This window comes from Rhinolophus ferrumequinum, chromosome 11 (genome assembly GCF_004115265.2).
Source record: "Rhinolophus ferrumequinum isolate MPI-CBG mRhiFer1 chromosome 11, mRhiFer1_v1.p, whole genome shotgun sequence".
Classification (NCBI taxonomy): Eukaryota; Metazoa; Chordata; class Mammalia; order Chiroptera; family Rhinolophidae; genus Rhinolophus; species Rhinolophus ferrumequinum.
The window spans coordinates 61,956,858-62,028,946 of NC_046294.1; the positions used below are offsets into that span (position 1 = coordinate 61,956,858).

Below are 72,089 nucleotides of genomic sequence, written 5' to 3' on the forward strand. Positions count from 1 at the left end.
AATATAGTCAATAATGTGGCATAACTATATATATATATATAGTGCTAGGTGGATACTAGTGTGTGGGGGGGTCACTTCTTAAATTATATAAAAGTCTAACCACTATGCTGTACACCTGAAATTCATATAAAATAATACTGAATGTCAATTATAACTGAAAAATTAAAACGGGGGAAAAAGGTGAAGGACAATAAGTGTTCCAAATTTCCAGGTATAAAACACGTAGGTCATGGGGATGTAATATACAGCATGGGGAATATAGTCAATATTGTGATAGCATGGTATGGTGCCAAACGGTTGCTGGATTTGTCATGGTGATCACTTTTTTAGATATATAAATGAATAACTATTATGTACATTTGAAACTAATGCAATATTGTATGCTCACTATATTTTTAATAAAAATCTTTCAAAAAAAAGATGCAATCAGGTAAAAAACGCAACTTCACAGCTACCCAACAATTATAAGAAATGAAAGAAAACAGTGATTAACAAAACCTAAAATCAAGGTGGACTTAGCTTCCATTTCAGAACTGAGGATATGAAATTATGATATAAGCAAAAGAATCACAACAAAAACCCAGTTTAAGTACTAGACCAAAATAATTTGCAACGAAACAAACAAAAACCCTGTTAATATTCTAACAGATAACTTGAAAATACCTGGCTGTTAAGAAAAAGTTAGTGTACACACCCAAATGCTCTAAAACTGACACCAGACCTCATAAATGAGCTTTACATATTTATTGTGGGTGTATGCATGACAACCATTTTCAGGCTGGGGAATGACTGACTTTTTATTTTTTTTAAAGCAAGGGGTGGCAGAGCAATAATCCAAAGTCACCTTAAAATATCTGCAAGAAATCTCTAAGGGTCTCTTTACCTTTCTATGGCTGAAGAATTGTCTAAAGAAATTGTCTAAAGAAACAAGTTATACTTAATAAGAATTAAAATCTATGGCATAAAATATAAATTCTAATAAAATAGATCATTACTGTCCTTTGTCAGTTAATGGTTACAAGAAATTACATCATGGACCTATAAAAGCTTTATGGTAAACTGACTTCAATTTGTATTTTATAAATTCCTAGCTTGATCACACACACAAAAAAACTAGGTCTCAAGAACTACCATGTTTCCCTAAAAACAAGACCTAGCCAGACCATCAGCTCTAATGCGTCTTTTGGAGCAAAAATTAATACAAGACCCGGTCTTACATCATATTATATTATTTTAATATAAGACCGAGTCTCATATAAATTTTTGCTCCAAAAGACGCATTAGAGCTGATGGTCTGGCTAGGTCTTATTTTCAGGGAAACACGACACTTTGTAATACTGTTCCACTAAAAACAGATGGTCAAAATTAATGTTCTATTTTAGTTAATAGTATTCTACGAAGACTAATTCTTAGTTCTGCGAATGTTCTATGGTTATGTAAGATTTAAACATAAGGGGAAGATTAATATAGGATATAAAGAACTCAGTCATTTTTTTTAACTCTTCTGTAAATCTAAAATTTTCTAAAAATAAGACATCAAAAAATAAATAAAAGCTCAACTTCTTAGGAACTTACTTTATACTAGCAAACGTAGTAAGCAAGAAAATAGTATTTTGTTTACCACGGTTAGTTTAGCTGTCATTAGTTTAGCAAGGGTATGATAAACCTAGCTTTGACTGCTTTGCTATAGTAATTACTCTGAATGCTGAGAAAGACAAAGCATATTTCTAGAGCAACAACTTAATAAAGTTTATCACTTTTTATTGTTATGACGGATTGTAAAATGTAAAACATACTCTACCTAATTATAACTGTGTCTCTTCATGTATGAGTCAAAGATAAATATCATTTAGATTTTTATCTGGGAAACAAACTCAGACATACACAGAAATAAGAAAGTAAATAGAAGGGTCACTAATGCAAGCAGACTAAATATGTAAGCTATATCTAAAAAAAAAAACAAAACAGCGGTCTGTCCTTTTAACTAACTATTAGGTATATAATCCACTTACTTTAAATAATAATTCAATAGCACATAAGATATTAAGATACTGTTTAGGGGAAAAGAGCCGCAAGAAGGAAACATTAAAAAAGGGTACATTAATCATTACCTGACACCAAGTATCAACCTCTTCCCTAAACAATAAAGAAGATTTCATGTCTCCAAATGGGTTCAGGTTCCTCAATTAAGAAACATCAACTTCTAAAAATTTAAATACAACTCAAGTATTATAAACCTATGTACTCTATTTGGGTCCAATTTTTACTGCCAAAAATTTCTTGCCATGGTATTTTATTGTCGTGCAAGCCTGGTTGACAGATTTTTTTTGTATCTCGTAACAGAGCAAAACCATTTAACAATTATATATCTAATAGCTATTTGTTAAATAAGGGTTGTAGAATGAGATATACTAACTCTTTAAAATTTTAGTCTGCAAATTTTCCTTTATAAGAATTCCATTAATACCAAGAAAAGCAAAACACTGAAGGGGCTTAGCAAATAATCATTTTAATCTACATAAGCATAATCCATGCCCAAACTTATTAAGTTCTATGAGAGTTTTGGACTTCATAACATTTCTTATTTTTCATTTCCTTTGTAAGCTCTGCATTACCTCAAAAAGTTAACTTATCTTTTAATGGGTTCAATTAGCATAAATAATCGAATTCTGATACCTATTTAATAAAGTACAATATATAATCAACATTCACCTAGAATTGTCAAACTGTTCATGAAAACCTAAAAAAACCCTCCAAAACAATTAAGCTATTTTATTTAACATGTAACAGACAGCTGTCATAAAGCAAAGCTTAAATCGTTTTCTGATACTCTAATGTATTTCCATAAGCCTTTTAATCTATAATTTTATAGTATTCCATCAGGGAGGCCAGATATGTATTTAGTTTCTCTTTATACATAATTCAAGATTGTAAGAGGGTGTAGCTATAATTCAGATACAATTTAGTCATAACATCATACCAAGACCTTATAAATAATAAAGAGATATTTAACATTATTGCTTAGTTTTATAAAATGGTAAATTTTAACCAAATTGACACCTCTATACTTGTTTCTTATACTCTTAAATCATACTGCTTGGCAAGTAATATAGGTATTGATATAGTTTTTTATTTCAATTAGTTGTAAACAAATTCTAATTTGTTAATCAATGCACATATTCCTCTTTACTTACTACACTACCTCAGAATTATTTATACCTCCCACAGAAAGTAACCGTCCCGAGTGGAAAAAATATTGCAGAGCTTTCTCTCTTCTTTAAAGATTTTCAAGTATCATAGGAACACAAACTCATGAGAAAACTAATTAAAATTTTTGACATTCCATCTTGCTTTACTAATTATGGAATAGAAAGAAATGAACAAATGTTACTTTATGTTTCTTGGCTTAACATAATATTACACTAAGAAATATTGTAACTGTTTATGAGCTATTTTCTAGCTTCTTCAAGTATAGGACACAACTAAGGGAGAAGAAATGAATAATCAATCTTAGGTAACTCAAAAGGAAAATGGGAGGCACAAAAAGATAAAATGACTTTGGCTTTTAAGAACCTACTGTTGACCCTGAAATACCAGATTCAACAGTAACAACATTAACAGAATAAAAGATTACAGCAGCAAGCCACCACATCACCACATAGTAAGAATTCTGAAATAGGCAAACACTTTTTATTCCCTCTCAGTTTATTCTGTTTTATCTTCTTTTTGTTTTTGCTGGTTTTTGGTTGCAGGCAATTCAAGGCTTGCCCATTGCATAGGTTCAGCTTTTCTCATGGTGATCTCAATCTTTGTTGCAGTCATAGTTACGTAACTTCGCTTTACATCAATCACCTGCAACACATTAAAGAGAATTACAGTAAACCTGTGTAGTTTTATTAGTTTTAGAGGAAAATATTGATCTTACGATAATAATCAAAAATCTAAGTCTCTAATGCCAATTCAACACCTAGATTTCAACTTTTTGGTAAGAATAATGGTAAGTTACATATCTACTTTGCATCAATTACTAAAGTACTGCTTTTTATTATATAAGTGGTATTTTAAATTATAAGACAAGATTCTGCTGGATTAATACTTACACCCCATAATTTCACATTTTGATGAAATTCCTTCTCTCCTTCAAATACAATGTGCACATTTAACTGAAAAAGATACAGAAAGTTGAGCGATCAAATCCAAATTGAAGGTTTATGATAGAAAACAATTATAAAAAAGAATATATTGATAAAAATCATTTAAGCTATTTTAAGAAATTGCCAACATTGTAATTTTTTATTTGAGAAAACCATTAACAGAAAAAGAAAAATTAACTTGAATTTTCACACTGAGAACTAAGTACTGTATTATTTGATAAATCTTCTAGGCTACTACAGTATCTCCAGAATGCTTTAGAAATAACTTTATTATGCAGAAATTTTCGTTTAAAATAGTTTCTGTGAAAGTAATTTCAAACTTTTTTCAAATGGGAAAGATTAAAAGATCTTATCTTAAAATCAGCTCAAGCAAGAACAGTATTACATTAACTTAACTAATAATGTATAAAGAAAATTTTACTCAGACATATTTAGTGTACTTACCAATGTACTATTTGCTACTACTTGACTAAGTTCTGGAAGTGAATTCTTAGCATATACTGAAATGGTGACTTCACCCCCAGTCTGATGCCAGTCATGTCTACATGGAACAACTTTCTTCCCCTGTAATATAAGACAAATATAAGACAAACTTTATGGATTTACAAAGTGGCACATAATTAACCTCTTTATAAGAGGAATTTGATGAATCTAATTGGGAAAAATTACCAGGTGCTACTGAGCCCTTAACATTTTTAAAGGCAAACTTCTACAGTTACCATCAAGAAGTTTAAACAAAATATATCATAATACAAAGAATCTTGTATAGTTTTATGATTTGATAACACACTTATTTCTTCCATTTGATTTTTTTCTTTTAGGGTCATAGTATTAATATATACTGAAAAAGGCAACTTAAGAACTCCCCATGAAACTTTATCAAATTTTAACACTCCGCAATCCACTAAGTACAGTCATAAAAACATTCTTTGAAGACTGAAGTGAGAAAGACATTTGCTTAGGGGGATACACCAGACAATATCTTAACCTCATGCAAGGAATCTTCCATTTATTTTCTACAAATTGGAATCTGCTATTGTTATTGAATACTCATTTTCCTCTCATAATACATGCAGAAAAAAAGAATTCGTGGAAGTAATATTTTGATTACTATTATCGAAATAATTATTACCTATCGGTGTTACACTGCTATATCAGTAATATTTTGAAGAAAAAGACAAACTGATTTGTTTTATAATGAGGCTTAGTCACATCATGCAAGAAACTATAAGGCACTCCTGCTGTAAAAAATAGTATTTACATTTTGGTACAATTGTACTAAATTTAAATTTCTTATATCACTTAAATTTTTTGCTCCTAGCTACTGGCTTAGACACTTAATACTTGGTAAGTGCATGCATTAAAAAATAACAAAAATATTTCATCAAGAGTTATAGTCTGAAAACTTTTGCATATAACAGAAAACAACAGTTTATGTTTTCAAACTAAGTGTTTCAATCTTTTGGAACACGGAGAAATTACAGGAAGACTTCCTTTTTTGCTAATAAAACATTCCTCGAAATTTCGTAGTAGATGAATTATTATAACTTGAGCGGTATATTTATAATCTCCAACCCATGTGTTATTAAAAATTAGAAATTATAGAATACTCAAATGTAGAATATGAATCCCTAAAGCAATGTGAAAATTTACAATTATTTTAGAAGAAGAGTCCATTGCCTTGGGGTTATTAATGCCAAATACAACACATAAAAATAATTTATTATAAAATACATTAATAGCTATCAAACACTTATTTAGTAATAAATTTCTTGCCTTCTTACAACTTAATGGGATTTGGGGGAATTATTTGCAGAATCACAAGTCTTTTTAAAAACTGTCCAGGGAAGTAGAAACTGATGCCTTCTTTTTTCTGTTGATAGATTTCCTGTACCAAGCAGAGACTTTCAAAACAATTCCAATAAACAAGTCTGCAATCCTCCTCTCTGGCAACTAGATGAAGTGTTTGTGCATCTGTAAAGGGCTAAATGAAGTTCTAAGTGGCCAAAAGAGAATCATAGGTCTAAGTGATCAATAACATCAAATGAGTAGAAAAGTGCCTTTTATAAAACCAAAGGTGGGAACAAGCCATGGAATTACAGAAAATATGCTCCAATTATGGTAGGCTTAAGTATTTCACAAAAACCTATATGCTTGCATGGAAATACACAATGGCTATTTTGATCATGCTCTGGAGCTTGCTCTTAATTTTAGTTTTTGTGTTTTTTTTTAAGACACATCAAAACTTTACTATGTGCGGGAGAGAAAAACTTTTTTTAAAATTTGAAGACAGAATAATCTAAAATCTTTTAAGAATGACTCAGCTGAATACATCGTAATGTGTTATTTTGAAAAGGTTACTTACAGTATCCTTTGCAGTCCACACATGTTTCCCTGTTGTACAGCCCTCTTGGGCTAAAAATGTATTAAAATCAGAAGTTTTTCTTCTACAACAGCTCCAGTATTTCATCCTTTAAAAAAAAAAAAATCAAAGGAGATTTTCAGAAATAAAATCTCACAACCAATTAAGGCCAGAAGTATAATAGTGACATGTGTAATTAAAAAATTCAATAAATAAGTGTGCAACTTCAGTATCTTACAAGTGTCTAAGTTACCAATGAAAACTATCAGCAGGCTAATAATTTTAAAACCAGAACGCCAATTATAGCAATTGTGGAGTTCTTGAATAAAGAAACTTAAAACCATCACATAATTCTCAATCAGCTTTTTACTAATAGCTCTCATTCCAGTGTCCTCACGAAGCTACCAAAAAGTAATATGATCAAAGATTTAAAATCCTCACATTCGAATAACCCAGGAAAGTGAGAACATAACATGCAAACAAACTGAAAAATAATGTATACACATCTTGTGAAGGACAGTCCCTAAGTAAGCGAAACCCACTACTGAGAAAAATCTAACACTGGAAGACAAAAATTACACAGTAAAACTTTGGGTTTGAATCCTGAAGGACACTGGAAACAGTGGAAAATTTTAACATGGTACTGTGTTTCTATAAACTACAGGGTAACATAGAAGAGAGGCTCTCAACAGAGGACTGTAGAAAAGTATGGGTTTTCTTGAATGCCACAATGTTGGTGTCTTAGTGCCCCAGGGTCAAAAATTCTGAATGTCCTACAATGTGCAGAACAGTCCTTCAAACAAAATACTATTCAGCCTAAACAGAGTATCACATTGAAATATAATGGAATAAGAAGAAAACATGAAGTCTGAATCACAATGGCCACTTAACTGTGATATTGTTTCAGTTTCTCATGTGTAAAAAGAAGACAAAACCTACATTTCTAGGATATTGTAAAGATTACACGACAATGTAAATAAACTAATTAAAAAATGCATGGCAAATAATGTTTAAAGGAATATTAACTTTTCCACCCTCTACCATGAAAGTTTTAATTAGTCATGTATAAGTTACCCTTCATGGAAAATAGGTACTCCAGAATGATATACACAGACTTCTTCTAGACTCTGTAGACCCTGATATGTCTAAAAGAGAGAAAAAAAATTAGCTTCATATGTCAGTGTTATGTTTCATACACATCTAGTATTGGTGACCTCTATGAATTATGGAAACGCTCAAGAAATAACAAAAATTTCCTAGAACATTCATAAAGTCGCCCTAGGCCATTCCAATAAGAAATAAAAAATGACTTCTTTTTGGATATGCTTAAGTGCCGGTTCCCTATGAAAAAGGCAAATAGAAAAGTAGGCAATAAGATTTATTAAAGATGCTTTCAGACTTTTGGGTATTAGGTCACATCCAAGCCTATTCAGGTATTTTAATTTACAATACAACATTAAAACCAAGAGATTAGTAATCTCAACAGAAATAGTTATAGCATGATTTATATACATCAATTCTGTATGGGCATTATGAAATAATATGGAAAATCTAATAAGCAAATCTGGAAGTTCTAGAGTGATGATTTCTTATCCTTATGGAGGAAAAAATGAACTGCAGACAGACACACACACACACACACACACACACACACACAACCACCCACCAAACCCCGGAGGTGCCAAAAAAGTGTATACACATTTTAAGAGATGTTATCTATGTATTACTTTTCCAAGTTGAATTGAATTACAGTAGCAATGTGTAACGTGACAGTTCGCTCAAAAGATAGCGTTAATCAAATGCATGCTAGTGTCACTATGAGACAGGCAGGACAGTCAAAGACAACGGTGGAAGCACAGTTGTCGTTCTAGGAGTGCAAGATCATTTGAAGTGGTATTTGAAATTCGAGAACATTGCAGAAATACAATGACAATAGAGGAGTGAGTATGCAACAGAACCTGTAACACGCCGAATAATTGCACACATTCGCGGTAAGTTTGAGGCGCGTAGTACTGTGTGAAGAAACTTGAACAGCATGAGCAGCGATACAAGTGGACACTTTGGTTAACGTTGCTCAAGCAGTAGTTCGCAGTAATCAAAACTGTCTGGATGCTGAGGGTAACCACTTTGAGTACCTTTTGTAACTGCAGAAGTCAAACGTGACTTGTATTCATTTTTTATCAGTATATATTATTACAATTTTAAATTTTTTTCCTTTCTTAAAACGTGTATCCATTTTTGGCACCCTCTGTATATATCCAGGGTTTGTCTGGAAGATCCGGGCCCTATTGCTGCTGCCATAGGTGAAGGCTCTATAGATGAATTCACAAAAAGTATGTACACTTTTCTCTCTACTTTGGTATTTATTGCAATCACCTACAAGTATAGAAAATAAAATTCTGTATGTTTACTTTTTGTAAATCCAAAGTACTGAGTGTGTGTATCTCTTAAAGATACTCTCTAAGTACATGAAACTCAATATGCTAGATTCTGAATTTATCACTGTTACCCCCCCAAATCTCCTATTTGTCTTTCCACCTTATTTGATGGCACCATATCCAGTCTCCCAAAGCAAAATTCTGTAAGTCCTCTTTAATTTTTCATCTTCCTCCATCCATACGTAGTCTACCACAAAACTGTCAATTTGACTTAAAAATATCTATCAGTTTAATTCGCTAACCTTCCTCTTGATCAATAGCAGATTTTATGGAATGAGGCTACACTAACATTCTAATTCATGGCCCTCAAGTAAGCACAGTTCTTAAATAGGACACACAAAGCACTGGTCACAAAGAAAAGATGGACAAACTGGATTTTATTAAAATTAAGGAGCCTCCATTTATCAAAAGCCATTATTAAGACTGTTAAAATGTACAGTGTCTCTCTCTGACCAAGAACTTTTAGCTAGAAAATAAAGAATGCCTAAAATCAGTAAGGAAAAAAACTAACTTAATAAAAAGATAGGTAACTGATTTTGGACATGTCACAAAAGCTATCCAAACGGCCAGTAAACGTAAAGAAAGGCATTCAATCTCATCATCTCGAAAATGCAAATTAAAACCACAATGGGAACACTACACACCCACCAGAATGGCAAAAATATAAGACTGGTGTAGAACAAATTAAACCAACCACATAAACTGCTGGTAGGAGTGTAAATACAATCACTTTGGAAAACTATGTGGAAATATCTGAAAATATACACATTATAATCCAGCAATTCTATTTCCAGGTATATCTCTAATAGGAATGTGTACATCTGTCCCAAAGGTCACGCACCAAATGTTCACAGTATAATCAAAAAAAAAAAAAAATTTGAAGGACAGTAGAAAGGACAAACTGATTGGCACATTCAAACAATGGCATATTTTAAAACAATGAAAATGAACACACTATGTTAATAAAATATGCAACAAAGATAATGCTAACACTTTATTAAGCAAAGGAAAACAGACACAAGGGTACTTGTCCTATGATTCTATTTACATTAAGTTCAAAAATAGGCAAAACTATTTATAGTGATAAATTCAGAATCCAGCATATTTCTATGTTGATAGAAAAATGTGGTTATCTTTGGGAGAAGAAATGAGTAGGCATAAACAGAGGGCTCTACTTTGTGAAAATCCCTTGATTTATAAACTTGTATTTGGATCCTTTTAAATGTTGTATTTCAGTGAAAAAGATTAAAAAATTTCTTTAATGGCCTCCATAACCTAAAGGCTAGTCTAACTTTTGAGCATTATAAAAGCCTTTCAGGATCTGGCCTTTACTTATCTCTTTTAATCTCAACTTCACACCAGCAAATTCTGTACCATTATTAACTATTTATTGTTTGCTATATGCTACTGCTATCACCTCTGCTTGGGATACCCTTTCCTTTTTAGTCCATTTACAGAACTGTCATTTGTTTTACAAAATTCATTTGGTATACCTTCTGTCTGCTCTTACTCTACTACCGTACGACCGCAAGAATTAATCATTCTCTTTTATCTACTACTTCTACTTCATACACACGAATACTTTTGTTTCCATTCCTAAATGAGCAAGGTGATCTCAAACTTAACATGAGGGAAAACTACAAACCTGCTCACTCCAATCCCATCTTCTCCTTCTCTGTTAATGGGGTCACTGATCACCTAGACGCTAGAGCCACAAGCCCCCTTCCATTACTTCCCATTCTTTACGAAGTCCTGCTAACATTTCCAAATATCATTCACTCTACATGCATTTACCATGTGCCAGGAACTGCTCTAAGCATTCAAATTACAGTAAAGAACAAAACAAAATCCTTTTCTTGTAGACCTTGCATCAGATTGAACAGGTCACAAGTAAAATAAATATGCAAAATAAGTAGTATGTCATAAGGTGACAAGTGCTATGTAGAAAAAAGTAGTGAGAGTGGAAATGTTGGAGGGTATAATATTTAACGTACAGTAGGTAGGAAAAAGTCTCACTGAGATGTGTGATTATATCCCACATTTAATCACTTCTCCAAAACATACCCTCCAAACCCATTCCCTGGCCTTCCACACTCTTCTCCAATCCTAGATGGTTTCCTTCTTCCAATTCCACTCCTGCCCTACTATATTTGCAACTTAGCAGCAAAGACATATTTTTAAAACCCCTTCTTAAAACAAATTAATAGCTTCACATTATACTTAGAACAAAGACCAAATCCCTCATTAAGCTTGTGAGGACCTGCATAACCTTGCCTACCTCTCTTACCCACCACTTATTTGTACATTCTTGACCAAGCCCCACACTCCTCTTTCTCATAACTTCTTCAAAAGACAAGCTCGAAAGATATAGATACTACTCCCATATCTACTCCAAGGTTTACATAACTCATCTACTAGATTATTCAGATTTCTGATTGTGTTACCACTTCAAAAAGAACTTCTCTGACAATCTATCTCTTCACTCTATCTCCTTGTCTTCATAAATACCTGAATTCATATTCAATTACCTATTTGTTGTTTTTCTTCCTAAACTAGATCAGCCTCGCAAGAACAGAGATTTTTGCTTTAATACTGTATCCCCAGGCTCCAAAACAACGCCTGGCACATATTGAGTGCTCAGCAAATGTAACTGAATGACAATTATTTATTTCCAACATTTTATCAGATATGATGCTCCTCAGAGATAGTCTCTTATCCATGTTCATAGCCCTAATTCATAGCATAGTGCCCGACACGTATAGGCACACAAATGTTTGTTGAAATGAGTCAGTAAATTGCACTGTCTTTTCAAAATTAAAATTTTACTTCCATGATTTAACACAAATTTTACAATACGTACCTTTGAACACCCTCCATTTTTACATGAGGTCCCAATCTTAATTTCATCACTGTCTTCTTCTGAAACAAAGGAAAAAAAGTCAATTAGAAACATTAAAATAGAACACTTGACTGTAGTACCATTCTTCAAAAGGAATCTTTTCCATAACACAAATTAAAAAAAAATAATCTAAATACAAAAATTAAAAAAAAAAACCTGACACTTTAAAACAATTTTAAGTAACTAAGTTTTCTCTGTGACCTTTCAGGTAATGTATTTAAAAAGGTAATAAGAAACGAACTATTGTGATTAGGTTTTGCCTATATCCCCAAAATGATATCTGACACATTTCTATAACACAATACTATATCCAATATTAACCTTATAAAAGAGAAATCAGGAACAGGTACTTTCCTCCCATGGTATCAGGTATAGGATCAGAGAACACTGAATATATTTTATCTCATGCACAAACGAAACATTTACAATTATCAAAGAAATTTAACTCACTGTTAAAAAATAATGAATCAAAGAAAGTAAGTTTTAATTAACAGGCTCTCGTTATGAATATACCACATATTCATTCTGTGGTATTACTAGCATTTAGAGAACAAAAATAAGCTCTTTACTACAATTAGCTACTTCTTCATATGTATATTCAGTAAATTATATGGCTCCTGTCTCTTTTAAATAATTAGTTAATTATATAAAAAAATTACAAAATACAAAACAAAATCTTACCTTTCTTATTTTCTTCATTACCTGATGATAGTTTAAGTTTATCAAGTGCTTGTTTTAGGGAGGCAGACACTTTTAATTCCAAGTTTGTCATTGGTTCATCTGGGCTAGAGAATTTTGAAACTTTATTACCATTATTGATACACCAAAATATTTCTTTGTACTAAAAAAATAAATACACTTAAGAGTCTATTTGTGAAAAGAGGCCAAATGCCTTGTAAATCAACTATTCCCATTAAAAAGTATTTCACAAACAACCACTACAATGTACTGACATTGCTAAGCTTTAACTGAAAAGATTCTGATATTAAAATATTAAGCCTCAAATAATCATGTTACTGCTCACACATGAAATCACTCAACAGTAGGGCAAATGGGAAGGAAATAAACACTGGGAATCCAAGTTTGTCAAGATGAGTAACTCCAAGGAAGGGACCATGATGTAATTTTATATTCCATGACTGAGTAAAATGCTGAGCATATAATAAACAAGCCATAAATATATACTAAGTGAATCCATATTCCTACTGATGGAGATAAATTATGTTGTTTGCACACTGGTATACACATCTATAAATTCACATACAGTTGTATAACAAAGCAATTTTAGTGCAGCTGAAAAATATAGTAATAACAGAATCCCCTAACACTTCATAATGGTTAAGCGTTGTATGTAAAATTTTTTGAGGCCAGCCAGTAAATATGTATTAAGAATAAATGCGGCAATAAAAATAGAAATCTTAGATTATTCTACACCTTTAATAAAATAGAACTACTGACGTAGGAAGTATTAACAAAGTACGTAAAAACCTGTACCCTCATAATCTCTACAATACCTCCAAATGAATTTAGGATAAAACATTTAATTTCTTTCCCTCCTCTTAAGTAAAACAGTAGCCCATCATTAAAAAAACAAAACTAACTCACACTGTCAATTATTGTATTACAGACTTCACTGTAATACTTAAGAATGAGCCATGCCAGAATTGTCTTTTTCTGATAATTTTTTTAATGGGCAAATCAGCCAGCAAGGCATTCGATTAAGTCTCTCGTGTTTATGAATAAGGTGAAGATAGAAGAAAATCATTCTAAGAAGTTTGGTTAATGAACAAATATAGGAATGTCTCTTAGGGTTCTTATCTTGGTCTGGTATTACTAAATATGCTGTAAGTTTATTTTAGTAAGAGCAATAGAGAAAAACAAAGGAAAACAGTAAGTCCATAGTGTGAATAAAATACCAACAGGGACCATATCTGAGGTTAAAATCCAGCTGTTTTTTAATTCCTGTATTTTGGTTCTAAAATACTGAAGTGCAACATGAAGAAAACATGGTGTAATAGTGGTACCCAATATGCATGTGTGGGAAGGTAAAATTAAACTAAAGTCTAGTTCATCAGAAAGTGAGCATGAGGAGTCTATAATTCTACTGCAAAATGATCAAAAGGTATTTTAAAAGTACTTTAACAGATATGCCATCTAAATCAAATACGTTAAAAAATCGTCAGTGATCCCCGACAGACACAGATGCAAAAATCCTCAGCAAAGTATTAGCAAACCGAATTCAACAATAGATTGAAAAGATCATATACCATGAACAGGTGGGATTTATTCCTGGGATGCAAGGTGGTTCAATATCCACAAATCAATTAACGTGGTATACCACAGAAACAAAATGAAAAATAAAAAGCAAATGATCGTATCAACAAATGCAGAAAAAGCATTTGACAAAATCCAGCATCCATTTATGATAAAAACTCTCAGTAAAGTGGGAATAAAGGGAACATATCTCAACATAATAAGGGCCATATATGACAAACTCACAGCTAACATCACACTTAATAGGGAAAAGCTAAAAGCATTTTCCTTAAGAGCAGGAAAAAGGCAAGCATGTCCATTTTTACCACTTTTATTCAACATTTTAGTATCGGAAGTCCCAGCCACAGCAATCAGACAAGAAAATAATCAGACAAGAAAAAAAAGTTGGAAAGGAGGAAGTAAAACTGTCATTATTTGCAGATGACATGATACCATATATAGAAGACCCTAAAGATTCCACCAGAGCTATAAGAACTGGATAAATGAATTTAGTAAAGTAGCAGGATACACAATTAATATTCAGAAATTTATTGTATTTTTATATAGCAACAACAAATTATCAGAAAGAGAAATTAAGAAAACAATCCCATTTACAACTGCATCAAAAAAAACAAAAAAAAAAAGAAAAAAATCAACCCCTCCCCTCAAAAGAAAACCAACAACTTAGGAATAAATTTAAGAAGGAAGTAAAAGACCTGTACTTGGAAAATTATAAGACACTGAAGAGAGAAATTAAAGAAAGCATATAACATCTCATGGATAGGAAGAACATGGATAAAACATCCATACTACCCAAAGCAATCTATAGATTCAACGCAATCCCTATCAAAACACCAAAGACATTTTTCACAAAACCAGGACAAATAATCTGAAAATTTATATGGAAGCATAAAAGACCCCGAATAACCATGGAAATCCTGAATAAGAACAAAGCTGGAGGTATCATGCTACCTGATATCAAACTATACTACCAGGCCATAGTAATCAAAACAGCATGGTATTGGCATAGAAACAGACACATAGGTCAATAGAACAGAATACAGAACCCAGAAATAAATCCATGCCTATGTGGTCATTTAATCTATGGCAAAGGAAGCAAGAATACACATTGGGGTAAAAACAGTCTATTCAATATTTGGTGCTGGGGAAACTGGAAAGATACATGCGGAAAAATGAAACTGGAGCACCTTCTTACTCTGTATACAAGAATACAATGGACTAAAGGCTTAAATGTAAGACCCAAAACCATAAAACTCCTAGAAGAAAACACAAGCAGTAAATTCTCAGACATTACCCTTTTTACTGATATATCTCCTCGGGCTAGACAAACAAAAGAAAAAAAACAAAAAACAAATGGGACTACATCAAACTAAAAAGTTTTTGCACAGTAAAGGAAACCATCAACAAAATGAAAAGACATCCTACTGAATGGGAGAAGATATTCACCAATAATACATCTCAAAAGAGGTTAATATTCAAATTTATAAAAAACTCATATATAACTCAACATCAAAAAAGACAATCCAATTAACAAATGGACAGAGGACCTGAACAGACATTTCTCCAAAGAGAACATAAAAATGGCCAATAGACATATAAAAAGCTGTTCTACATCACTAATACACAGAGAAATGCAAATAAAAACAATGAGATATCATCACCTCATACCTGTCAGAATGGCCATGATCAACAAATCAACAAACAGCAAGTGCTGGCGAGGATATGGAGAAAAGGGAACCCTGGCACATTGTTGGAGGGTTAGCAAATTGGTGCAGCCACTATGGAAAACAGTATGGAGGTTCCTCAAAATATTAAAAGTAGAAATACCTTATGACTCAGTAATTTCACTGCTGAGTATTTATCCAAAGAAATCCAAAACCCTAATTCAAAAAGATATGTGCACCCCTATGTTAACGGCAGTGCTATTTACAATAGACAAGATATGGAAACAACCAAAATGCCCAACAAAAGACGATTGGATAAAGATGTGGTACATACAAGGTGTGATCAAAAGATAGTGAATGTTTAAATATAAAAAATTTATTACAGTAAAAGACACATTGCTATTAAACCCCCTCAGAAAACTCCCCCTCACTTCAATCATACTTATTCCATCATTCTTGCCACTTTCTGAAGCAGTTCTGGAAGTCCTCTTTCGTGAGTATATTTACTTCATCCTCCATCATGACAACACTCCATGTCACATATCGCTCTGGTTCGGCAATTTCTGTCAAATAAAACATTACGGTGTGTCCTCATCCACCTTCTTCACTGGACCTGGCTCTCCGCCAAAGTCAAAATGATCATGAAAGGAAAATGTTTTGAATTGATTCAGGACATCGATGCAGCCACAACAGCTCAACTAAAGACACTCATGAAAGAAGACTTCCATAACTACTTCAGAAAGTGGTAAGAACTATGGGGTAAAGGGAATATTTTGACGGAGATTAATGGCAATGTGTCTTTTACTGCAGTAATTTTTTAAAATTTAAAAATTTTAAAAGATCACACCTCATGTACACAATGGATTACAACTCTGCCATAAAAAGGAATGAAATCTTATCATTTGCGACAACATGGATGGACCTAAAGGGTATTATACTAAATGAAGTAAGTCAGAATGAGAAAAATAAATACCATATGATCTCACTTATATGTAGAAACTAAAGGACAAAATAAAGAAACAAATAAAGACTCATAGATACAGAGAACAAACTGATGGTTACCAGATGGGAGGGGAGTTAGGGGACTGGATCAGAAAGGTGAAGGTTTTAAGAAGGACAAATTGGTAGTAACAAAATAAGGTATGTAAAGTACAGTATGGGGAATACAGTCAATAATATTGTAAATACTATGTATAATGTCAGGTGGATACTAGATGTATTAGGAGGATCACTTCATAAATTATATAAATGTCTAACCACTACGTTGTACACATGAAACCAATACAAAATAACACTGAAGGTCAAGTATAACTGAATAAAAAAAGGCACAGGGATGCAAAGTACAGCATGAGGAATATCGTCAATAATATTGTAATAACTGTACAGTGTCAGGTAATAGACTCTTGGGGTTATCACTGTGTAAGATATATAAATGTTCAATCACTATGTGTTTTGTACACCTGCAATTAATATAATATTGTATGTCAAAAGTAATCGAAAATAAATTTTTAAAAGTTAAAACAAAAAGAACTTGTCAGTGATAATGAGATTAACAGTTTTCAGGCATCTGAAAGTAAAAGATGAGTGACTAGGCTTGTTCTAAGTGGCAAAATATGGACAAATAAAAATCTGGCTCAATACACATGAAAATTATACACTGATTTAGTCACAATATAATGGGCCACGTTGAAATAAAAGCAAATTCTTCTTCACTAGAATTATTTGAAAGAAAACTTAAATATTCTTCTGTTAATAATGTCCTAGGAGATATTCAAGTAACAGTAGAAAAATGGAAGGAAGGACCTCTATATTCTTTTTCAACTCAAACTCATTCTCTGATAAGGACAATTCCTTTACAGAATTTTACTATGCCACAGTAGAAAAGATACAAGCCCTGGCACAAGAAGGATGCATGGCTTCCCTAGTCTGCCATAATTATAGTGGTACAGTGAGCAAATCAGCAATGAAGTTTACTGTGTACATGTCCTCAAGCTGAGAGGGGATATAAAGGAAAGGTCTACCTAAAGGAAAATCAAACAGTTCAATAGCTAGTGACTACATAAAAGGTACACATGGTATTATTCCAAACCATAAAAGGAAATTCCAGAAACAATAATGTGACAATAATATGCAACTGTAAAAAATGTACCTTGGCCTCTTTATTGCTTCTACTGGTTTAGGGGCTTGAATGATGTGCTCCTGAAATCTGGGTTTCAATTCAGACAGTTCTTTCTTCTCACTAGTCTTGACTTCAGGTTTGACGGGCTCAGGTGGCTTTTCACTATTATGTCTACCTTTTGTACAGCCCTGTTAGTGAAAGGTATTCATTATGAGTTATCCTATCATCTATTTCACATGCCATGAAAGTAATACTATTTTTCAATTCTTTATTAATAAAACCTATTGTATGCTTTCACCCCTTGCATCACATTAACTTATTTTAAGAAACTAAAAATAGGACTCCAAATTTGTTATTTTATAAAAGAGTTATTACATTTGAATAATGCATTAAAAATACTTGTAAAACACTTCATAAACATCTACTTAACTATTAAATGTACAGCATAAACTTGTTTATAGGTAACAGATTCTGGAGACCTTACAAAGAGAATTCTACAAACTATTTATAAAAAAGGGTCTCAATTTGATCCCTAGTTCTGCTACTTACTAGCTACATACCTGGAGAAAGTTAATTAGTCTTTTTAACCTCAGTTTCTTCAGTCAGTAAATGGAGATAATGGCACTTAAGATATTTTCTGAGAGGATTAAAACAATAGAATACTTGGCACATCTGGCAGGTGGCAAACATTCAGTAAATGCTAGCTACCTTTTCCATATTCCATTGAGTAATATGTACATTTTAACATTTCTGAAATCATAAGATCAATGGCATGTTATTTAATCAACAGCTTTAGTTTTCTTTCTTAAGGGTACACAAAAGAATGATGCACTTTGATGATATCTTAGATTTGGTAAAACATTATCGTTCCTAACTGAGTATGCATTAAATTTTTGCCTACCATCTTCCTTCTTCTTGATGTTCTTTCAGGACTACTAACATCAAATACAAAGCAAAATTAACAAGTAGGTAGTATGTTAAAACTTTAAATCTCTAAAACAGAAAAATTCCTATTGTAAACACTGTAGAAGGGAGGTGAGCTCCATTTTAAAAGAAAGGTACTATCTGCAAATTAATAGGGACTAGTCAATAGATGTCCAAAATTAAACTTCTTAAATTTGGAGTTTCCCAGAATATGTAATTTTTAGGAGATAATCTAGAAAAAAAAATTAATACTTACTACAATGCTTAAAAAATCAGAAAAATCAGTTGTTCTCCTCTTACAGCAAGACCAACCCTGTGAAACATAAGAGAATAAAAACTGAAAACATTATTTGCATGAGAACCACAACCCAGTAAAACACTCTATTTGCACTTATTGCCTTGAATCCAAAAGTGACTTGCATATATATGTATTTCAGTTTTGAAATGTTATAAATGATTCCGCTAATCAAGTGAAATGCTTTTTAGTCTCTGATTTAAAAAAAACACAAAAGCACAAAAAACTAACCAATGTTAGAAGTGATGTGTGTTATGATCTATTATGAAAGGAAGCACCTTAAAAATAGAGGGACAGCCGGATGGCTCAGTTAGTTAGAGCGTGAGGTCGGAACAGGGTTGCCGGTTCAATTCCCACATGGGCCAGTGAGCTGCGCCCTCCACTAGATTGAAGATAATGACCTGCCGCTGAGCTTCTGGCGGGGCGGCAGGATGGCTCAGCTCGTTAGAGCGCGTGCTCTCAACAACAACAAGGTTGCTGGTTCAATTCCCACATGGGATGGTGGGCTGTGCCTACTGCAATTAAAGATCGATTGAAAACAGCGACTGGACTTGGAGCTGAGCTGCGCCCTCCACAACGAGACTGAAGGACAACGACTTGGAGCTCATGGGCCTGGGAGAAACACACTGTTCCCCAATATTCCCTTTTTAAAAATAAAAAGTTCAACTGTCACTTAAAAAAAAAAAGAGAAACAGAAATTGCTTTTGCTATTAAAAATAGTAATTGATTTTTATAGAACATTTTATAATTTCTAAAAACATACTCGCACATTTTAAAGGATCTGGGGAGTAAGTGAAGTGCTTTACTTTAAAAATCCATTAAGTCAGAGATAATTATAATTCAGTTTCTAAACAAACTAGTAGCTGTTCCTCAACAATAAGCTTTCTACCTATTTTCAGAACACAGTTTAATTAACAAAACAGCCTAAGCATTGTTAGATCTTTGTAAGCTAAATGATCTTTTTAGTGAGAAGCATAAAAATACAGAAATTGTAACGCAGTGTGTGAATACTGAACAAAATATAAACTGGCTTACCAAAAAATGGCTTTAAGTTGTCACCTATATTCCAGCAGCCTCAAGACTTAGGATGGCTCAAACACAGACTAAGGGCCAGCTTTGCACATACCCACTTGGACCTCACTGTTTTTCTCAATACACAGCTTGAAGAATTGGACAGTGGTTTTTTTCACAATATGTACTTAAAGTTTTTTTTTTTACTTTAAAGAGGATGTTAAGTATGCTGTAATTCAAATTTTCCTTTATTTTGAAATATAATTCTTTTACTTTGAATTGAGATGTAAGTAAAAAGTTATAATCTTAAATACAGGGTTTAATAAAATTGATAATATAGCCATCAGACAAGTTATTCTATACAAGGCTTTATTGTTTTAATCATATATGAAGAATAATATCAGGTATTCTGGGAATACTGGGATATATACATGATACAGACCAGTTATCTGAAATGCCAATCTGGGATCCATGGTAGTTCCCTTAAAATGAGAAAATGATAAATTTAAGTGAGTATAAGATTGCTATCTTTTCTTAAGGATTGTCCTTCTCTCTGAATATTTCTCTTCTAATTTGAATATTAAGATGTTCTTTCATTAATGCAATGTTTAACTTCTTCGTTAAACAGAAAATTGGCAACTCCACAGATACTATACTAATTGAATTTGTTTTTTTTCCCTTCTTCCCTTTCTCCCACCCCCACTCCGGTGCAAGCCGTTGTCTCTCAGTCTAGTTGTGTAGGACACAGGTCCCTGGCCCAGGCTGGTGTTATGAGCCTTGTGCTCCTCCTGGCTAAGGCAGCCGGTAGCCAGTCGTCAGTCTGCTGCTCACAGCAGCTCACGGCAGCTCTCACTGGCTGCTCACGCTGGGTGCTGGCCACTCACGTTGGCCACCAGTTGCTCCTGGCAGCACAAGGTAGCCCAAAGCAGCACGTGTCAGCTCACGCTGACCTCCGGCTGCTCACAGCAGCCCAACTCCAGGGAGAGCTGTTGTTCACAATCTTAGCTGTAGAGGGCGCAGCTCACTGGTCCATGGGGCAATCAAACCTGGCGACCTCAGGTTTAGGAGCACGGTGCTCCAACCACCTGAGCCACTGGGCTGGACCACTAATTGAATTTTTGTCTGAAATTTACTGGGCTGTGAAATCCAACAGTCTTGTAAATTCTAGGTCTTCAAGAAAGGTTTATGAAGATACTAATAAACAGTAGAATGAGAAAAGAAACAAAAATACTTCGAAGTAAAATCATTAAGATTGAGTGATTAACAGTTGCGTAGTAAAAAAGAGCAATAGACTGAATGACTAGAAAGTTAGTGATATGATTACCAACAGCAGCAAAGGCAGGCTATTTTTGGCATAAGAGTCCACTTTAGAGACTGGTTTGTGTTTGTCAATGACACACGTAAATGGAATTATGCTGTAGAAGCCATAGGCATTAGAAGTGACATTTAAGGAATAAATGAACTAATAAATGAGGGAAAATAGGAAGCCAAAGCCTGAAAAGTGAAGTATGTCCACAGTTAGGAGCCAGGAGGAAAACATTACACTAAAAGAAAAAAGAAAAATGTACAGTAAGAAAAATAAACATAGACTAGATGGCAGTCCAGGAAAAACACAATGCCCCCAACCCTGCAAAGATAAATATTCCCACAGAACCACAGTTTCCATCCCCAAACATTTCTAAAAACGCTAAAAAAACGTTAAGCAGGAGTTAGGTCTCAACTTGCCCTATGGAATGTTTGTTCCATTTTCCTCACTTAGTAACCAGATTAAAATAAACTTGGCTGCTTGTACATTTTTGTTTATACTTGGCTGGCTAACAGTTAAATGCCAGAAACGTCCAACTAGTCTCTGAAAGGTATAATTAGAAATTCAAAGGGGATCAACAATATTCAGACATTTAAGACTATTTAGGTTCCTAAGAACAAGTAGCAGCACCTAAAAGCACTGCAGAACCATACTGCAATATTTTCTTTTGAGATATACAATGGAAAATGTACCATATTATCATAAATTTTAAAAGATCAATAGACCCACCATGAAAAACCTGGTCAAACATTCTATTATTTCTCTAATTCTCCAGAACATCAAGGATGTACAGGTGGCATCTCTTTTCGGTAAACTTATACGTCTGTCCTGATATCGGCACCACTGTATTTATAACAATCTTTCCTAACATGCAGGGCTGCTCTTATTATACAGCAGCTGTATGACAGACTGAGAGATGAAGATGCAATACAAATGCTTTTATTTCCCCTCAAAATTATGAAAGTGAAGAAACGAGGGATATAAAAATGAGGGCTGGGATAGAAATAACAATTTTATTACTGGAAGACCTTAACAGCACTATCTACTGTTCCTTTACTTTTAGTGGAGCACTTGCTTAAACCACCCAAAACCGTCATTAAGAAAGCAGAGAGTCACAAAGTGAAAAAAATAAAAGATTTAGCATTACACCTCTAAAGTTACTACATAAATATGAAGAGACTGAAATATATCAATTTCCTACCTTCAATGCATCATGAAAAACTGGAACACCTGGGTGGTATGTGCAAGCATCTGGTCAAAAACAGAGAAGAAAAAAAGGCATTTTCCAATAAAGAAGTATCATTATTTCCTTCAGGTGTTAATATTTAATCTTTTCCCCAAATTCAGGTAATACTTTTCTTTGCCTTACATATTCACTCTTGCTCAAGTTTGATGCATGACACACTATGCTTAATATAACACTATTAAAAAATAGTTAAAATTCCAATTCAAAAGTAATGATACTTATAGACAAACACAATACAAAATAGTTCAAGTATAACAAATTATATTCTGTATTCCACTAATTGTTGTAGTAGGTTGCTGCAAAAGTAACTGCAGTTTCTGCAATTATTTTTAACCTTTTAAACCGCAATTACTTTTGCATCAACCTAATAGTAAAATTTGTTTAGTACCAAACTCAAGCTCCAAGATTGTGCTATCATCTTTCAATTCTGTTTTTTTCAAAAATACTATCAAACTTAAGCCTTTTGCCATGATGGTCAGATATATCCGAATGGGTATTTCCATCCACTGACTGTGGATAGAAACTTCCAGAAAGAAAGTTTAGGAAAACAGATGTACATTTTTCTGTTTTTGTGTTTTTCAAGAATAGGAAATTTTTACACATAAAAATAATGTCATTTATATACAAAGCAGCTCAAATTGTTATTATTAAATGCATAAAATAGTCAAATATCAACTTTTTGGGTTTTTTTGGTGGATTTCTAACACATTTTGGAAAAAAAAAATCTTGAAATCAACGCAGCAAAAGAGTTAAGTATTCTTTATGTGCACTGATCCATGTTACCCAAGGCTTCCTAAAAATATATTTTGGAAGAGCAGGTTCAAAATTTTAAAAACTGATGTTAATATCTAATTGCTAATTTAAGTTTCCTAGACAGGTGTCAACTCCTAGACACAAACTTCATTAAAAAGAAATTTAAGTTCTACAGTCTATTTTCAATGATTGTTTGATTGTTATTTTCTATTTCCTTATACTCTTCCTCATCATCAATTTTTACTTAACTCTTATGAAAATGGGCTTATTACAGTTCGCAGCATGGAGTATTATGTCTAAAAAAATACCAGATAATAGACACACTTACTCCCTGAGGGAACCTTGAACTTAGGAAAAACAAGTCAGCTCCACACCTGCATAATTTTCTTATATGGCTACTCTGCTCAACCTTCATGCCTACTTAGCTTTCAATTGTCTACAACCTCTGATTGCTGGTGTTGCCTTAAAATGATTAATTCCTGGTACTTAAGGAAATCTCCCTACCCCTGTATTAATAACCAATATGGTTTCCTTAGTTAGTAACCAGGTGTTGCGTTACATAGATAATATGCTAGAGAATGGAAAGTGTCAAGTATTTTCATGGTACAATAAGTAAACCCATGAATTAGAATTAAGCTATCAATTAAGGGTAGTAATGGAATTAAGGGCTGGAAAAAAGTAGACATGAGTATGTAGAGGGCTATGAAGTTGAGAGAGGGGAACCAAAGCAGAGAACAGAGTATTTTTAAATACCAAATTTACATATAGCCAGAGACATAAAACACATAACGTGTAACACAGCAAGAGGCACAATAATAAGTCAGTTTTGGCAGAATGGCAGCAGCAGTGAGTCAGGTCTTAACCATACAATTATTATAGTATGAACATCAAAAATTCACTGCTTTCAAGAGTAAATAACAAGCAGATGGACATTTTCCTCTCTGCTCTTTATATAAAGTTTACCAGCAGTTCAGCTCAAAGTAATATTTTAAGGGTAAGAAGCTACAACGTTATAGTTGTAGTGGTTAAGAGCCAAGGGCTTTTAACAGTGGGTCTGACCCTGGCTCAAATTTTGCCTCTGTCTCTTGGTAGCTGTTTCAGTTTCCTCCTATGCTTACTGGATTAAATAAAATACTGTTTGTGAAGTGGTACTTTTTCCAGAGTAACAGTTTAACTATATACAAGTTTCCAATCATGTTTCCTTTAAACTCATTTAGCTGTGTTTCAAACTAAAATGTCCTATCAGCTTAGAAGGGAGTCTCGTTATTTTAGTCAACACGTAAGGTCCATCCTCTCCCATTGTATAAAACTTTCTCTTAACCAAGTCCACAGTTTGCCATTAACTCTTGTCTTCTACTCCCTCCCTATCTCCATTTGCTTAACTTTCCATTCAGTCAACCGACTTCCTTGGAGTATTTATTCTAAGTCTCTAAAATGACTCCATTTGCTGAAGCAAATAAAGTTTCGGCTACCTTACTGGCGCTCCCAGCCGCGTTTGGTAGCTGATCACACACAATCCCTGAGAATGTCCACTCCTGACTTTCCTGTCTCCTCTCCTCTCTTTCCTAAGTACTGTATCATTTCACATGCAGAGCCAACTTCCAAAATGTGGCTTTATCACCTCTTAATTTTACGCTGGTACATAACACCCTTACAAATAAACATATTGTCCGGTACAACAGAGCATCAACCTTTTGCCTTTATTAGAATACTGTGCAGACACTAAGGCAACTTACTTGTTACTTGGACTACCAATAGCAAAGGGCTTTAAAATCCTGCATTCCTCGATTATGTCACTCACTGAAATCTCACTATTTTCCCAGTGAATAACTTCATATTAATATAAAATTGTCAATGACAGTAACTTGAGTATTGTATAAAGACTGGATTTATCTTTTCCTCAGAATCCTGCCAATGGTCTTACCATTTTAAATGTCACCAATTCACCTGTGCACTAAGGTAAATATCTCAGACATCTCAAAGGTGAAAAGGACTTTAAAAGGCATCGAATTTAATCTCTTTCACAATGAAGACCAATGTTGCTACCATGCTGAACTCGGCTTCTCTAATATGCATACGTCATAGGGCTGTAAAGATTAAAATGAAATAATGTAATAAAGTGATAGACTGGCACATAGAAAACACGACAAATGCTGCTACTTCATCCCTTTCACAAATCGCAATCGAAGTTCATTGGTCATTTTCTATTTTTCACCGGGTCTAGTCACTACCTGTCACTTTACATCATTAACTTGACACCTTGGTCCAGTGGAGATAATTCAGTTATCCTGTAGATGGCATGGTATTAAAATTGGGCGGCCGTAACAAAAATACCCACCACAAATACCGCTACTAAGTAAGTAAAGGAGAACCCATGTATCCCCCCCCGGGGCGGGGATATCAAAACTTCACAGCGTCAAGATATAGGACAATTTTCCTAACCAAGTACACCTTTTTCCTTTTGACAGTAAGTTTGTAAAAGTGGGTCTACTGAACACGCCGACAGAAGGCTTTCAGACCGACTTTTATACGAATACAACGAGGCCGAACTTAACATGCTAGGGTAACCCGCCCGCTGTCCAACCCTCCCACCTGTCTGTCCGTCTGTCTGTCCGTCCGTCCGTCCGTCCGTCCCACACTCACTCTCATTCACAGCAAATCAACCTCCGAGCGAGACCCGTCGCCCCGGGATGCCTTCTGCTTCCCCAAAGAGACCGCGTGGGGATACGGAGGTGCTCCATCCCAGGCGAATTGCTGGGTGAGAGAACCGCTGGGAAACACGTGTGGCCCCGGGGAGCGCGGCTCAGCGGGTTCCGGCGGCGGCAGACACCGTTACGGGCGCCGGCCCCGGGGCCCCGGGGCCCCGCGCACCAAGGAGGCGGCGGGCGGCTCCCAGGGCAGCCGAGGGCGGCCGGGGGGAGCCTGACCCGGGGCAGAGCGGCGACGGCTCGCGGGAGGACCCCGGGACCCCGTCTGGCCCAAGGGCGTCCCCCGATAGGCGGCGGGGAGGGGAGGGAGGGCTGGCGGCGCTTTTCTCTTACCGTCGGCATTGACCTCGGGATCGAAGCGCTGGCCGCAGCCCCGGTTGTAGCACAGCAGGGCCATGTCTTTCCCCACCGGTACCAGTCCGGCCCAAAAGCCGGCAACCGCAAGACGCTGCGTTGCAACCACCAGTCCGAAGGCTGGGGCGGCTGCCGGCTTCCGGAAAGGACCGCTTTCGCTTCAGGAACCTTCGCGAATTTTCCGGTCGCGCAGGCGCAGAGGTGAGGGGCAGAGACGGAGGCAGAGGCAGGAGGCGGGGCTCCGGCGGGGTCCTGTGGGTCTGACGCCCGCGGCCGGCGGCCGGGGCCGGAGGTGGAGCGCCGCTCTTCGTAGTGAGAAACCTTAAGGGCAGGAAGTGAAGGTAGCCGAGGCGTGGCCTGCTGTCCAGAGTCCTTCGCCCCTCGTTGGCTGTGGGTCTCTCGCGAAGCAAGATGCTGCTGTCGCGGCCCCGCGTCCGAGCATGCCTCTTCCTTTGGAGCCGGCTTACGCAGCCTTGGCAATGTTTGTCCCCTAGCTGCTGGAGAGTTTCAGTGCGGAATCCTGCAGTTTTCCCGCATCCTCTGCGTAGAACGTGGTTGCTTAGTAAAGGATGAGAGGAGTGTTGGACGACTCTCCTGTGTGAGTTTGTCTCCACTGTCCTGATTCTGAAGCCCTGGAGAAATGAAGGCACTGGAGGCAATTTTAACAACGAATTGAGGTCAAGTCACTGTGAAAATACAAAGCATTTAGAGGTCAGAATATATAAAAAACGTACTGATCAAACACAGTGCTAGAAATGGTCGCTATTGCTTTAAGACCTTGGGGTAATTGTTGCTGTTTCCTATTAGCTTCCATTTAATTAATTTATCGATACTTAATTTTCTAATCATGGAACCTTACTAAAGGTTTCACTAAATGCACTGTAAAAAGTATAACACTAACAGGCACACACAACACTAGCTCCAACTTGTATACTTCCCAAACTTGGGGCACTCGAAATAAAAGCAAATGCTTTTAGATAAGTATACAGAACAACCTTAAAATACTCACTATCAGTAGTTTCTATGTAGAAATAGAAAGTTACACGATGTTTCCAGTAATCCCAACCAAGTCTGTTAGAGATTGGCTCACAATCCTTCAACTCCAATAAAAAAGCCTTCTCATTTTTCCATATTCCCCTCTTTTCTTTATATTTAGAAGTGTTAATTTTTTATGTAGTAATCCCAACATAGATATATACAATGTTGTATCGCCTTCCTTTAACCTAACATGAGTATTTTTTTTATTTTGTTTTATAATCACGAATGATGAAGTAGTATTCTGTTGAATAACTGCACTATAACCATTCTTCTTTAAACCTCACCAATTTTATTGTACATATATATGCTTATTTATTGTATGTTGTTTTCTTATTTTAGGTTTTCCCCTCACGATAATTACTGAGAAGTGGCAGTACTAGAGTAAACAGCATAAGCCTTTTAAAATAATTTTCAAGATTTTAAAGATATATATTGCCAATTGTTTCCAAAAGATGGTACAAATTTGCAATTTTACCAGCTGTGAATGCGGGGAGTAGACCATAGAAATTAATTTTACACAGTTAGAAATGGAGAGATGGAGAAGCTTAGAACGTTTTGATTATGGCTAAATCCATTGTCTGGTATCCTAGCATCACTGCAACATTACTAGGATTATTAGCAAATGGTTTTAATGTTTCTTGTCATTCTTTTCAACTATAGCTTTTTAAAAATCAGAAAATAATAAATGTTTATAGTAGATAATTTGAAAATGTAGAAATATATTAAGAACAAAATCCACAATGATTCCACCACCCAGCAATAAGTATTGAATCACTAAAATAACTCTTTGATAAATTCATTTCCATTGTTTCCTCTCCCCACCCCAGGCATTTATTGGACTATCAGGTACCAGGAATACCATGCTCTGTTTAAGAAACTTGGTGGTGGTAACATACATAATGTATATAGCCTTTACATTCAATTCCTGACAGCTCACCCCCAACACACACAAACACATGTACTGTTACATATCAGTATTTTGAGATTATTCATGTTATAAAAGCAGTGTTATAGTTAAGAGTGGAGTTTTGGAATCACACCAGGATTCAAATCCCAGATCTGCAATATAGAGCTAAAATACTTTAATCATCTCAGAACATCCCTTGGCTTCAATTATCTCTTGTGTAAAATGTAAATAATAATTTTGTATAGAGCATGTAAATATTGCTAGCATTAAAAGTATTTAAATAACATGTAAAGCTCTTACTGCATTGGCTTGCCCATGGTAGAAGCTCAATAAATGAAAACGATTTTTTATATAAAATGTTCTAAGGATATAGTCTGACTGAATTGTATTCAATCCTATTGCTACAAATACCAATATTTTCTTAGACAATAATGGGCATGTCTCTGTTTTTGCCATCGAAGTGGTTTCTAATATTTGTCTTTTATAAATCATAATATGATAAAAAAGACGTCAAGAACTATATGCAAGATGTTCAGAATAGCATCATTTATAAAAGTCAAAAACTGGAAATAATCCAAATATGAATTAACTATAAAAAGGTATGTCCAAATCGTGGTATAGCCATACCATGTAATACGATACAAAAAAGGGAATGAATGAACTACAAATAAAATGAAATGGATGAATTTCAAAAACATAATGTTGAATAAAAAAGCCAAAGGGGTAAAAGATAACTTTAGTGTAATCCATTTATGTACGTTTCAGAAACAAGCATAAACAAGTTATTATGTTTAAGAATGCCTACTAACATGAGAAAGCCATAATGAAAACTAGAGAACTTATTATCATGACTATCAGGATAATAGTTCATTTTAGGGAGCTGGGAGGAAAGGGGAATGTTTCTGAGGTACTGGTATAGTTCATTTCTTTAGGTGGGGGATGCTCACTTTGAAATGATTCATAAAGCAATGCATTTATTTTATGTACCTTTCCGTCTTATTATTCCCATATCACAGGAATCTGAGGACTAGATACTTAAGTAGTTGACATTCCCAGTAGTAATGTAGCTTTTAGATATAGCATACCTTTTCATACAAAACATTAACAGAATAATCAAATTAGGTGCAGATGGTGGTAGATTGGTTGACTAGACAAATAACTTGAAACTCTAGCTTATTTGCAGGTAGGGGCCTTTGGAAGCTGGATGGAAGTTGGTAAACAATCAGCAAATTACCATCGTCCACCTATTGTCCCAAGCCGGAGACAAGGCATAGCCAGCAATGAGCAGTCATCTGGCATCTTCTTTCCTGATCAGTTGTGAGTCTTGAATCCCATGTAGGATTAGTTATAGACCTGACCTGGCCACCTATCTACATCAGGAAGTCCAGTCTCAGAGCTTAAAAAGTCATCTCAATTATTTTGATTAGTCATGTCATATTGGACATATACCTTTACCTCCATTTTTTTCCAGATCCCACTAAAATTGTGGTGAAGGAAATGTATACCAGGGGTGCCAAAAATATGTATACACGACTTGTATTCATCTTTTGTTACTGGTATATATTGAGTATTGCAATTTTAATACACTTTTTCCTTTCTTAAAATGTGTATACATTATTTTTTTTTTGGCACCCTCTGTATATAGCCCCACAAGGACAAAGAAATTTGAATAGGGTACTGCAATAGACAGATTATTTTGGCAAGTTTAGTTTGGTTTAATTTTCTTTATTTTGGTATTTAGGAATGTTTGTGTTTTTGTTCAAGTGGTTTCCTGTATACTAATACTTTCATATAATTACCTCTTTCTTTTTCTTACTTAGGCTTTCCTATTCATTTTGTCAGATATAATTCACTTTGACTTTTAGTTGTTTCCTGTAAAGTAGTCAATGTTAATCTCATTTTCTTTCTTCCTTCCATGTCCTCTCATTTTATTTATGTTTTTTTCACTTTGTCAGAGAATGTAGTAGCATTTATGTACTAGTCTTCCACACTGATGCCGCCCTTTATTATTTATTACTTAAATATATTTATTATATACATTATATGTTAAAATATAAATGTGTATTCATCAAATTTATTTATTTATAACATATGCATTAAAAATATATTCATTGCCTACCACTAGTCATTTGGCTGAAGTTCCCTCAATGATTCTTGTGGCCAGGTGAAGTTTGTCTTCTAGTAGAATTATCAAAAATAACTTATGAAAATAATAATTCCTGAGTTTTTACATATTTAAAATAGCGTTTTCTGTAGATTTGAAACTTGAAGGAGGGCTTGAGGGGATATAAAATCTTCGATTGATACTTATTTCCTAAACAGTTTTAAAAATATTGCTTCACTATTCTGATTTCTGTGTTGCTTTTTGTAAAGGTTGGACACCTGACATTATGGTGAATGCTACTGTAAATTCAATTAAACAGTTCAAGTTGAATATAAAATTGTTTTCATTTTAACAGTGTGAATACCAATTTTGCTAGAGCACATCATGGCACAACAATATTCTTACCAAATTAAGAAATTTATGAAGCAAAAATGTACTTGGGATTAGTAGTGGTACATGTGTAATTTTATTTACTTAAACTATGATGGTGTACTAATTAAAATAGAACTCTAATTGTCAGAATTTGCAAATATTCTTTATATCATATAACTGAACTGAATGTTTTGAGGGTAGGGGACAAAGTCTATATTGAATCAAAAACACAATTAGAAAAAAATGAAGTAAAACCTCATCATGGCAGTACATTTTTCTTTTTGCTTCCCTGCATCAATCAAACTTTTAGAAATGTCCTGAACTTATTTCACTACTCTGCAAATCAATATAAATGTCCTATAGTAGTATTGCATATTTTATAAATGATTCTCCCAAAGTTTGGCTACTTTTTTTTTTCAAAATAAGCTGAACATCTTTAATCAAAATAGTTCATAAATTTGTATTGCCAAACACCCTTCAGCTTTTGAAGTCCTTAGTGAATTGCAATTTTAAAAAACAGATTGCAAACAAGAATACATTGAAACTTAACCCTACAAAGCAAGGGAGAAAAAAAAACCATAAATGACTAGAAATGATAATTTTGTATATTAAAAAATACATTTATGTTTATACTCTTACACACACACACACACACAGTTATTTGAAGAGTACACCAACTTTGGTAATGTTACCTATATTTGAATTTCCACTATAGGTAGTAGCGATTCTGATGGATAGAATTTATTAAATTCTAATATCAAAATTGTGAAGTACATTTTCTTAGAATAAATTCTCACGTAATATGTTTACTTTTTAAAATTTCTATCTAAGATGGTGACCTTAGTAGTTTTAATAGTATCTCAAAATGGAAGGTGAGTTATCATACACTTTTTGGCCCCACCACACATTCTCCTGGCCCACCACCATTTCACTCCAGTCATTGTAGATGAACCTGAAACACTTCATTTCATGTACATCACATAACTTTCGCTGCTCTATAGTCCCAGGCTTCCTAGTGCCAACGCGGAAAATGCCTGATGGAGTCCAAGCCAGCTATTCAGATGCTTACCAAACCTGGAAGTGGGCGGAGTAAACATTCACTGGTGCCCCTCTTGACCAATTTCCAGAAGGGGACTGGTGGATAAATGCTCCTGATTCTGTCTCAGGTGGACAGTTCTGAGGTGTAGTCTGCCATGCTTCTTAGAGGAATTGAGCCCCAGCTACTTACCACAGTAATAATACTGCTCATTAATATGTCCTAGGATTCAATTTGCAACTTTCCCTTCTCTTCCTAGTTTCCCAGTCTTCTTCTTTGGAATAATTTCCTAAAATAAGGTATCTGTTTACAAGTGTTTGTCTCCCACTCTGCTTTTGGAGAGGACTCAGGCTCAAACAAATTGAAATATGTTGAAATATGTGCATTCTTACCGAATATCTTTTTTTTAAATCAAAGCTTTAAAAATTGAAATTCATCATATCAGAATTTTATGAACTAAATGCTCTATTAATAGAAGAAGGGGAGACAACCTTACTGGCCGAAAGTTTGAAGCTGTTGTAGATTAAGAAGAATGATTTCCTTCTGCACAGCAAAAGAAACCATTGACAAAGTAAAAAGGCAACCAACTGAATGGGAGAAGATTTTTGCAAACATTGCCTCCGATAAGGGCTAATATCCAAAATATACAAGGAACTCATGCAACTCAACAACAAAAAAACAAACAACCCAATTGAAACATGGGCAGAGGACATGAAAAAATAATATCACTAATCATCAGAGAAATATAAATAAAAACCACCAGTGAGATACCACCTCACCCCAGTTAGAACGGCTATCATCAACAAGACAAATAGTAACAAGTGTTGGAGAGGCTGTGGAGAAAAAAGAACAGTCATACACTATTGGTGGGAACGCAGATTGGTGCAGCCGCTATGGAAAGCATTGTGGAGGTTCCTCAAAAATTTACAAATAGAATTACCATATGACCCAGCAATCCCTCTCCTGGGTATCTATCCAAAAAATCTGAAAACATATATACATAAAGACAAGTGTGCTCCAATCTTCATTGCAGCTCTATTTATGGTGGCCAAGTTAATGGAAACAACCAAAATATCCTTTGATAGATGAATGGATAAAGTTACGGTATATATACACAATGGAATACTATTTGGCGGTAAGAAAAGATGAAATAGGACCATTTGTGACAACATGGATGAATCTTGGGATTATAACGCTAAGTGAAATAAGTCAGACAGAAAAAGCAGAGAACCATATGATTTCACTGATATGTGATATATAAACCAAAAACAACAAAAGAACAAGACAAACAAATGAAAAACAAAAACTCATAGACACAGACAATAGTTTAGTGGTTACCAGAGGGTAAGGAGGGAGGGGGCTGGTAGATGAGGGTAAAGGGGATCAAATATATGGTGATGGAAGGAGAACTGACTCTGGGTGGTGAACACACAATGTAATTTATAAATGATGTGATACAGAATTGTACACCTGAAATCTGTGTAACTTTACTAACAATTGTCACCCCAATAAACTTTAATTAAAAAAAAACAATGATTTCCTTGTGCAATAATTACTGGTACTTCCTTAAAATTATATTTACTTTAGTGTCTAAAATGCCAGATCTTCTAAACAATTTTCATTAAGCTTGGCTCTTTAGATGGTACATATGAATGCTAAAATGACTTGCTTCTTACAGATTTGAATAAACTTGAAAATGTGTTGCTGACTCATTTATTTGTAGCCTACTTTTCTATAATCTTATAAATACAGAAATAATTCATCAAGACTTCCAGTTTCTACAAAATTTCATATGCATGTTCCTAATTTTGGATTATTCTAGACTACATATTTTTCTAAAAAGAAAACTCATATTAGTGATAGTTTCTTCTGTATCTTCTTCCCTTCCAAACAAGAAACTTATGCAGCTTGTTATAATGGATAACAAAGATGTTTTTAAAGACCATCACACCATACAAATTCACTGAAATTCAGTTGCATCCAAATGCATCCTTGAAATTCAGTTGCATCCTTGAAATCAGGGCCTTTTGTGTCTTTATTTACTATTATATCCTGAATGCTTAGAACAATGCCTGACATAAGATAGGTACTCAATAAATATTTGTTGAATACATTGAATGAATGAATCTATATGTATTCAAGAGCTACAAGGTGGCAAATTCACAATTAAATTATCACTGAAATTTTTCTTTAGCCTGAGAATTTGGAGCAAAATTGAACCAAAAAAATTAAATATAGAAATTAATTTAGAGATATATTACAATTAACAAAACAATATTAAACTCCAGAAAGATATAGATAAAAAGTCCACATATATTAAAAAGTAAGTTTGCATGAGAGCAGAAGAATGAATACTTTTAAATGTTTAAAGGCTAAGTTGAATTTTATTTCTTTTTTAAAAAGAACTGGATAATTATGGACTCTGTAAGCCTTGCAAAACGTTAAACATTGTTATAAAATATAAATGTATTTTTACCACAAGATGGCGGCAAAGATTTATTTTAAAATCACTTGGATAGCCTCAGTCATACCAAATGTATATAGCACATCTTTAGTTTTTCTTCATTTAGGTGGTTTTATTTTTATCTTTTTAAGTGTTTATTAAATTTATTGGGGGGCATTGGTTAGTAAAATTATATGTTTTAAGTGTACATTTCCGTAATACATGATCTATATGTGGTTAGGGGGTATAGTAGAAGAGGGTGAAAGGGGTCAAATATACGGTGATGGAAGGAGAACTGATTGGGTGGAGAACACACAATGTAATATATCTTTAAAAGCTATAATGTATGAGGAATATAGGGGATATATACTTTTTATTATTCCTTGGAGGTACCAATTCATCAGAAAGTTTCTACTATTGGTGCCCAGAGTTTCGATGACTCTTTATACTTACCTCCTCTCTTCTTCTCCGTCTCCTTCTTCTTTAATTTTTATTGGGGAATATTGGGGAACAGTGTGTTTTTCCTGGATCTATCAGCTCCATGTTTTCAATCTAGTCGTGGAGGGTGCAGCTCACTGGCCCATGTGGGAATCAAACCAGTGACCTTGGTGTTATGAGCACTGCACTCTAACCACTGAGCAAGCTGGCTGCCCCCACCTCCACTTTTAAACTTTCCACTTTCATTACATTTTGTACACACTTCCAGATTAATCTTAAATTACAAACCTGAACATGTCACTCCTTAAATGAAAAAACAAACAAATAAAATGCCACCTGTCGTGCAGGGCGGCCTGCAGGGTCTCTGCTCCCGCTCCCCACATAAGAACGCAGGATATGGTGAGGCCAAAAAGGAACACCCATGGAACCATAGATGGGGGAGTCATCCCACTATATTCTCACTGGCGGCATCTGCCTCTCGCAATCCGCGCTTGCTAGCTCAGCCATCCTCTTGCTAGCCCCCATTTTTCTGCTAGCGTAGCCACAGCAGTTATATTAGTGGCCAATGGCTCACTGGTTACAGCTGACAGCCAACTAGCCACAGCTGATGGCCATCCAATCACAGTTGAAGGCCATTTACTACCTGAGCCAGCACCTTTCCTGAGCCTGGAAACTGCACTCCTGGCTCTGTCCCCATACTCCACCCCTACAGGGTCTCGCCTCACAATCTATGCGACAAGCGTCTTATGCGAGGGGTCCTGTGCGAGGAGCCTGGAGGTGAATGTAATATCCTGGACACAGCCATGCTCTCTGGACACAGCTAGTGTTTCTCAGGGCACCACCAGTCCTCTGGGCACAGCCAGACTTCCTGGGTTTCTGAGGGTACCACCAGTTTCCCTGGGCACAGCCAGGGCCTCTCAGGGCACTGCCACTCTGTCTGGGCACAGCCAGACTTCCTGGACTCAGCCAGGGCTTTCAGGGCACTGCCACTCTCTCTGGGCTCAGCCAGACTTCCTGGACTCAGCCAGGGCTTTCAGGGCGCTGCCACTCTCTCTGGGCTCAGCCAGACTTCTGGACTCAGCCAGGGCTCTCAGGGCATTGCCACTCTCTCTGGGCCTCTCAGGGTACCGTGCTGGAACAACAAAGGCTCACAGTCAAGGTGCTTACATATTCTCAATGGTGGCCGGTCAAGACACAAAAGCAAACATCTGCCAGTTCCACTACATGGTGGTATGTTCCCAAACAAACAGTCAAGCTGTCCATTAAATTAGGGATGGAAGGCAATTCCCCATAGTCCATAGTCATTCGCCAGGGCTGTCCTGAGGGTGAGGGACAACCTTGACCTCACCCTCATCTCCCAAGGAGGACTCAGCAAGCCTTTCCTCCTGGGACTATAAGTCCTGCGTCTGGGCTGCTTCAGCAAGCACTTCCCAGCCCACAGGGCCGCAAGGACCTTCGCTTTCTCCGGCCTCTGCTGGTTGGGGAACCGTCCATGTCTTCCCACCCCTCCATGGGGGTCCAGCTCTCCGGCAGCTGCTCCTCCTGGTCTTCCTGAGACTGAGTGTTCACACGCACAAACTGCTCCACTGCCTTTCTGAGAGCTTTGGCCGGCACTGTACCCTGCTCGCTATGCCTTGTGTCATGCAGGGTGTCAGGCGGGGTCTCTGGTCCTGCTCCCCACATAAGAACTCAGGATATGGTGAGGCCAAAAAGGAACACCCATGGAACCATAGATGGGGGAGTCATCCCACTATATTCTCACTGGCGGCATCTGCCTCTCGAAATCCTCACTTGCTAGCTCAGCCACCATCCTCTTGCTAGCCCCCATTTTCTGCTAGCATAGCCATGGCAGTTATATTAGTGCCCAATGGCTCACTGGTTACAGCTGATGGCCAACTAGCCACAGTGGATGGCCATCCAATCACAGTTGAAGGCCATTTACTACCTGAGCCAGCACCTTTCCTCGTGAGGCCGAGAGCCTAGAAACTGCACTCCTGGCTCTGTCCCCATACCACCCAAAAAACTCACTTCAATAATTCCTTAAACCATAAAGAATAAAGAAAATCCTCTTATTCACTCAACCAATTCAGCAACTATTTTCTATTTACAAGGCATTCTGATAGGCACTAGGAGTACAAACAAAAAAATACATGAAACTTTCCATTTTGGGAATTGCAGACATGTAAAAATAAAGCTGCAACAAAGCACTTACTAAAGAAAAGTCTGTTTTGAAGGCTGTTGAGACGCAAAAGAAGGGATGAGAGGTGAGTTCAGCTATAGGCATGTGGGTCTGGAATTCAGGGAAAAAATATCTGGGCTTGAGAGAGCAGTTGAGAATCATCAACATAAAAATATAATTGAAGGGCATGTAACTATAACTGGCAAATTTACTATTGACTCTTCAGTTTTAAAATTTGTACATGATAATTGCAAAGATATTTAAAAACTATAGAAATGATTAATGCAAAATTCACCCAGAATATCTCCACTGCCTACTAAGAGTTTGGTGTATACTTTTTTTCAGACTTACACTCAAACACAACTTATATGTGCATACTCTAAATATCTATTTATATATACAGAATAGATCATAAGTGGGGTGATAATACACATCCTGCTTTTGTAATTGCAATTGACTTAACAGACAGTCACGAAGTGGGAAGTGGAGAAGACAGAAAATGAGACTGAAAAAGAAAATCCAGGAAGCCTTATAAGAATTGGGAGAACAGGTCATGTATGACAAGAATTGAATGACTTTTAATAATGGAATAATTTAGTGTCAAATTCTGCAGAGTGATTAAATGAGAAGAGAACTAAGAACAATCGATTGGATTTGGCAGTTAGTATCCTGGATGGTGATCTCTGCCAGAACAGCTTTAGCTGGACTGCTGTTTGACAAAGAGGGATGAGAAGCAAAGAAGGGGTGGCAGTAATTGTGAACTTTTCCTGTGAGAAGATTCCTTTGAAAAGACAGGATCATAGTTTCATAAAAAGTCTTCACAGAGGAAGAGTGTTTATTGATTGCTTTGTTTATTTAAAGTAGAAGAGGTTAAAGCTTGCATATAATTTGTGAAAAAAGAGGCTGGTAGACAAAGAGATCTAAAATGTAAGTAAAAGAAGAAATAACTGATAGAATAAGATTCTGGAAATGGTCAGATGTGGTTAAAAACTAGGTGAAGCATTTGTTTATATATGGAAAGAAAGGTTTTTTTCGCCTGAGTCTGGAGGACATTATGTGAAAATGAGTGTAAGTATAGTTAAGCTTTTAAGTATGGAAGTGGAGCGTTCATATTCAAGGATCTTCACATGATGGTCTCAGTCTTCTATTAATTCACTTCCTGTGGCTTATACATGAGTCAAATTCAATTACTTCTTCTTGCCCCAATACGTACCATGATTTCCTTACACCGTGTTTACTTCATTCTCTCTTCTCCATTCTCTCCTTGTTTAAAGCTTATACATTCTTCAAGATCCAGAACAAATTACACCTCCTACCCAGAGCCATCCTTACCACATAATCTAGTTCAAGTGTAACTTCTCATTCCCTGAAGCTTATAGCTTAACTAGTCAATGTTATCTCCAAAACCAGAACAAGATTAGAATACGACAGGGAAAGAAGACAAGTGTAAGTGGTGGTTTAGAGAAGAACCTTCTAGACCTTTCAGGGTCTGACAACATCAGAGAATCTTAGGGGTAATGGAGAGGGGTCTTTGCTCTACACCGAATCCTATCAAAATAATTTATTTTGTTTTTAAGCATCAGAAGGTCTTCATTACATTTAAAAAATATAGATACAGAATATTTTGATCTGTTTGTAGCTAATGGGTATTAAACTTTAGATTTTGATCCTAATATCCTTTTGCCTTTTGCTCAAGCATATAAAATATTTTACTTAGAAATATAGAATTATTTTTTTGTGTGAATATATTTGGAGGGATAGATGTCATTACATCAGTTTAAACTGTTGATCACTTTTCTCTACACTGTTAACCATTCACAATTTTGCCATTTTCTTTTTAAATTTACTGAAGTTATTTCCATTATATATTTTTTCCCTATAAAGTTTTTAAGATTTGAGCCATTGATTCTTTTCCCTACGTAAAATATTATCATTTATTACTCATGTTACTGGGAATTTTCTTTGGTCACCATTGTTTGTACCAGGACCAATGTGCTTGCATCAATTTTTTTACGTCATAATGTTATACTTAGAGTTTTATCTATTTGCAAATTGATTTGTCTGGCTTATTTGTGCCAGTCACACTCATCAAAATTATAAAGACTGAAAGTTTATATGCATTTGTTGGCTAATCTTCAAAACTGTATATAGAAACTGTCTTCAGGTATTTAAGATTAAGCCAATGTTCAGGGCTGGTTTCTTGTGCCACTTCTTCCTTATTTTTTCAATCATTCTGTGTCCTAGCAATGTTTCTAATTCAATTTTTATTGATATAAATAAGCCAAACAAATCAATTTGCAAATAGATAAAACTTAGTAAACGTCATTTAAGAGGACATTTAAAATCGCATCTTTGGTCAATTATCTGTGGTTCTGAATAATATATGCTTAGGCTTTTCTCCATTTCTTTGAATAGCTAAGTTAACTCAAATTATTTTATGGGAAATACTCATTGTTGGCCATGAGAAAATTGAATGAGGATTTCATAAAATTCAAAGCAGAATGTGTTTAGAGGACTAAAGAGAAATAAGATAATATTGTAATGTAAGAACAGAAATTTTAAATAAATATGGTTTCAGGAAAAAATATTCTAATACTAAAATCATGCTGTGAAATATCCTCCCATGGGAAGTGTGAACACTTCAGTTATTCAAAACCAGCCTGGAAAGAGCATTAAAAAATATAGCCTTGGGAGTAATTTTATACAGTGGTTGAGTCGATTAGGAGCCTAATAAGCCTTTAACGTATCTACTTGGTATGACTTAAGTAAAATAGCAACTTTCTCATAGTACTTGCCATTGGAAAGTAGAAATTGAAAAATAATGTGACCAGTGCAAGTAACATGATTCTTTTAATAAAATACAGTCACATTTTACTAAGCTATCAAATAATAGGAGTAATGATGATTTTCAAAGAATTCTGAAAATAAAAAATGTTATGAAGTGTTGTCAGGCTCCATGACATTTTTTTATTCACACATATTACTTCTCCAGAAAAATAATTCTATAAGCTGAAAAGTGGAAAAGAAAGGAGGCTAATATAATGAAAAAGAAAAAAAATAAATAGGAGGGAAAGCAGAAAACATCTGCTAAGCACTCAAATGGCATCAGGCTTTAATGAGACCAGTTCAAGGAATATTTATTCATAGTGAAATAAAAAGAAATCCAGATGTTTCTGTTTCAAATGTGTTAAAAAAGTAAATAATTGCTTTCTGTTTTTTTGTGAATACTCATCTTTTACTGGTAACATTATCATTTTCAAGATCTCACGTAAAGGATATTTCATTGGTTAAGCTTTTGAATATCTTTTTCATAATATTTCAGTTCATTTTTCATCATCAAAAGTAAGTAAATATGTTGAAAGGTTGAAAGGTAAACTACAACTCCAGATACATAATATTTATAGTATTCCATATTTATTAAAAAAATAAAAGTCCAGGGCTCTTTGAAAACATCAAAAGCCAACTACATAATGTCTAAATATGTGCATGTTTGTGTTGAATTGTGTAAATATGGTTTCTTAATTTTTTAATAATAGCTAAGACATAGGCTCATTCAGTCCCTTTACATCCATGACTACATATGACAACAGGAACAATGCAGTGCTTACTCTGTTCCACACTATTTACGTTGAATAATTCTCACAAAAAGTGAGATGGGTACTTTAATTTCCCAAATTTTGAGATTAGGAAAATGAAGCATAGAGGAGTTAATTAACTTGCCTTGATTATCACAGCTGGTAGGTCAAAAAAATGTCATGCAAACTCAGGCATTCTGAATCCAGTGTTCATGTGTCTGGAGCTTCAAATGAGCTTATTCTATAGTATTTGTAAGTTATAGAATTTATACAACAGAGTTGTAATATATTTTGTAGTACTTGCATAATTAATTTGAAGACAATTTCAGGTAGAAATTGGCTATCATTATCTTCTCAGTAAGTTTTCAGTTGTAGCCAAAGTGAAGTCTTATTTTCATTCCTAAGTGCCTAGTACAATGTGATTATAGGATTCTGTGGATACCTAATGCATATTTGTTGAATAAGTTATACACTAAAATTTCACAGAGTAAGTTGTTCAGAAAAAGGGGGTGGGAACAATATTTGAAAGATACTTTCATTCTATGGAGAGGTTTTAAAACATTTTTTTATTAAAATTATTAGGGTGACAATGGTTAGTAAAATTACATAGGTTTCAAGTGTACAATTCTGTAATACGTCATCTATATATCATATTGTGTGTTTACCACCCAGAGTCAGTTCTCCTTCCATCACTATATATTTAAAAACTTTAATATATTTTTTAAAACTTTAAAAAACCTCTTTAAAAACTTTAATTAAAATTTTTATTTTGGAATGATTGAATATATACATGAAACTCTAAAAAATAACACTGAGAGATCCCATGTACCCTTTACCTGGTTTCTTCCCATGGTGACATCTTGTAAAACTATAGTATAAATACCATCATGAGGAAATTGACATTGAAACAATCCATTCATCTTATTCAGATTTCCCCAGTTTTATGTGTACTCCTTTGTGTGTGCCTGTGTGTGCATTTAGTTGTATGCAATTTTGTCACATGTATTGGTGTATATAACTACCATCACAGTCAAGATACAAAACAGTTCAATCACTGTAAGGGTACCTATTTTACCCTTTTAAAACCATAACCTCCTTAATCCCTAACAACCCAATTTGGTTTCCATCTCTATAATTTTGTGATTTCTAGAATGTTATATGAGTGGAATTTTATAATATAAAGCCTTTTAGGGTTTTTTTCCCCCACTTAGAATAATTCCCTGGAGACTTATCCAAGTTGTATATATGATTACTTCATTCTGTTTTATTGCTGAGTGGTATTCCATAGTATGTATGTGCCACAGTTTGTTTCACCTTTCACCCACTGGAGGACATCTGGGTTATTTCCAGTGTTTAGCTATTACAAATAAAGCTGTTATGAACATTTGTCTACACAGGCTTTTGCATGAACGTAAGTATTCATTTCTCTGGGATGAATATCCTAGAATACAATTGCTGGGTCATATGGTAGTTGAATGTTGAGTTTTATAAGAAACTGCCAAAATGTTATACAGTGGCTGTGCTATTTGATATTCCCACCAGCAATGTATGAGTGATGCAGTTTCTCTGCATGCTTGCCAGCATTTGGAATTGTTACTATTTTTAATTTTAGTCCTTCTGATAGGGTGTAGTAATGTCTTATTGTAGTTTTAATTTTCTTTTGTTTTCATAGAAAATATAAAAAAATATTTTTATAAATTGTTATTTTTATAATTGTTAAAATTTTAATAATGCCTTTTAAGAAATTATATAGTTTAACATCATTATTCACATTGGAACATCTTTTCACGTACCCTCAGTTTATCTCTTTTGGTGATGTATAGATGGCAAGACTTATTTTCCATTTACATATCCTCTTTGGTGAAATATCTGTTCATTTTTTTTTTTTTTTTTTTTTTTTAATTTATTGGGGTGACAATTGTTAGTAGAATTACATAGATTTCAGTTGTGCAATTCTGAATCACATCATCCATAAATCACACTGTGTGTTCACCACCCAGAGTCAGCTCCCCTTCCATCACCGTACATTTGATCCCCCTCACCCTCATCCCCCACCCCCCAACCCCCTTACGCTCTGGTAACCACCAAATTACGTTCCCCAGATTAATTTTCAAACCCCGTGGCCATCCTGTGGTCACCGACTGCCCTCCAATCCCCTCACCCTCCCCCCCACCCCCCACTCCCCCCGCCCATCTAGCAACCCTCAGTTTTTCCTCATTGTCTCCCAAACAGTTTCTGATTAGTTCATTCACTTATTCTTTTCTTTAGAATCCGCAAATAAGTGAGATCATATGGAACTTATCTTTCTCTGTCTGACTTATTTCACTTAACATAATGTTCTCTAGATCCATCTCTGTTCATTTTTTACCTATTTTCTAATTGTTCTTTACTTTGAGTTTTGAGATATAATCCAGATACTTATTCTTGGTCTTTTCTATACTCATCTACTAGATACTAGTACTTTGTGTGGTTTACACATATTTTCTCCTAGACTGTAGTTCATCTTTTAAATCTCTTAACATTAAATCTCTTAATGTCTTTTGTAGAAAAGTTTTTAATTTTGATGAGGTCTAATTTATCATTTTTTTAAAATGAATTGTGCTTTTAGCCTCAACTATAAGAATTCTTCCCTTAGCCTTAGATCCGGAAGATTTTTTTCTACCTTTTTTCCTAACAGTTTTACCGTTTTAGGTTTTACATTTAAGTTTATGATTCATTTTGAATTAATTTTTAAATTTTGCATAAAATATGAGGTCTAGGTTGAGGTTTTTTGTTTGTTTGTTTTTGTGGGAAGGCTATCTTTCATCCATTGAATCATTTCTTCACCTTTGTATTTATAAAAATCTGTTGGACATAAGTTGCATAAGTCTATTTTTAATTCATTCTTTTCCACTGATCTATGTAAAGATATTTTAAGATTATATTTAATACCAAGAAAAAGAGAAAATTCTAGAGCAGAGGTCAGCAAATATTATCTGTAACATTTCCTATAGTAAGTGTTTTTGGTTTTGCAGTCTCTGTCACAATTTCTCAACTCTTGTTCTAAGGCAAAGGCAGCCCTAAATAATACATAAATGAATGGGCCTGGCTGTATTCCAATTACACTTTATTTACAAAAATATAAAGTGGGTTGGCTTGGCTGTGGTTTGCCAATCCCTCTTCTAGAGAGGAGAGTAATATTTGAAGTAAAATTCTAATTGCCCAGAAAGTATTGGATATTTGTAAAATACTGCTAAATTCCTTCCTGCACTACAGTGTTTAACGTGCTAATTGCCTTGTTATCATCTTAATCAATATTTCTCACTTGAGTAATGTATGAAACCATTTTAAAACCATTTTGTATATTGCTAATAGTTATTCTATTACTTTTTACTCTGGCATTACTTAAATATGTAAAAAAATAGAAATAAGTTTAATTTTCTTTTGTTTATAGCTTATGCATTTATATAAGCAAAATTATGAAACAAGTAAAATTAACATTAATTTGATACAGTGAATGAATGTCTTGTTCAATATAAATATCTTTCCTCAAGTTGAAAATGGTACTGACTCTCGGAAAGCAAAGACTCCTTAGTTTGAAATGACTATGTGATGACTCAATTTTCTGTTAATTTTTTTCTGTTATGTTTACTTTTTTCTAAGTTATGTTTACTATCTTGTTTGTTCAATACACTTTTATATAACATTTGGCTGTCACTTGGCAAAACTCATCAATTATAAGTAAAGGGTTATTTCCTTGTTAGAGTCTAACAATTAAAAGCTCTTTGTTATACCATGATCATAAACATAGATAGGACACTGAATTTATAAAGCGGTTCTTAGGTTTAAGATAATCTTTGGATGATCCAGAATATACTTATATTAAATATCATATAAATTAAATAATAAAATTAAAAACATCTTGCAGGCAATAATCTCTATAAATATGACCATGAAACATCATTTAGGAAATGCTGATCTTGAATCTTTCTATTTAAAAGCTGGCAGCACAGTCTTTTGTGAAAATATCTTCCTAAATATATCTATAGCTTTGACAAAAACATGTGTATATGTAATTACCTATGGATATTTGTCTTGGTATACTTAATTTATTCCAAAGGATTTACAAGGAATCATTGTCATCAGAATCTGAATTCTAGTTAGTACTATGTTCTTCTAACATGTAGCATAATGTATTTTTGTATTATTATTAACTGAAAACCTACTGCATGCTAGTATTGGAAGTGAAAATCAATGCTTGGTTCCTGTCCTTGAGCAGTTTATTAACCAGTTTAAGAAACAAGCCATTAAATTTATAATATCTGTAGCTACCATTTATCAAAAGCTTACTATTTTCAAGGTTCTATATTGAGCTCTTTGTATGTATTAAATCATTTGTTCATACAAATAACCTTATAAGGTAGGTATTATTATTTTCCCTCTTTTACAGAAGTAATGAAAGGACAGAGAGTTTAAGTAAATTGCCCCAAATCCCACAGCTAATAGGTGGCAAAGGTACAATTCCAACTAGACTATAAAAAAAAGCAATAGCCCGTGCTTTTAATTCTTACTCAATATTGTTTCTTCCATAAGGGAAGTAATATCATCAGGTTAGTTAACCACGGACAAGCTTTGAGTCAACTGATTCTACAGGTTGTGTTTTACCATCTCATACCCCATGCCAATGCAATCAGTAGATTAACATAACCTTTTTTTTTGAAATTATATAATTGGGGAAAGTATTTGGTCATTTATAAGACCAACCTTGATTACATACTTAGGAAAAGCCTCTACCACCTAACCACCTTCAACTTTATTTCTGGAGGCTCCTTCAGAATGGCTATCCTTGTTTTGGACTACCTTGGGTTGGACTGGTAAAGGCATTGCATTTAATGTGGAGATTTTATTTTCTGACTGGCCATGTAGAAGCACAAAAAAATCAAAAGAACAATGTATTATGATCAAATAAGCCCACTATAGTTGGAAATTATTTGGCTCATACCAATATATTTTAAAGGGTGTTTCTGTACTGAAGTCACCTTTGATGGTTGACATTTAACCTTCATGAATTAGTCCAATCAGGGATAAGAGTAGTATTTTTAAAAATAACTTCGATAATAATATTAACAGGACTTAATTTGATATAAAAGTTTTTCAATAAGTGCGTGATTACTATTGAGTAAAAAATTTCAAGTACAAAATTTAGTTAACATTTTTTTCAGTGATAGCTGGATAATTTGAGCTTTTTCTACGTCTAAGTCTAAGCCATTTAATTGACAGCATACCACTATAATTTTATAATTGCTTGTCCCTATAACAACTAAATTGTAGAAACCAAATGCTTATAGAGTAGTATCTTAATTGTTCCAATAAAGTGTTATAGTCTTACTGGCTTTTTGTGTGTGTCTCTTTAACTGTTTATGTAACAGTAAAGGTATACAAATGTGATTTGCTTGGTTATGATTCTTAGGAAAGAAATGGCATAGAACATGGCTTTAAAAACATGGCTTATTTTAGTCATTTTAAAACCAAAAATAAAGGCATCCTGGGGGCAGTAGGAATAATCACAGTGATAAAATTAGAGGAGAAATAGAATGAGTTGCAATAAAATGTGAACATCTATTGACTGATAATGTATACTTGTTGCTTAAAGCTATATATCAAAATTTTAATTATACAGATGAATAATAAGAAGATATATGAAATAAAATTATTTTAAGTCACATAGATTAAGCAAGCGATTGTTCAAAATATTTACTGACTCTTTGCAATTTTATGAATTAATTTAATCAGCAAATTTTAGTGAAAGCTGTTTTTATTTGATTCAGAGATTCATTTTCTCCACATCGTAACATTTTGAAATTGAGACACATGGTATATAATCTATGTCAAATTTGTAGCCTCAATTGTCAAAATTTTGGTAAAGCATTAAGTTGCCATGTGGTCTTCCCTGCCTGTGAACTTCCCTGCCTGTAACGCAGTAGGTTATTTGCAAGTTGGTAACCACACAGAAGATTAAATTCTAATTTTATTTGGAACTATAATTGCAGTCCAAAAGTCATACAAGTTACTACATTGGGATGCTGCATTGAAATGAAAAGTTTTGGGTTCAGAAGAGCATCACATAGATCTGCAAGATGAAATTTTATTATAAATTGAGCATATATTTGTTGCTGGAACATTATTTGCAAATTTTAAAGCATCGACCAAGTGATTTAGAGTACCTCATTAGAGAAAAAAAATATGCAACAAGATATAGCTGAGCTTCATTTTGTCATTGAGACATTTGAAAAGGATTTCTCCAGGCAAGGCAATTAAAGATAGGAGAAATTGCCAAATCTCTTGGAACAGATCACAGAATTTTCAAAGCTAGGAAAGGTTGGTGTGATGATTCATATATCATGAAAATCTATCCCTCAGATACTGAGCATGTAAATTTCAAAGGCTACTATCTGACTTCCAAAAGAAGCTGTTAAATTCCAGGGATACATAAATCAATCCTATAGGGAAAGAAGGGAACCTTGAATTTAACTAAAAAAGAAATGCAGACGAAATCTTGATATTCTTTGATATGCCAAAAATTATACAGTCAATCCTAAATGTGCAGTCAGGATCACGAGTATAGAATGTAAAAAGCAGTTTTTCTCTGTTATGAAATTGCATATGCCTGGAAGTGATGCAGAAACTCTAGATTCTGAATTATTAAGACCACTCCTATATTCTCCAGCAGAAGGAAACCTTATTACATAGCTAATGTCCAAAGACCTCTAGCCTATAAATAGGATGCTCACTTGTCTCTTAAATCCAGATGGTAATTCCAACAATGAGAGTGAGAATGAGAACAAGACCTAAAGTGAGAGTGAGGAGATGCTGAGAGTGAAGAGTGAAATGAATAGGTGTCCTCCAGTACTTGAGAGTCTAAGACAGGAGCCAGCAGAAGGAAGCTGAAAGAAGGTAAGCAGAGAGAAGGGAGGAAAATGAATGGAATGTAGTGTTATGGAGGCAAAGCAAAAGTAGTGTGTTAAGGAGGGGAAGATCAACTGTTAAATGCTGCTGAGATACTGAGTATGAAAGCTGAAACATATTCATTGAATTTAGTTACAAGAGCTAACTGAAACTTAAGGAAAGTGGTTTTCATGGAGTTAGTGAAGCAGAAGACAGATTAGATTTGGTCTGAGAAGTTAATGGGACAAAAATGTGGAGACTGAAATTAAACAATTTTTCTGGTAAGTCTAAATGTGCGGAGGATATGAATTGAAGGAGCACTTGCGGGTAAAAGTTTAAAAAAAAATTAGATGAAAGAATTTAAAGGTAAAGTTTTAGGGGAATAGAGTAATTCACTGTGGTTCAAATTGCAGGATAGGACTTAGTATGTTGTAACATTTATTTAGTGAATGATGACCTGCATTAAAAAAAAAGGAAAAAAGAAAAAGTATCAGTTCATCATGCATCTTATGTATTAGGTAATTAGGTAATTATGCATTAGGTAATCTTATGAAATTTTGTTTAGGTTACTTGTATAAATTGTCTACTGCAATTCACAGTATGAGATATATTTTGTATATTTGTACATAACTTTTATATATAGTATGTACATAACATGATGTTTACATATAAATATATATGTATAATATGTAATATGTATATATAAGGTTGCAATATAACATATGTTTCTTGTTGTGGGTCCTAGTAATAAGGAAAAGTCATTAAGTGTTAGCACAGATTCTGGAGAATGTGGGAGGGACTGGGACTCAAATTACATGTAGAGAAATTGGCCTTCAAGAGGTGGAGAAACATATACTTTTTTATATCAGGAGGGCAGGAGGAGAAGACGGGTACAGATGCAGGTTACTGATAAATTTGGCAGCAGAATGTTGAAGAAACTCCTTTCTGATGGCTCTAATCGCTTTAGTTAAGCACAATGCAATTATCTGCTGACAGTAAAGACGATAGAGAAGGTATCATGGTTTGTAAAGAATAGAGGAAATCTGAAATATTTTTTTTATAGAAATTAGATCAAGATGACTAGAGAATTATATATGCTAAAACTGTGGGTTGTTGATTGAATTTATAGGAGTACCAATTCGCTTAGGTGTAGTCTGCTGTCTGCATGTAGACACGGACACAGGTAACGAGGACTGATTGATTCAAGATTGGGGTTTTTATAGTTGGAGGCTTTGAAAGAACAAACAGATAAGAGAGGTTAGTGTACTGGTACCAACATGATTGAAATGAAAGATTTTAGAATCAATCAAGTGTATAAGAAATTTGATATTTTGGAAGAGAGGGGAGAGGTCAATGGAGCTGAACTCTCACAGAGATAGAAGAACAGTAAGAGTAGGCTTTCCTAAACAGGCAAATAGCAATTTTCGTAATAGTGAAACTTTTGTGATTTTGAGAGTTGAAATGTTTTTGGTGATAAGTTATAAGGGATTGGTGGAGATGATGTGAAATATACCTAAACCATTCACAATAAGAAAGTCATGAAACCATTAAAATATGATATTGGATAGCTAGACTTGGGAGATGTTGAATTTTCTGAGATGATGCAGGCATTGAAGAGGAAAGGAATACCCTGATATCGGTATCAAAATCTTGTGTGAATTAGATGGATTAGCCAGGAGATTGATTAGTCAGTAACAAGGAACGAGAGTTTTTCAAAGTGCTTTTGTGGAGCAAGGCAATAATGAGAACTCAAGACCCACTTCTAAGTCATGAGCTACCGAAGAGCAAGGTGTTACCTAAGAGTACCAGCTCTAGGTTCAGACAGCCTGGATTCCATTGCTGGTGTCACCTCTCTGTACTTCCGTGACCTTGAAAAAGTTACTTAATCTCTCTATGCCACAGTTTCACATCTATAAAATACAGATAAAAGTATCTACCTCATAGCATTGCTGTGATAATTAAATGAAATAAATTTATGTAGAGTATAGGTACTCTCCTTGTACATAGGAAGTGTACAATAAATATTTGCTATTAATAGTATGATTGGCTATTATTTTCTAGAATGTTACGTCAACAACTTCTACTTGAGAGAGAGCTATAGAATGTTCCTCAGTAGTCATCCACTTCTCTGTTAAAATAATGTTTGAGGAAGCTGGTAGGGTTGTAGGGATTTGTAGGGATTTGCTGTTTTTGTAGGGAGAGTTCCAGAACTCTTTTTGGAGGGAAAGGGAGTGTGAGTAGGATGGCAGTTCAGGGAACAGACAGACTGAGGATGATAGAGAGGAGAATAGAGCTAGGGACAGCTGAAAGAGGTTACATCTTCACAGTGCCACTGCCTCATGTAGTCTTAGTGAAGACTACACAGAAGCTGGGGTAGAAAGCAGGGATATGAGGCCTATCATGAATTTAGTACCGATAGTTTTTTGAAGGAGGAAGGCTATTTTGGCCTTACAGAATTCATGCACATGTGATCTGGAAGGAAGGTCCTGTAGGTGTGGGAGGGGTAAGCTATTTCCTTTTCTTCTGGTGTCAACAGCTAAAATGATTGCGCTTGTAACTGGCAACCATGGTAAATGAACACTAGCCATGTGGTCTCTCATGGAAATAAGAGAGGTTGAATATTGGCCATAATTCCCATACATACCCAGTTGGTATAGTTACCCCTCACCCCAATCACTATTGTTTCTCTATTTTCATCAAGGTCATTACCTTAAACTACTCTATACTTGTTTAATTCCTTTTTGTTTACTTGAATTTGAAGTCAATAACAGCAGTGATTCTATCTCTCTTATTTACCATAGCATCTACAATGCCTAGGTAGTCACCATTATTTGTTAAGTGGAGAAGATCTTCTATTCCTTTCAATCCAGGGAATTTACCTAATTTTGAGGATGATAAGCCTCGATCTAATAGGTGGAGTTACTTTGCCTTTTAAAAATATCATATTGCTGTTACATGCTTGCAACTTAATTTACCATTTTGAATTTGTCTTTCTTATGATACAAAAAAATGGAATCATGATGAGTCACTAAGCACCAGCTAATGGTTTTGTTGTGCAATAGTACAAGTAATTATATTCCACCTAAATTTAGAACTATTTCTGTGAAACTTCACACATTTTGTTCTTTTTAAGTCCTCAGTGAGGCAGAACATTTGGTTCATCCAAAGTGCTGCACTTGGAAAAAGACAGAGGAAACGACAACTTACTGATGTTTTCCTCACTAAATTGGCCTCTGCTTTGTAACAGCTCTCCTTAACTTTCTCTCATAGCCCTCAAAATGAATTGAAATTAGTTTCAGAATTGGAAAGATAAAGTAGCTTCATGAAAAATTCAGAATCCATAGCAGTTTTTTTTTTTTTTTTTCTGGGAGCAAATGGTCAATTGGAAACCTTTTCCCTGTGAACAGACAGACATTTCAGAAACCACAATTTGCTGAAAATAACTAAGTTGTACCTTCAAATAGACATTTGCTTTGATAGTCTAGGCATTGCAGGTGTTTTGGATAGCAAAGGCCATATTTAGCATTTTTAATCTAAGTATCTGCTAAGAATCTTTTTTATGAGTCACAATTTGTGAAAGGATTCTAATGACTATTGACAAATCCTACCTTTTGTCTTATACTCTGCTCCTTTTCAGTGAGCTTTGTTGGAATTACTTAAGACTTGATGTGGGCCCTGTTAAGTTCTCTGCCTGCATTCACTCCTTACCTATTCTCATTTCAATTATATAAATATTTATTTTTATACTTATACTTTATGTTTATATTTCATATATCTCTCCTAAAATTTCGATTCATATATTTAACTGTTTTCCTGACATATCCACCCAAAAGGGCCAAAATGGCCTCAAATTTAACAAGTGCAAAAACAGATTTATTGATTTCCTTATTCACCAATCCTAGTTATTTTGTCTTTTCCTCACACTATTTGGCACCACCATCCATTCATCCTGTCTTATAAAGCAAAAATTGAAGAATATTTTCTTCATTATTTCCATCTATTCCATTAGGAAGTCCAGTCAAATCTATTTCAAAGATATGTTTACAATACCCACTTCTCTCTATCTCCTCTCATCCAATAAAATCAAGTCACCAGCATCCTTTTATAGATTACTTCAAGTGTCTCTTAACTGCATTGATTTCAGTTTTAGTTTAACTCTTCAGAGAAAGAGCATTACTCTTTCCAAAATATTTGCTATAGTAGAAATGTAAAGTAGGGCTCTCAAGAGCCTGGCCCAGGTCATATGGGAATCCCAGAACCAAATACTGTACCAGAGGGAAACACTCTTCTTATTTGTCAAGAGTAGTTATGTGGAATTCTCGTTCAAGTGAGGTCAGCTCCAGCAAAACCACAGGGACACAGAAAAGGGATCATTCCCTAAAGGAACAGCAAAGCACCATTTCCAAGAGATGGGGAAATTGATGTTGGTGAGGCAAAAACAATGGATACCACTACTTCCATTGTTGGCCTCCTATAACACATTCTCCACACATCAGATATTACGAGGCTTGACAATTAAGTTTGCGAACTTGTTGCAACGATGTTGCTAACGTTGTTTGATATCAGAGGGATTATTCATTATGAATTTGTACCAACTGGACAAACAGTTAACCAAGTTACTATTTGGAAGGGCTGAAAAGGCTGCATGAAAAAGTTAGACGACCTGAACGTTTTGCCAACAATTCATGGATCTTGCATCACGACAATGCACCAGCTTACACAGCACTATCTGTGAGGGTTTTCAGGCAGTAAACAAATAACTGTATTGGAACACCTTCCCTACTCACCCAATCTGGCCCCCAGTGACTTTTTTCTTTACCTGAAGATAAAGGAAATATTGAAAGGAAGACATTTTGATGAAATTCAGGACATCAAAGGTAATAAAACAAAGCTCTGATGGCCATTCCAGAAAAAGAGTTCCAAAATTGCTCTGAAGGGTGGACTAGGTGCTGGTGTAAGTGCATAGATTCACAAGGGAGTACTTGGAAGGTGACCGTAATGATATTCAGCAATGAGGTGTGCAGCACTTTTTCCAGGATGAGTTTGCGAACTTAATTATCTAACCTCGTATGCTTACTTTACAAAAAACAAACAAAAAAATTCAAGTTATATCATTGTACTACATTTTAAAACTCCGTTCATGGTTATTATTGCATTTAGAATAAATTTCCAATACCTTTTTTTTTTTTTAAATTGGGGAAGGGGAACAGGACTTTATTGGGGAACTTCCAGGATTGTGTCCAGGAACTTCCAGTGTGTACTTCCAGGATTTTTTTCCAAGTCAAGATGTTGTCCTTTCAGTCTTAGTTGTGGAGGGCGCAGCTCAGCTCCAGATCCTGTTTCCGTTGCTAGTTGCAGGGGGTGCAGCCCACCATCCCCTGCGGGAGTCAAATTGGCAACCTTGTGGTTGAGAGGACGCGATCCAACCAACCTAGCCATCTGGGAGCTCAACAGCAGCTCCGCTCAAGGTGCCATGTTCAATCTTAGTTGCAGGGGGCGGAGCCCACCATCCCTTGCGGGACTCGAGGAGTTGAACTGGCAACCTTGTGGTTGAGAGCCCACTGGCCCATGTGGGAATCGAACTGGCAGCCTTCGGAGTTAGGAGCATGGAACTCCAACCGCCTGAGCCACCGGCCGGCCCTCCTATACCTTTTAATAGCTATAAAGCCATACAATATCTGGTACCTGCTCACTATTCAGTTTTATCTCATACCAATTTCTCCCTCACCCACTACACTCGTAGATGAAAGTTCTTTATTTATTTATTCATTTATTTATTTATTTTTATTAGTTTGAAGTGTACAAAACAATGTAAGACTTAGACATTTAAACCCCTCACAAAGTGATAAGCCCCCTGCGCCAATGTACTACCCTTCTGACATCGTATATAGCTGTTACAATTCCATTGACTCTATTCCCTATGCTGCACTCCACATCCTGTGACTATATATGTATTAAGTTATAGTTGTGAAGTCATCAAAATGGCAGCGTGAGGTGAGGCTCTGGAAATCTTCCCTGGAATTTACAACAAATTGAACAACTATAACTCCACAAAGAACTCTCTGCACAGCAGACAGGCAAGACGAAGAGGCCCACTACTGAATTCACCTAAAGGTGGGCAATTTGCATGAGCAGGGAGGAGGGAAGAGAGAAGTGCAGAGACAGAGCCACGTGGATGCAGGATGCAGACCTAGCTCAGTGCTCTGAGATCGCTGCATCCCGGAACTACTGCAGCTGTGGGAGAGGGAAGAACTCGGACTGCTAGGGCTCCGCTTATGGCCCACAGGGCTGAGGGGACAGCACATAACATGGCTGAACCCAACACTCACAGCAGAGACTTCAGAGCAAAGACTGAGGGAAGAAGGCTGAAAAGGATGGTTTAAGCCCTCACTGCCAAGCAGAGAATGGAAACCTTAGGCACTGAGACAAGCTGCCCCTCTCCACCCTCCCAGAGCTCTCCCTGCCTCCACCTGCCCAGTGCTAGAAGTGGAATAGTAGCAGTGTCAGATCAAAAGAACAGAATATTTGCAGTTCTGAGAACTGTGGTCCGCAGACACAGATTTGCAGTGAAACTAGTACTGGCAAAGGGGAGGGAGATGTGGGAGCAGGACTGGCTGTGGTGGTGGATGCAGCCATTACTCTGGGCCACCTCTCACAACTTACCCCGCCCCTGTCCCCACCTATCTGGGTGGATCCCTGAAGGAGTAAACAGAACTGCTGAAACACACGGGCTCTGAATCTGGTGCAGGAAGAGCTTTGGAACTTCAAAAGCTCTCCACATCCCCACAAGGAAATGGTGCTCTATAACCCAGGTAAATTTTAACAGAGGAGAAGCCCACCTTTCAGGTAATCCCCCTATTGTGCGAGAAGCTGGAATAGTACAGAGAAAACATAACACTACAGTGTGAGAGAGAAAAAAAGGCTGTAGTCAGAGAGAAAATAAAACATTCTACCAACACATACTAGAAAACAAAAGAAAGACCTCTTCCTATCAACCTGTTGCAGAACCCACTCCTGTAGATGTCTAGGAAGACAAATAATAAATCATTAATTGCCATGAATAACCAAGGCAACAAGACAGCTCAGAAAGAAAGTGAAAAGTCTCCAGAAAATGAACTTAAACGTATGGAAATATGTGACTTAAATGACAGAGAATTCAAGATTGCAGTTCTGAAAAAACTCAACGAGATGCAAAAAAACACAGAAAGGCAGTTTAATGAACTAGGAAATACAATCAAAGAACAACATGAACATTTTACCAAAGAGATTGAAATTTTAAAAAAGAACCAAATAGAATTTCTGGAGATTAAGAACTCAATAGAAGAATTTAAGAATGAAAAAGCCAGCTTAGGTAGTAGAGTTGACCAGATGGAGGAAAGAATCAGTGACGTTGAAGATAGAAACCTGGAAATGACAAGGATGGAAGAAGAAAGAGACTTGAGACTTAAAAGAAATGAAAGAACTCTACAGGAACTTTATGACTCCATCAGAAAGAGCAATATAAGAATAATGGGCATACCAGAAGGTGAAGGAAGAGAGAAGGGAACAGAGAGTATATTCAAACAAATAGTCAATGAGAACTTCCCAAACTTGTGGAAAGAACTGGATTCTTGAATCCAAGAAACAAATAGAACACCTTATTACCTCAACCCCAACAGGCCTTCTTCAAGGTGCATTGTACTGAAGCTGTCAAAAATCAATGACAAAAAAAAGAATCCTCAAGGCAGCCTGGGAAAAGACGATGATAACCTACAAAGGAAAGCCCATGAGATTATCATCAGATTTTTACAGCAGAAACTCTACAAGCCAGGAGGCAGTGGAACCAAATATTCAAACTATTGAAAGAGAGCTATTATTAGCCAAGAATAATATACCCAGCAAAGATATCCTTTAGATATGAAGGAGGAATAAAGACCTTTTCCAGACATACAGAAGCTGAGGGAATTTTTCTAATACACGACCTGCACTATAGTCTTGTATTATAGAAATACTAAAGGAGTCTATTCGACCACCATCAACATGGACAATTTGTGGCAACCAAAACATATAAAAGGGGAGAGTAAAGGCCTGAACCGGAATATGGGAATGGAGAAAATAAGCATGCTGAAGAAAATGGAATACTTTAAATATCAAACTATCTTTTACATAAACTTAAGGGTAATCACTCAACAAAAAAAACCACAAAAATACCCAGAACGGATATATATATATATATATATATATATATATATATATATATATACTATAATAAAAGAAGAAACAGAGGGAAACATCATAGAATACCACCACACAGAAATAATAGACAACAACAAAAAGGCAAAGACACAATGGAGACACAGTCTTCCCAGAAAACTAAAGATAGAATGATAGGAAATCCTCACATATCAATAATCACCTTAAATGTAAATGGACTGAACTCACCAATAAAAAGGCACAGAGTAGCAGATTGGATCAAAAAACTAAACCCAATCACATGCTGTCTCCAAGAGACACATCTCAGCTACAAGGACAAGCATAGACTCAAAGTGAAAGAGTGGAAATTGGCATTCCAAGCAAATGGTATCCAGAGAAAATCAGGTGTAGTCATACTGATGTCAGATGAAACAGTCTTCCGGGTGAAAAAGGCAACAAGAGACAAAAATGGACATTTCAGAGTGCTAAAGGTAACTATACAATAAGAAGACAACAGTCATCAATATTTATGCCCCCAATCAGGGAGCACCAAAATATACCAAGCAATTACTAACAGAACTAAAGGGAGAAATTGACCAAAACACAATTATACCAGGGGACCTAAATACATCATTGACAGCTATGGATAGATCATCCAAACAGAAAATAAATAATGCAATAGCAGCCCTCAATGACACGTTAGATGAAATGGACATAATTGACATTGATAGAGCACTTCATCCAAAAACATCAGACTACACATTTTTTTCTAGTGTACATGGAACATTCTCAAGGATAGACCATATATTTGGACATAAAACTAGCCTCAGAAAATTTAGGAAGTCTGAAATCATACCAAGCATATTCTCTGATCACAGGCTTTGAAATTGGATATCAACTGCAAAATGAAAGCAAGAAAAACCACAAATACATGGAGATTAAACACCATACTTTTAAAGAATGACCGAGTCAAAGCAGAAATTAAAAGAGAGATCAAAAGATACATAGAAACAAATGAGAATGAAAATACACACTACCAAAATTTTTGGGATGCAGCAAAAGCAGTTTTCAGAGGGAAATTTATATGATTACAGGCCCATCTCAAGAAACAAGAAAAATCCCAAATAAATAACCTCACGTTACACCTTAAAGAACTAGAAAAAGAAGAACAAATGAAACCCAACGTCAGCAAAAGAAAGGAAATAATAAAAATCAGAGCAGAACTAAATGAAATAGAGAACGAAAAGACAATAGAAAAAAATAATGTGACAAAGAGGTGGTTCTTTGAAAGGATTAACAAAATTGAGAAACCCTTGGCTAGACTCACTGAGATAAAAAGAGAGAAGACACTAATTAACAAAATCAGAAATGAAAAAGGGGAAGTTATAACGGATGCCACAGAAATACAAAGGATCATCCAAGAATACTATGAAGGACTATATGCGATCAAATTCAATAACCTAGAAGAAATGGACAAGTTCTTAGAAACATATAGCCTTCCTAGGCTGAACCGTGAAGAACTGGAAAATCTAAACAGCCCAATCACTAGTAACAAAATTGAATAGTCATCTGAAACTTTCCCAAAAGCAAAAGTCCGGGACCAGACGGCTTCTAGTGAATTCTACCAAACCTTCAAAGAGGATCTAATACCAATCCTACTCAAACTCTTCCAAAAAATTGAAGAAGAGACAGTACTCCCTAACTCATTCTACGAGGCCAACATTACCCTGATACCAAAACCTGGCAAGGACAACACAAAAAAAGAAAACTACAGACCAATATCTCTGATGAATACAGATGCAAAAATCCTAAACGAAATTCTAGCAAATCAAATGCAACAATGCATTAAAAAGATTATTCATCACGACCAAGTGGTGTTCATCCCAGGGTCACAAGGATGGTTCAATACATGCAAATCCATTAATGTGATACATCACATGAACAAGTAAAGGACAAAAATCATATCATTATATCAATTGATGCAGAAAAAGCATTTGACAAGATACAACATCCATTTATGATTAAAATACTTACTAAAATAGGTATAGAAGGAAAATACCTTAACATAATAATAGCCATATATGACAAAGCCTCAGCTAATCTCATAATTAACGGTGTAAAACTGCAGCCCTTTGCTCTACATTCAGGAACACGACAGGGCTGTCCCCTATCACCTCTGCTTTTCAACCTAGTGTTGGAAGTCCTCGCCAGAGCAATCAGGCAAGAGAAAGAAATAAAAGGCATCCAAATTGGGAACGAAGAAGTTAAATTGTCGCTCTTTGCAGATGACATGGTGCTACATACAGAAAACCCTAAAGACTCCACCAAAAAGCTATTAGAAACAATCAACGAATACAGTAAAGTCGCCGGCTACAAAATCAACGTACAAAAGTCTATTGCATTCCTATATACTAACAATGAAATCTCAGAAAAAGAAATTAAAAAAATCCAATTCCTTTTGCAATTGCAGCAAAAAAAATAAAGTACCTAGGAATAAACTTAACCAAAGGTGTGAAAGACCTATATGCTGAAAACTATAAGACATTTTTAAAAGAAATTGAAGAAGACACAAAGAAATGGAAAGATATTTCGTGCTCATGGATTGGAAAAATCAACATAGTTAAAATGGCCATATTACCCAAAGCAATATACAGATTTAATGCAATCCCCATCAAAATCCCAATGGCATTTTTTAAAGAAATAGAACAAAAAATCACCAGATTTGTTTGCAACAATAAAAGACCTCGAAAAACCAAAGCAATCTTAAGAAAAAAGAACAATGTTGGCAGTATCATACTCCCTGACTTTAGCTTTTACTACAGGGCAACAATAACCAAAACAGCATGGTATTGGCAGAAAAACAGACATGTAGACCAATGGAATAGAATTGAGAACCCAGAAATAAAACCACAGAAATATGGACAGATAATTTTTGACAAAGAAGCAAAAAACATACAATGGAGAAAAGACAGCCTCTTCAATAAATGGTGCTGGCAGTATTAGAAAGTCATGTGCAAAAGAATGAAACTGGACTGCTATCTGTCACCATGTACCAAAATTAATTCAAAATGGGTCAAAGACTTAAGCATGAGACCTGAAATAATAAACTGCATAGAAGAAAACATAGGTAATAAACTTATGGACCTTGGGTTCAAAGAGCATTTTATGAATTTGACTCTAAAAGCAAGGGAAGTAAAAGCTAAAATAAATGAATGGGACTATATCAAACTTAAAAGCTTCTACACAGCAAAAGAAACCATTGACAAAATAAAGTGGCAACCAACTGAATGGGAAAAGATTTTTGCAAACAGTGCCTCTGATAAGGGGCTAATATCCAAAATATACAAGGAACTCATGCAACTCAACAACAAAAAAACAAACAACATCATTGAAAAATGGGCAGAGGACCTGAAGAGACGTTTCTCCAAAGAAGACATACAAATGGCAAATAGACATATAAAAAATGCTCAACATCACTAATCATCAGAGAAATGCAAATGAAAACCACAATGAGATATCACCTCACCCCAGTTAGAATGGCTATCATCAACAAGACAAATAGTGACAAGTGTTGGAGAGGCTGTGGAGAAAAAGGAACCCTCAGACACTGTTGGTAGTAATGCAGATTGGTGCAGCCACTATGGAAGGCAGTGTGGAGTTTCCTCAAAAAATTACGAATAGAATTACCATATGACCCAGCAATCCCTCTCTTGGGTATCAACCCAAAAAATCTGAAATTATTTATCCATAAAGACACATGTGCTCCAATGTTCATGGCAGCTTTATTTATGGTGGCCAAGACATGAAAACAACCAAAATGTCCTTCGATAGATGAATGGATAAAGAAGTTGTGGTATATATACACAATAGAATACTATTTGGCGGTAAGAAAAGATGAAATAGTACCATTTGTGACAACATGGACGGATCTTGAGATTATAATGCTAAGCGAAATAAGTCAGACAGAAAAAGCAGAGAACCATATGATTTCACTGATATGTAGTATATAAACCAAAAACAATAAAAAGAACAAGACAAACAAATGAGAAACAAAAACTCATAGACACAGACAATAGTTTATTGGTTACCAGAGGGTAAGGGGGTTTGGGGGTGGTAGATGAGGGTAAAGGGGATCAAATATATGGTGATGGAAGGAGAACTGACTCTGGGTGGTGAACACACAATGTGATATATAGATGATGTAATACAGAATCGTACACCATAAATCTATGTAGCTTTACTAACAATTGTCACCCCAATAAACTTTAATTAAAAAAACATAGTTGACATTCATTATTGTTCATCTTCAGCTTCAGGTGTACAGTGCAGTGGTCAGGCATCTACACCATCCCTGAAGTGGACTCCCTAAAAAGACAAGTGTCCATCAGATACCCTACAAAATCTTTACAGCATTATTGATTATATTCCCCAAACTGTCTTTCGTATCCCCGTGGCATGATTGCAAGTTCTTTTTATAAGAAAATTCTTTTCCTATTTCAGGGCATTGGCACTTGCTGAACTCTCTGCCCAGCAATATCTTTGGCTCATTCTTGCTATCCTGTTACTTCTTATCCTGCATGTCTCAGATCAAATTTTACTTTTCCAGAGGGCCTTTCTATGCCTGCTCACCTTTGCACTTTTAATTTTCTGTTAGAGTCTGTTTCTTTCTTGCTCATGCTCCTCACAAGCTCTAAACATTAGTTATTATTCCCTACCTTCCCCTATTGAATATAAGCTTCATGAGGAGAGGGACTATATTATTTTTTTTCATCACATACCCAGAATTTACCACAATCTCTCTGTGTCAATATAATCTGAGTCATTGAAGGGCTATTTCTGCCATTTTTCACTTTCAATATATTCTTACACATCCTTAGATATCTGTAGTGCTGTGTCAGCTACTGTAATATCTCATTGTTTGTTTATTTTTTTACTATTAATGGCTTATAATGCTTATTCTATACCAGCATTAACAAAGCTCTTTAGTCAGTTATTTAAATAAAATAATTCTTTTCCTGTCTTAAAAAACACATGCCTTTAAAAATGCATATTACTCTTATCTCTCCCTCCCTGCAACATTATATTATATCCCTGCAACATTATATATTATATCCCTGCAATGCTATGGATATATTTTTATCTATTTTTAAATCAACATATCCTCCAGTTACTGTGTCTTACTTGTTTTATTTTTCTGGTTTCCTTATATTTTCAATACCCTGAAGGTCTGAATAGGTGTGTTTAGATTCTACACCATAACTCATGAAAATGTAAGATAAAGTAATAGATATCTTTTAAAATAGCAAATGTTAGCAGGAACAGAATACAAATGTTTCCATTTGTACTTCAAAATAAAATCAACTGAGAAGCATATAAACTTGCAGTATTCGATGTATAGGCAACATTTATCCATAAACATGTCAGGAAGAAGAAGCTGGTGATCTTTTTACTGGACTGAACAACAAGATGATAGTCACATAAAACTATGCCTATTCCCTTTGTGAGGCATAAAACTTTATCACACTCTTTTGGAGTATGGAGGACATAATTTTTATTATGTGGTAATATAATTATTAGTAAAAATTAAATAATAAATGTCTTGAATGGGGATTAAGTAAATTACCTGGCATTAAAACTTTTAATGATGAACCAGAATGTAAATCACTTTTCAGAAGTGGATTATGTGTCAATTTTCAGCTTTGGACTTAAAATTTAATGTGAAAGCTATTATTAAAATGTAAAATTTATTGCCCCGTAAATGAAACGTTCATAATGTAAAATGACAAATACAAGAATATTTGCTGAGACTAAGTCACTGGTATTCCTTTAAGTGCCTCACAGTACCTTCTTTTAGTGGGAAATAAGTGCTTTACAGTATATCACTGGGTTTATTATTATGCTGGTTTATTTATCCCTCCCCGCCACCCAGTACTTTCACATGGTGTTGGACTTTCACTTTACATTTGGTAATGTATTCAAAACATATTTTTAGGCTGTTTTCAGTTTTGTGCTCAATCTGATTTTTCTGGAGACAGTGTTTGTTGACAAAGGCAGGGAAACATTGCATACCAACAAACTGTAACTATGTCAGGGTTAGACAGAATTATTCCTGCAGTACTCCTGCTCACACTGCATGGAATGGCATTTTTAAGTGGCTCAGGTAACTGGTATCTCTAAATATCTCTAAATACGATGATTTTATTCACAAATCATCACATACTCTGATATCTTCCTACTCAGTCTTGACCACATGGTCAACTTTCAACAAGACGCTTTCAAGAATCCTTGATTTTCCTATTCTTTTTTCTTTATGTCGTATCTAATTTTCCAATGTCCAACCTAAGGTAGATCATAAATGCACTTATTTTTCTGGTTCCTACTTCCAATCTTCCAAGAATTAATGGATACAGTTATGAAATTGGCCTAACTGAGTCCAGTTTTATTTTACTTTATTTTGGCCTAGTTGAGTCCAGTTTTATTTCTCTTACAAGTACGGTCAATTCTAGAGAAATCAAAGGATTCTATAATGTATTTAATTCTTGTCATTTGACTGATATTTAACATGTATTATATTTAACATGTATTTTCAACCAATTCTATCTACATGATACCCATGAGATTCACCTCCTTATCTTCTTTCCCACTGCTTCTACTCAAATTAAAGACTTCAATTAAACTTCCAGTCCAGATGGAGGAGTAGGTAAATGCTTTGCTCACCTCCTCACATGACCACATCCAAATTGCAACTAAATTATAGAACAATTATCATTGAGTAGGCTAGCTGAACAGGAGTTCTATAACTAAGGCTATAAAGAAGAAGCCACAAGGAGACTGGTAAGGGTGGAGACATAGAATAGGAAGGTCCCACACCGACGGTGTGGTGATTAAGAATTGGGAAGGATATCTCAGCTGCGGAGGTCCCTGCTGAAGCTAAGAGGTTCTAGCCCCATAGCAGGATCTCCAGTCTGGGGCACCAGTGCCAGGGAAAGAAGTCTCCATAACATCTAGCTGTGAAAATGAGTGGGGATTGCATCCCAGTGAGATAGATGGCAGCTAGAGTCCCAAGCATTCCATCTGAGGGGCTTGAGCATTTACTTGCTAGGTTACAAACTCACTCTAGGATCCAGTATGGAGAAGTAGCTCAAAAAGTGTCAGGGATATATGGGGAGGAACTGAATTGACTAGTTTCGGGGTGACGGCTGAAGGGGCACAGGTCAGGGCAGCTCTATGCAAGAAGAGAATCACTGGCAGGCACCTTTGTTCCTTTGTTGACCTCTCCCCCACCTAACTGGCAGGTACAGGCCTCTCCATTAACCTGGCTAACACCATTTGCCCTACTCTGGTGATTCCCTGAGACTCCCACACCACCCATTTTGTATGACAGGACTGAGACACTTCCAACAGCTTTTCCACACAAGTGGTCTGCCTTGACTCATGCTACAGATTTTCCTAAAATCTCTCAAAGGTCCACAAACCCCAAACAAACAGTGGCTGGCCTTGGTATACCCTGTATCTCTTTCTAAGTGGCCCCAAGCCTGGTACAAGCAGTGACCAATCTCAACTTGCATTACAACACCCATTGTGTGGCCCCAAGTCTGACATGTGGCCAGTACTGCCTTGGAATGTAGCTTCAACTAAGAAGACAAAAACCAGCATAAGGGGTGGCTGGTCTCAGGTTACTTTGTGGTAATCACCGAAAGGTCCCAAGCCTGGCACTAGTAGCAGCCAGTCTTGGGTCACAGCATAGCCTCTCAAAAGTGCCTCCATGCCCAGCATAAGCAGCAAGCAACTGCAGATCACTTTGTAGTTCCTACCAGGTCACCCAAGCTGGACACAAATGGCAGTGACCTTGGTCTACACTAGAGCCCCTCCCACTAGGCTCCAGAACAATCATACCAGGTAGCTGGCTTCAGGCCACACCAGAGCACCACCCAGCCAGCTCTACAAATGATACACCTGAAGGCTGGACTCTGCCAGCACCAGAGTCCTGCTAAAGTGAGCCCCCCTCCATGGGGTCAGCCCCCACACAATAGCTTGTCTGCTGTAGTCATGGCAAGCCCTCACAGTCTCTCAGCCTGAGGGTCAATCCCATATACTGACATGCCACTAGCAATCAAGGCTGAACTACAACAGGGGGGAATGCACAGTCCACACCAGAGACACTTGTGGAGCACTCAGCTCAGGTAAATAGGAATATTGCTCCACTGGGCCACACCTACTATATAAGATCTCTCTGCCAATACTGGGAGGCACAGCAGATCTACCTAATACAAAGAAAGAAACACAGGGAGGCAGCCAAAATGAAGAGACAAAGAAACATGTCCCAAATGAAAGAACAGGACAAAACTCCAGAAAAAGAGCTAAATGACATGGAGACAACCAATCTGTCAGATATAGAGTCAAAACAATGGTTATAAAAATGCTCAATGAAATTAGCAGAAGAATAGATGAACTCCTTGAGAATGTCAACAAAGAGATAGAAAACATAAAAGGCAAAAAACATAAAAAGAACCAGTCAGAAATGAAGAATACAATAACTGAAATGAAGACTACATTAGAGGATATCAATATCAGATTAGATGAAGCAGAAGATTGAATCAGTGATCTGGAAGACAAGAAGGTGGAAACAGAACAGTAAAAAGAAAAAAAAAATTTAAAAAAAATGAGGATAGTTTGAAGACTTCTGGGATGACATCAAGCATATCAACATTTGTGTCATAGAGATACCAGAAGGCAAAAATAGAGAGCAAAAGATTGAAAACCTATTTGAAGAAATAATGACTGAAAATTTCCCTAACCTGGTGAAAGAAATAGACATACAAGTGCAGGAAACACAGAGTCCCACAAAGATGAACCCAAAGGACTACACCAAGACACATAATTAAAATATCAAAGGTTAAAGACAAAGAGAGAATCTTATAAGTAGTAACAGAAAACAAAAACCCATAGACACAGACAATAGTTTAATGGTTACCACAGGGTAAGGGGGAAGAAGAAGGTGATAGATGAGGGTAAATGGGGTCAAATATATGGTGATGGAAGGAGAACTGACTCTTGGTGGTGAACACACAATGTGATAGATAGATGATGTATTACAGAATTGTACACCTGAAACCTATGTAACTTTACCAATAATTGTCACCCCAATAAACTTATTAAAACAACAACAACAGAAAAGCAGTTAGTTACATACAAGGGAGATCCCATAAAACTATTTGTTGATTTTTCAACAGAAACTTTGAAGACTGGTAGGGATTATCATGACATATTCAAAGTGATGAAATGCAAGGACCTACAATGAAGATTACCTAGCAAAGCTATCATTTGCCATTGAAGGACAGATAAAGTTCTTAAGAAAAATCTAAAAGAGTTCATCACCACCAAATCAGTATTACAAGAAATGTTAAAGGGACTTTTTGGAGAAGAAGAAGAAAGAAGAGAAAAGAAAGAAGAAGAAGGAGGAAGAGGAGGAGGAGGAAGAAAAGGAGGAGGAGAAGAAGAAGAAGAAAAAGAAGAAGAAGAAAAGATAAAAAACAGGAATAATAAAATGACAATAACTACATATCTATCAACAATTACTTTCAATGTCAATGGATTAAATGCACCAATCCAAAGACGTAGGGTGGCTGAGTGGATAAGAAAACAAGACCATTATATATGTTTCCTACAAGAGATTCACTTCAGATCAATAGACACACACAGACTGAAAGTAAGTGGTTGGAAAAAGATATTTCATGAAACAACAACAACAACAACAACGAAACCCACAAAAAAACAAACAGCTGGAGTAGCAATACTTATACCAGATAAAACACTTTAAAACAAAGGCTGAAACAAGAGATGAAGAAAGACCCAGTAATCCCACTCTGGGTAGTTATCCGAAGAAACCAAAAACACTAATTCAAAAAGACATAAGCATTCATACTCGTATGTTCATTGCTACATTATTTGCAATAGCCAATATATGGAAGCAACCTAAGTGTCTATCAAAAGATGCATGGATAAAGAAGTGATACATATATACAATGGAATATTAAAATATTCAGCCATAAAAAGAATGAAATCTTCTCATTTGTGACAACATGGCTAGACTTAGTGTATTATGCTAAGTGAAACAAGTCGTACAGAGAAAGACAAATGCCATGTAATTTTACTTAAGTATGAAATCTAAAAACCAAAATAAACAAACAAACATAATAGAAACAAACTCACAGATACAGAGATCAAATTGATGGTTGTAAGATGGGAGGGAATTTAAGGGGAGAGATGAAAAAGATGAAGGAATTAAGAGGTACAAATCATCGGTTATAAAAATAGTCATGTTGATGTCTATAGGGAATGTAGTGAATAATATTGTACTAATTATGTATGATTTCAGATGGACATTAGACTTACCAGAGTGATCACTTTGTAAGTTATAAAAATGTCTAATTACTATGTTGTCCACCTGAAACTAATATTATATTGTATATCAACTGTAATTGAAAGAAAAGATAACAAAGACTCCAATTATTGGATTATTGGCTTATTGGGGGGAAAAAAATCTAACAAGTTGCTTTATTTCCAGTATATCTATTTAAATTCATTTTGAATGTTGCTCTCAGATAAATTTTTCTAGGCTACACTTATATTATGCTCTTGCTTAAAAATGTTCTGTGGCTTTTCATCATTGTCTTACAGTAGATTTCAAAAAGAGGTGAGTATATTTAAGTGAAAATGTAAGATGATTCACTAGGATATGAGAAGAACAACATTAAAATATTTTTGTATTATTACAGTAACAGAGAGTATATATTTTATATGTAAATAAATGTAAAAGTATGGAATGAGATATTTTTCCAATAAAGATACATAATTATTAATAATTGGCAACCTCTGGTCTACACAATGACCTTCAGGTTACTTAGCCAAGCATTCATTTTCTCTAAAACCTTTACCTCAACTATCACTTTCATGCTCTATTCATTTAATTTTTATTATAGTCAAACTTCAATATATTTTAAATAGAAATTCCCCACTTTCCTTAGTGTTTATTCCTTCTGCCTGAAATGTTTCCTTTCATTCTTTTAGGATCCAGTTTCAACCTGTTTTGCAAATTATAGCTCAGATGCTAATTCCTCTGAATATTTTAGCAATCAGAACAGTTTTGATTACAAACAACAGAGAACTACTCAAATTAGCACTATTAATAAAGGCAATAATGGCTCATGCCGTTGAAAAATTAAGATAAAGGGAAGGCACCATGTTCAGTTTCATCAGGCCCCAATGCCGTGTTTCCATGATGCCTTTGGCTCTCCATTGTTTTGTGTAATCTCTGTCTTCAGGTTGGTTTCCTTTATGATTACACAATGTTGCAGCAAATATAAGCCTTACATTTGTATTTTCCTATACATAGAGCAAGAAACCAAAAACTTCTGTGCTATCCCATTAACTACCCCAATTCAATAAAAGTCCTTGGATTTACACTGAATTAGCTTAGGTCATATTCCCACTCATGTGGCCAGAGAAATACAGATTAGATTAGGTTAGCCAGGGCCTACTTCTGAGTTTAAACTAATGAAGGTCCAACCCTGGAACTTGCAAGTCATCAATTTCATGGCTGTTTCATTATGAAGATTTAAAACAATATTTTCTGAGATAAACAACAATTTTCACTACAAGCCTTAAGTCATTTACCAACTGAAAGTGAACCCTGTTTCCTGAATTACTATGATATTTTATTGATGTACTTTCTTTTATCCTCTTTTTTTACTTGAATTATTGCAATTTTCTTTTATGCCTACCAGGCTTGAAGCTGCTTGGGAAACAGGTACCCATATCTGATTCATGTTTTTTTCCAACTTCTTGCTGTCCAGCATCTAGCATAGTGCTTTCTTAGATTACTACATATAGGACAAATGAATGCATAAATAAATAAATGAATAAGTATAGAATAATTTCCTTGAAATATATGTTTCCCTTCATTACAAGATTTCAAGCAAAGTGTGGCATGATATATGGAGATATGGAATAGACTCATTTATTAGAGAATAGCTGGATGCAATTGCTTCTAAAACAACTTCCATTTCAATAGTCCATTTATTTCTTGAAAATTTGCTATTTTGAGAGTAGGAGGTATCTTTTAAGTGGCATCTTCTTTTTTTTTTGGTGGTTGTTTTTATTGTCAAGCAGTGTCACACCAGGGTCAGGCTTCTGTTATGAGAAATACTTTAAACACAATTTAAACACAATATAAAATTATATAAAAACAAAAGTATAGTAGTTTCTCCATAAGAACATATGGGAAATGCTTATTTCTTTTTAAATAAATGGTGATCAAAACAGATTTTTAAGAATTTCATTATTATCTTTTCTTGTCTTCTTCCACTTTAAGTGATTGGAAGCATCACAGAAGAGCAGGAAAATCAGAATTTGGCCTTTCTTTTCTTTCCTAGATTGTCAACAGAGGTGAAACTGAAGGTTAAAATGATGGCGTAAGGACATGTGCTACAGGATGAAGATTAGTGTAGCAACTACTTAGTTTTAAGCATTCTTTACTTGTTCTTTAAAAAGACCTGAGAATCTGAAGTGCTCAAGTCAAATATAACGGAGATGGAGATCCAGTTTCCTAGGCTCTGATCTTGGTTGTCAGCTAGCCAAGTGTGAGACCTCTATGGGGACCAATATCCTCTTCTGCAAGTTAAGAAAATGGGACTTGACGACTTCTAAGTTTTATATTCCATAGTTCTATGTAAAACAGTTTTGTAATTAAACATGTACTCATATGTCTGTACCATGCTGACAGCTCTTCACATAATGACCTAGCATCATCCATTCTAAGGGTGCTCAGAAAGAGGAACATACATAGGTTTTACTAGTGGAAATGCACTACAAGTGTGTGACTTTAAGGGTCACAGAGCTTTAGAAACAGGCTGCCCACCAACTTTGGCAGAGAACAATTACCGTATTTTGCTGTGTATAGTGCGCAATTTTTTGCCCAAATTTGTGAGGAAAAAATAAGGATGCACATTATATTTGGGTAGTACTAATTCCTTATCTACAGAGGGTGCCAAAAAAATGTATACACACTTTAAGAAAGGATAAAAAACTATTAAAATTGTATACTCAATATATACTGCTAACAAAAGATGAATACAAGTCATGTTTGACTTCAATTACAAGAGGTGCTCAAAGTGGTTACCACCATGTTTCCTCGAAAATAAGACCTAAACAATCATTCTATTGTTCTTTAAGAGCTTCACTTGGGTATATCTTACTTCCCCAACCAGATTTTAAATCCTTAATGGCCAGGGACTTTTACATCCATACTGCCAAGCAGAGCCTGAGATACTAAGTTAGGACTTAAATGTGCTGATAAATTAACTAAGGATACTGAGCAATCAGTGTTTAATACTAGAAGTCCAAAGGCAGACATCTGTGGCCGAGTGTCTTCGTTATCACAAATTAAGAAACCTAACAGGCAGTGCTCTCTGAAATGCAAGACAGTCTTTCATCCATTTATCTATTTATTCTCATTGGTTTTTGTTTTTTCCTCATGGTTTAAAAACTAAATGGCTTCTTAATTACTGTTTTTTGTAATCTACAGGTAGTTCATGAAAAAATGCTACTTGCCCAGAAAAAAATTAGAATAATACAAAGTGATTAGGAGGGATGGCACATAGCCTGCCAAATATGCCTGTCTGTACGGGAAGAAATTTGACCTTGGACAGTTCTTACTTGCATTTTGATGAATAATAATCACTTAACATTATTATTAGATAAATTGGGTGACTTTCTTTTGAAAAGATTTGTTCTCATCATAATTTTAATTAAATGAAAAAAATGTACATAGTTTTTAAGATTCTAGGTTGACTTTAGATGAAGATTTCATTTTAGCCAATACAGAAGCTATAATTAATGAAAATCATTTTTACCTAATTACTTATAAGAAGTCTTCTCCCCTGAAAATGCGTCCATTCAGGTATTAAACATTAAATCCAACTGATCTCAAGATCCATACATACAAATTGGCCTATTTGAATATTCTGTGTTGGTTCCTCATAGTCAAAAACTGAACCCACAATATATCCCCAACACATGAACTTCTCTTTTAAGGTAAGCTGTCTTGGTAAGTGACTTTTTCATATACTTAGTTGTTCTTTTCAGAAATTTGGGAGCCATCCTTGACATTCCTTCTACCTCATTCTCTCACATTCAATTCATTATCAAATAGTGCCAATTCTACCTTCCAAATGTGCAAGGTGTGCCATGAACATATTCATTTTTCTCAGTCTCTATTGCTAATACTCCGGGCCATCATGATCAATTGCCTGAACTTAGACAAATAGCCTCGGAAATGGTTTTCCTGTTTCTAGTCTTGTTTTTCTCCATTTCAGTATCCAAACTTTCACCAGTGTTAAAAACTTCCATTAAAGGCCTTGAAAACTTTCCATTGCTCTATGGATACATTTATAAATTCTACAAGATTTAAATGATATGATTCCTGCCAGTTTCTCCCTCCTCATCTTTCAATAATCTCCTTCTTCTTCACTTTGCTCCATTCACACTAACCTTCCCTGGTCTTGAAATAACGTACTAAATTCTTTTGCCTTCACAGCCCTTGCACATCCTGTTTCCTTCATGTAGATATTCCCTTCATTTCTCTCTCTGTCTCTCTGTCGCTGTCTCTCTCTCTCTCTCTCTCTCTCTCTCTCTCTCTCTCTCTCTCTCTCTCTCTCTCTCACACACACACACACACACACACACCCTTCTTCCTAGTCTAGCTAACTTCTACGCATTCTTCGAGTCTCAGATTAGATACTACTTTAATTTGTTAGGGAATCTTTCTCAGAACTTCTTCCTGAACTAAGTTAATTCCCCCTGCTATGAACTCTCATAGCCCTCTGTACTTTTACTTAATAGCATGTAAAATAATCATATTAAGTAATTATTTGTGCATTTATTTGTTAAAGATGTTTTCTCCATTATGTTATAAGCACCATGAAGGTAGGCACTGTATATTTTGTTCATTTTATCCCTACTACCTAACATAATACCTAACATTTAGCATGAATTCAGTAAATATATATTAAATGAATCAATAATAAAAGCATTATTGAAGACAAGAATTTACTGAATGATTTCATTTATTAAAGGGTAGCTCATAACAGAGAAAGACAAGATGTGGCCACCTAGAAAGTGAAAGTGTGAGGCAACAAGCCACAGCAAAAGTGTTGTCCACATGATTTTTTAAAAATATGGCCCATAAACAACAGAACTTTTTCTCTTCCTTGTACCTTCTAGGCACTGATCTTGATTTTTCTCTGTGTAGATTTCATAAACCAGCATTCTTTTCTAACCTTAACCTCTTTTTAAGTTATTCTCCATGTGATGTCACTCAAAAATTTCTATTCATTTTTTTCTTTGTAATATCATTTCATGTTTTTTCTTTTTAATCCCAATGGCACTACTGTACTGCAGAGCACAGTTACTTTATCCTTAGTCTTCTGCAAAAGGCTCCTAAAACATCTTCCTACCTCCAGGTCATATAGCACTCTGATGCCAGATTAATCTTTGAAAAACAATTCTCTGTTCATGTCACCCACAATTCAAAAGGCTTAATTTGCTCTTTGCCGTTTTATAAACTAAATCTAGGTACTTTATGTTGGCGTTCATGGGCTTAGTCCCTAAGTTTTCTTTCTTATGTGTAGTCTCTGTATCTACTGATACGAGTTCCTGTATTTTCACCCTCACAATTTTGTTCCCTCCTTTTTTATTTCTTAGAATTTCTCTCTTTTGTACTTTACTTGTTTTTTACTCCAATATGTATTTCCTGACTACTCCTGTTGAAAATTTCTCCTTTCCCTGAAATTTGTTCTCATCTGCATTCTATGATAATCACTTGATACTTTATAATACTTTCTATCGTTGATTTTTATCTTACTGTGTAGGAGCTAAACCCCTAACTAAATAATTTGAGAATTACAATCTCAACATCTAGAATAGTACCTAGTAACCTAATTGTAGTCTCTTATAACTTGCTGTGGCGCTATTTAGAATGGTACTTAGTACATGATACAGCTTAGCGAATATTTATTTTTGATAATGATGGGTATTACTTAGAAAGGGGTGGTGGGCAGGATGAACAGCATATCTTGAGGAATGCAAAATATGCAGAATATTGCTAGTGGAGAGGCTAACTGAATTCCTTAGGCTTGAGATTCCTAACAGTTTGATGGTATCAGCTTTAGCTGAATTGTTCCCTGATGCAAGAGAGTGTAAGGAAAGGGCATTTCAGTGGAAAGAATGGCATGACCTAAAGCTCAGGGGGTGGCAATGTGTATGAAAGATGGACTAATTCGATTAGAAGGGTAAATTGCTCACTCTGTGCGTTGACCATTAAATTGTTATCCATT

At 35.3% G+C, this 72,089-nt stretch overlaps 1 protein-coding gene across 2 annotated transcripts; it reads right to left on the reverse strand.

Annotated features, from left to right (window-relative positions):
- Window positions 1–2,757: 2,757 nt before the first annotated feature.
- CHORDC1 (cysteine and histidine rich domain containing 1) lies at window positions 2,758–26,689 on the reverse strand. 2 transcript variants are annotated; one of them, XM_033121281.1, is made up of 11 exons: window positions 26,487–26,689; window positions 22,648–22,697; window positions 19,091–19,147; window positions 17,941–18,098; window positions 12,535–12,638; window positions 11,815–11,873; window positions 7,591–7,661; window positions 6,520–6,625; window positions 4,599–4,718; window positions 4,101–4,163; window positions 2,758–3,852 (listed from the first exon to the last, which is right to left on the reverse strand). In XM_033121281.1, the coding sequence occupies exons 1-11, from the start codon at window positions 26,548–26,550 to the stop codon at window positions 3,706–3,708; spliced, it is 999 nt and encodes a 332-aa protein (XP_032977172.1). In that variant the 5' UTR covers window positions 26,551–26,689; the 3' UTR covers window positions 2,758–3,705. The 2 variants fall into 2 exon arrangements, with proteins under 2 accessions (XP_032977172.1, XP_032977173.1); XM_033121282.1 differs by having other exon boundaries at window positions 3,663–3,852; window positions 11,815–11,870.
- Window positions 26,690–72,089: the final 45,400 nt, after the last annotated feature.

Excerpts from the sequence above, each read along its gene's own strand:
- CHORDC1 (XM_033121281.1), bottom strand. The coding sequence starts at position 26,550 with ATGGCCCTGCTGTGCTACAACCGGGGCTGCGGCCAGCGCTTCGATCCC. Across the intron at positions 12,639-17,940 it reads GAAGCAATAAAGAGGCCAAG|CCCAGATGAACCAATGACAA; the intron begins GTACATTTTTTA and ends AAAATTCTCTAG. Across the intron at positions 7,662-11,814 it reads AAAATGGAGGGTGTTCAAAG|ACATATCAGGGTCTACAGAG; the intron begins GTACGTATTGTA and ends TCTCTCTTTTAG.